Here is a 72,089-nt window from a genome sequence, read left to right on the forward strand (position 1 = left end):
TGATGGTAGCAGTGGTGTATGATCATAGAATGACAAGTGGTAAATGGTATCAATTAAAAAAATGAACCAGAATGAATACAAAGAAGATGGTGGTCAGTTGCCCCGGAAAGAGAACTCAAGAAGAAAAAAAAAATATCTATATCTTTAGTATGCGTTTGTATGTATGAGAAAGTAGATAGATGAAATCACAACACTCTCTTAACTTTAAAAATAGTACAGTTGTGCATGTATTATCAATCATGTAAGGACAACTGATCTTAACTTTAATAATAATGCGGTTGTTAAGTATTGATTCGCATGCCAATCAATTATGAGCAGTGATAATTAAACACAGTATTCTTATCAATCATACAAAGTTCAAAGGTAATTGGGATAGTGCATAGAAAGTGAAAGGACACTAACACACTAACTAATTTCAATAAATTTGTTCACTTGCTTCACGGACATGATTTAGGGAGACAGGATAATAACTTGTGAAAGGAATGAAAAACATATTTAGATTCCTTCGATTACAGACTATAGAAAGAAAATAAAAATAAAAGTTGCTTAAGATGACTAGCAATATCGTACCATTTATTTAGCTTTTTAATCTATATTAATAATAATGATTTATAATAATAATAATTGTAATAGTAGAAATAATAATTAATAATCTTGTTGGTAAAGATAATGATAATAATAAAAAAAAAATGATCATAATAATATTATTAATGATAATAATAATAATTTGTATTATTTTTATAATAATAATAATAATGAAAGTAATAATAACAATATAGATATAATAACTATATTTTAACTTGTAATTACATAGATCAATATTACAATTTATTAATTACATATTTATATATATATATATATATATATATATATATATATATATATATATATATATATATATATATATATATATATATATATATATACAATAAGTGTTCGTGAATCATTGGGAATAGTCACATGGTAATTGAATACATGAACACAGTTCAAAGTTTTTGAGACTCAAACATTACAGACTTTACTTATCGTGTCTGAAATATATAAAGATTAAGTTTAAATTTGGTCAGAAATTCCCGGGTCACCACAAAAAGTGGGACTATAACTCACTTTCACAGATTTTTACTTCGTCGGGAAGTAATAATTGGCCACTGGTCGATTCACGAACCTATAACAAATATATACATATATATCAAAGTATGTTCAAAACATAATTACAACATTTTTAATACGTTTTAATGTTTTAAGTTTATTAAGTCAGCTGTCCTCGTTAGTAACCTACAACTAGTTGTTCACAGTTAGATGTACAGAAATAAAACAATATATATTATCTCGAATCAATCCACGACCTCGTGTATACAAGCCTCAGGCTTGATCATAACTCAAAGTATATATAATATTTTGGAATCAACCTCAACCCTGTATAGCTAACTCCAACATTACTGCATATAGAGTGTCTATGGTTGTTCTGAAATATATATATATATATATATATATATATATATATATATATATATATATATATATATATATATATATATATATATATATATATATATGATATGTCAAAATATTGTATTCGTGTCTATGGTATCCCAAGATTACATAATATATTAGAATACATGTATAATACAATATGAGTTAGCTAGGATATGATTAATATAGATTTGTTACCAATTTTCACGTAGCTACAACAAGAAAAATTATCCAATCTTGTTTTACCCATAACTTCTTCGTTTTAAATCCGTTTTGAGTGATTCAAGTTGCTATGGTTTCATATTGAACTTAAGTTTATGAATCTAAATAGAAAAAGTATAAGTTTATAGTCGGAAATACAGGTTACAATTCGTTTTTGTAAAGGTAGTCATTTCAGTCGAAAGAACGACGTCTAGATGATCATTTTGGAAAACATACTTCCACTTTGAGTTTAACCATGATTTTTAGATATAGTTTCATGTTCATAAGAAAAATCATTTTTCCAGAAGAACAACTTTTAAATCAAATTTTATCATAGTTTTTAATTAACTAACCCAAAACAGCCCGCGGTGTTACTACGACGGCGTATATCCGGTTTTACGGTGTTTTTCGTGTTTTCAGGTTTTAAATCATTAAGTTAGCATATCATATAGATATAGAAAATGTGTTTAGTTGATTTTAAAAGTCAAGTTAGAAGGATTAACTTTTGCTTGCGAACACGTTTAGAATTAACTAAACTATGTTCTAGTGATTACAAGTTTAAACCTTCGAATAATGTAGCTTTATATATATGAATCGAATGATGTTATGAACATCATTAATACCTCAGGTTTTGTGGATAAACCTACTAGAAATGAGAAAAATAGATCTAGCTTTAAAGGATCCTTGGATGGCTTGAAAGTTCTTGAAGCAAAATCATGACACGAAAACAAGTTCAAGTAAGATTTCCACTCGAAATAAGATTGTTAAAGTTATAGAATTTGAATCAAAGTTTGAATATGAGTATTACCTTATATTACAAAGATATCTTACTGTAAATAAGAAAGATTTCTTGAGATTGGATGATCACTCAAAGTGGATTTGCAAGATTGGAAGTAAGCTAGCAAACTTGGAAGTGTTGTTGGTGTGTTCTTGAGTAGTTGATTTATAACTTGGTTTATGTATGTATTTTTGAACTAGATTGAGCTAGATTTTATTAAAGATGATGAAGAACACTTAGAACAAAGTAAGAACACTTGAGAGAGAGTAATTTGATTCAAGAAAAATTGAAAATGAATGTGTTTGTGTACTCCTCATTTCACGTGAACTTGCATGAGTCATATAGGCTCCATTAGTTTGTTATTTTGTGAGAAATTTCATACTAGATGTTAAATGATGGTTCCCATATGGTTAGGTGACTCACATAGGCTGCTAAGAGCTGATCATTGGAGTGTATATACCAATAGTAAATATATTTAGAAGCTGTGTATTGTACGAGTACAAATACGAGTGCATACGAGTAGAATTGTTGATGAAAATGAATGAGGATGTAATTTTAAGAATTTTTGTTAAGTAGAAGTACTTTGATAAGTTTCTTGAAGTCTTTCAAAAGTGTATAAATACAGATTATAACACTACATGTAAATACATTTTAACTGAGTCATTAAGTTATCGTTAGTTGTTACATGTATATGTTGTTTTGAAATATTTAGGTTAACGGTCTTGTTAAATGTTGTTAACCCACTATTTATTATATCTAAAGAGATGTTAAATTGTTACATTATCATGATATTATGATATATAATATATCTTAGTATGATATATATACAGTTAAATGTCGTTACAACGATAATCGTTACTTATATGTCTCGTTTCGAAATCATTAAGTTAGTAGTCTTATTTTTACATATGTAGTTCATTGTTAATACACTTAATGATATATTTACTTATAATTTAACATAATTAACCAAGTGTATCAATATCTTAATATGATTCATATGTACTTAGTAAGACGATGTTATAACGATAATCGTTATATATATCGTCTTCGAGTTTCTTAATTCAATAGTCTCATTTTATGTATATAACTCATTGTTAAAATACCTAATGAGAGACTTACTTATCATAATATCATGTTAACTATATATATAACCATATATATGTCATCATATAGTTTTTACAAGTTTTAACGTTCGTGAATCACCGGTCAACTTGGGTGGTCAATTGTCTATATGAAACCTATTTCAATTAATCAAGTCTTAACAAGTTTGATTGCTTAACATTTTGAAAACACTTAATCATGTAAATAACAATTTCATTTAATATATATAAACATGGAAAAGTTCAGGTCGCTACACATATCACATATGTTTATACAAGATTATTACAGGTACTTTTGTTTTGGACGATTTTAATCAGTTTTACCCGATTTATTGTAATACCTTTGAAAGAATAGATGGATCTACACGATGAATCAATTCCATCATTAAAAGGAAGTAAAGTCTTCCAAAAAAGACACGAGATTCTTGATTTAGGTCAGAAAGTTGTCGTCCAGACCAGTTGTAGAGTCTACGAAAAACCTTGAAAAGTTTTCTCAATAATCAGCTGGAAATCCACGGACCTCAGCATCAAACAGGGTCGCCAGGTGGTCAGACTTATCCTAACCATGAGAGGATCTGTCTCGTAAAATGGGGAGGGCGCCGTGCAAATTAGCTTGATAAGGCTAATGAATCAGACCCCCAGAAAAGGATAATCTCCTTAAAGATTAAAAATCAGCTTTTAAGCCTGATATTACTCAATCCTTGAGATTGACCTTAAAGATTGAGAATTACAAACTCATGGAATTCGATGATATCTAAACTCGAGCTTGAACGAGATAATATTTTGATCAAATTAAAACCGATTTGTTTTCTGAAAACCTATTTTCAATGCGTTCATTACCATTGAACGTAAAATCCCGAGAATTCACCCGGAATTCATTAGGTCACCTGAACTAAATCGGGTGTCAACCGTAAGAACGGTGGTTGCATAGCATGGTCGAAGACAGGACCTTGTGCCAGACCGAAAAACTATAGGGTGATCTTTACTATTGCTCCTACAAAGGATAGTAATTGCATCCAATACGTTATAGACCATAATCAAAAGCATGTCATTAGACATTGCCTTAACAGTTGCTTGTTCAACGCTTTCCTTTACAACCGGACGGTAGTTTATCGAAAGGTAAAATACGGAGCAAGTATACTGGACGTGTGCTTTCCTAATACAAGGTTAGCAAGTGGGTGACACAAAACCGCAAGTTTTGAGCTAAAATTTTAAAATCTGAAACCCACAAAACCCACAAAAACATTTTGCAAACACCGGTGAAGGGTTATTCCGAAAAACTTATCTAGGGTAAAAGCTAGAATGAATTTTCAAAAGATCAAATGTTTTCATAGAGATCCAATTTCCTTAAAGAATCTAAATTTTCATAGTCATGTGGGACTGTAAATCACATCGTTACTATCATTGTTTATACTGCCGTATTAAAATCACTAATGTATAAAGTGTGAAGAATAAAGAAGTGATTCGTGTGCTTTAATTTCAAGTTCTGTATTGCTTGAGGACAAGCAACGCTCAAGTGTGGGGATATTTGATAGTGCTCCAAATGAACATATATTTAGGTACAATATCCTTCCAATATCTAAAGCTTTTAGTTGCAATTGTTCTATTTTTATGTAATATTCGTTTAAATAAATAAGTGCGAAGACAAAAGAAGAAAATGATGATTTGAAGACGCAAATGACCAAAAAGTTAAAAAGTACAAAGTACAATCCAAGTGGTTCGAATTATTGATGAGAAACGTCTAAAAATTACAAGAGTACGAGCCGCGGAACGCAAAGTACAAAATATCTCAGCATCCGAAAGGACGTTCGAAAATCTGGAACCGGGACATAAACCGAGAAGAAACGTACGAGTCAACGGAGCTAAAATTACGAGTCAACTATGCACAAGAATATAATATAATATATATATAATTATATAAAATTATATATATTATATTATATAATAAATAAATCAAGAGCCGCCCACTTTTTTGGCAAGTATATGAGCTGGATCAAGAGGCCATGGGATCGCATTGCCAGAAGGCACAAAAGCCATGCGATCGCATGGGATGCTGTAGCTGGTCAAGTCTATAAATTGAGCAATTTTCGGACGAGTCATATACACCTTTTCTTCTTTCTTTCTCTTTACATGTAATATATATATATTTATAATTTTAATTTAAGTTAATAATAATAAGGTTATTGTAAGAATGTTTTACGGGTTTTAAGTCAAAATTCTGTCCGTGCAACGCTACGCGATTAATCACCACTGTAAGCTATGTTCTTCCTTTTTAATTTAATGTCTCGTAACTAAGTTATTATTATGCTTATTTGAGCCAAAGTAATCGTAATGTTAGACTAAATATTAAGACGGGGTTATTAGATTTTGTACCATAATTAAGGTTTGGACAAGAGACCGACACTTGTGGACATTGGACTATTGACTATTAATAGATAGGGGGTGTTGTCTAATCGAATGATAACTCATTAGAATCTGTCGAACCTATCTTCAAATTAGTTAATCTAATAATTATTAAAATGATTATGTATGTTCTATTTAGTGACGTTTATACGACATCTTTTACGATCATTTAATTAATTATTCGGGTTAGGTAATTGATTATTCATTCTGATCAAGTGGGTAAATTAATATTATATCTCATTAAAACAGGGCTGGATTACATACAAGGAAAACCCGGTGTAATTACTAAACAAAGTATTAAAACCTTGTTACAGTTCGAATCCCTAATTAGTTGGAATATTTAACTTCGGGAATAAGGTTAATTTGACGAGTATTTTATAACTATGACTGATGGACTATTATGGACAAAAACCAGATAGGTATCAAATAAACCAGGACAAAGGACAATTAACCCGGGTAACAATTAATTAAAATCAAAACGTCAAACATCATGGTTACGAAAGTTTAAATAAGCATAATTGTTTTATTTTATATTTCATCGTACCTTTATTTACTGTCATTTTAATTACTGCAATTTACTTTATCGCAATTTAAATTCTGTCATTTATATTATCGTTATTTATTTTTACGCTTTATTTAAAATCAACAAACCGGTCATTAAACGGTAAAACCCCCCTTTTATAATAATAATAATACTACTATATTACTAATATATATATTTATATATTTATACAAATATAGTTGTTAAAAATATAGTACGCAATACGCCGTCTCCCTGTAGAACGAACCAGACTTACTAAAAAACTACACTATTCTACGATTAGGTACACTGCCTGTAAGTGTTGTAGCTAGGTTTAGGTATACTCCATTCAATAAATAAATAAATAACTTGTGTAAAATTGTATCGTATTTAATAGTATTTCGTAATAAAATTAATAGTATTTCGTATACACCCTCGCAACACATCAGTGGTATATGTATATGTATAGATGTTGTATAATTTAACAAGATCATGAGTATGAATGAACAAGATCAAGAACATGAATGAATTAAATTATGAATTGAAAGAAAGATTTAAAAGTTTAAGATCTTGGATCATACCATGTTAATGATGATGAAGATTAACAAGAAAACAAAAAGAAAACTTAAAGATGAAGATCAAAGCACTTGAAAATCGAGAACACATTTGAAGATCACGAAGAACACGTTGAAGATCACTTGAAGATTAACCCGAAAAGTAGAAGCAAATAACCAAAATAACAAAAAGGTGGTGGTGGTGTTCGGTTTTGTTGAAAATCGTGAGGTGGTGGTGGTGTTTTGATGATTGCTGATTGGTGGTGGTATTATGGTGGCTGTAGGTGGTCGATGGTGGTGTTGTGGTGGTGGTATTGTGGCCGTGAGCCAAGAGAGGGAGGAGGGGGAGAGTTGCTTTGTGAGAAGTGATTATGAATGAGAGAATGAGATGAGAAAAATGGTTACCTAGCACCTCCTTTTATACTTGAGTTAGGAAGGATCTTGAATTAGGGTTTAGTTAGGAGTGCTTAGGGAACAAGTTAGGGTTTAAGGTGGTGGTGATGCTAGCCAATTTTTAGAGGGATAATAAGATCATTTCATCTTTTTATACATGTAGAAATCGGCTAGGGCAACATGTGATGGGTTTGGAACTTTTTCGTTTTAGTCCTTGTACTTTTGATTAGTTAAAATGTCTCATTAAATGTTCTAATTTAATTGTTTGAATGCAACAAGTTTTAGAGTATTACATTTTGTTCACGAAAGTTAATTAGCTTATTATTTTCATCTTTTATTAACTTGTCAATTATTGCTCAAAGTTAATTAATATGTTTTATAATTCTTAATACTTAACAATTGTTGATTAAAGTTTAATCATTAAGTTGTAATTATATTGTTTGGGCATTTAATATTGGAAGAAATATAGAATGGAAAAATGAGGGTCGTTATACTAGGTTTCCTAATTATTTGTTTCTACCCGATTAATAGAGAGTACAAATCAAATTGACCCATTCATTATTGGGTCAAATTTACTACCAGATTAATTGAAATGATCTTTGCAGATTGTATTGTTGGTGTCAGCTCTTGTTGTTGTTCCATAAATGCTTTCCCCGAACCTTTTATTCTGAGGAAACTTCATGCTGAGGTACAACCTGCCTGCTTCATGTCATAATAATGTCATATTTCACCTATTTTTAGTTATTCGGTGAAAATATATAGCCTTAGTTGTTAATTGTTTTAATACGTTTTCTTTATCTTTAGTTTTAATACATCTCTTGCTATTTGATAAGTCTTGATTTGAGCTTAAGTATTTTTAAAACACATTTTTTTGTTGTAACTCATTTCACTGACTTACTTATATACTAAATCAAAGACCATTCAGTTTACATTTTAATTAGTTACTGTGTTGATGATTTGATATAATATAACTATTTAAGAAGATAGGTTTTTACCAATCTCAGTACATGTAATATAGTGAAATAACCGATTTTAGTGGTGCTTAAATTGATGGTTTAAAGTAAATAGGCTTGTGGATATGTAAAGTTAATGAGTTATATCCAATTAGTTAAAGGTATGACATTGTTGTAATTATATTTTATCGATTATCGATTTTATATTTCTTTGCGATATGTAGTTAATTTGTCAACTGTGGTGATTCAATACTTGAATCGTGTTTTTAGTTTCTTGAATGACTTTTAGTTATCGTTTTAAACTAATGACTGATTTTGTAAAAGCTATGCATAATTGTGCTGCCTATGATCGTGGGAGATTTTGGTAGTTTTGGTCTGATACTGTTTTAGCTTAACTTTGCTTTTGTTAGTCAAGAAGTTCTTTACTTTTAGCTGATGGAAATAATAAAGTTCGAATTTTTTTGGGATATTAGGTTATGTCTTTTACTCTTTTAGAGGTTCCTGGCCTGGTGGCAATGAGGATGATGATGATGTAAGAAGTATTGTTTGTGTTGGTCCGATTTAGGATCTTTAACAACAAATTCGAGTAAAATCAAGACGGAAGAGATAAACACGATGAATCAAGCATAAATTATTATTATTAATATAAACATTACACTTACAATTGATTTAAACGGACCAAAGAGCCAATGGCTTGATGGTATCGAGGTCACCCTTACAACTTTGAGGTTGAGGGTTCGAGTCCTGCTTAGGACAATTCGTGATGTATATATTCGAGTTAGATTTAGGTGGGTGTGTGAGTTGCCTTTCAAAAAAAAAAAAAAAACAATTGATTTAAACGGAGGTGGCTAGGGGAGATCGAGCATGATCTCCCCTGTGCAAGGGAATCGCCAAAACGGCTCTTCCAAATTAGGGTTCTAGCCTGACCCCAATTAGGGTTCTACTCTCTTAACCCTAAACACATGTGATCCTGATATATATATATATATATATATATATATATATATATATATATATATATATATATATATATATATATATATATATATATATATATATATATATATATATAGACTAACTAGGCTTAGGTTACCCTAATGGGCCTATCAATATGAACGGTTCAACAGTCGGCCCAACAGTTACATATGCTCCTTTAACTGATCAGTTTCACGCGTGTAATACATCTAGGTATACAATGTAAGAATAAACGTTATCGCCCAGCGACGGGCATACAAAAAATGCATCAACAGTTTGGGTCACTTTGTATCGCCATAAAATATCGTATCATAATAGTGATAGATGGTAAGTCGCAATGATGAAATATACTCCCTTTGATCAAGCATAATGGTCTATTATAATAACCTTCTATGCAGATAAAGACATACACTTCTCTACATTGTTGACATGAAAATCATTTTACACAGTATATGTACCAAGAACAAGGCTCTTATTTCTCAATTCAGCAATAGTCAGGTAGTCATAGATATGGTCTAATGAGCAAACTAATTATAACTGGTTGTGGAAGTAATACTTTTGTCACAATTCTCGAACTATAAATTGTTTTAAAATTTATCCCATCCTATCAGTGTATAGATAGATCATGCTTCAGCCATAAAAATTGTAATGTCTTTTATTAATACTAGAGTAACGTGTGTTTTTTTATCATAATGATTTTATCATATATCCTTTCTTTTTCATTCTATTTCAATAATTAGGGTTTTAATGTGTTTCAGATAGTTATATGTATTGATAATATTTAATGGATGCGTGATTGCTTTCCGATTAGGTTTTAATTATTTAAGGGGACATAATGTTTTAAGTTTGGTCGATACTAAATAGGGGACATAATGTTTTAGTACCTAACTGAAGTAGGGTTTATGTTCTCAGATTTGCCAATTGCAGGAGTTGTTACAAGAAAAATACACAATTTAATTTTTTAGTTCAACTATGGAAGATGTGCTTCTTTATTGATGGGTGATTAATTCATTTTTTTCAAATTAGGTTGTGTTTTATAATGACTTTGTTTTCTTAACTTCATTTTTCTAGCATCAAATCTTATACTTTATGTATATTAATAAATGCAGGTACTAAAAAACCCATAAATGAATGAAGTTTAAAGAAAATGTTTAACAAAACTAGCCCTCACTTTACCTACTCTTACACATTTGTATACAATAGAAAACTAAACAACGTGCATGTTATTTAAACAGTAGTTAGAGTGTACTGAACTTTTGTTAATAACTATATACTAACATGATGATATCAATATTTTCTTTGTTTCAATATGAGTCAGATTACTTCACTTGCTGATCTAAGACCTTACAACATATGAAAAGTGATTGAAGCAAAAGTTTATTCTATATGGATAGCAACCTAACAAATACTATATAAAATTATATTAATGAGACAAAGCCATTTCATGAGTCTAGGAGGAAATCGGGCCGACTACAGTAGCTAATGTTGTGTCTAGAAAGCAATCTAATGATGCAATGTTAGCTCTGCAGTCCGTTGATATCAAAAGAAGACACACTATAAGTTCCCTTGTAGGTAAACAAATATGAAAGGCCTATGCCTGTAGTTGTGGCAAACTGGGTAGGATCAGTAGGTTACTGGGTTAACTAACGGGTCAAAAAATGTGAGGTTGATCCGAAACTCTTTTGTCTAATATATTTCTACATAAATAATTGTTGTGTCATATAACATCTGAACATAAGTGAAACACAAATATCTTTTAAGTTTACCCATTTAACAAGTTAAAGTTAATAATAAATGAGTCGAGATTGCTACCTCCGTTGTTTTATTTCACGTCAATTATGTTGCACTATTTTTGACAGTTACAAGAAAATTAAGACCAAGTATGTCAAAAGAAAATGAGATTAAAGAACCGGTTACAAATCCATATTAAGCCATTGTCATAGCTCGGGACTCACTTAGGCAAAGAGAAGAAACCACAAAGAAAAAAGCAGAGATAGAAACTCACCGAAGAAATTACGGAACTGAAACAAAAGAGCGAAGACGAGAGAACTTCAATCCAAGACGAGGAAAAAAAATGAAGACGTTTAAAAATTTTATTGCTAGAGAAAATGATAAGAGACTCTATGCAAGGTATCTTCTTTAACAATTCTATTGCAGAAACCCGTGATTCCGCGGATCTTAAGCTAGTAATGATTTATATAGAATTTAGATATAAATTATAGATCAATTACTACTTTGTAAATGGCTATGGATATGACTCTTACATTTAGTGAATTTTGTTTTCAAGTCTTTACAACAATTGGAAATTATATTTGATTGATGATACAGCTATTTCAAGCTGTTAAGTGAATATTACAAATGAGTATGAACATGTTTTTATAAGGGTGTTCATCGGTTCAGTTTTGGTTTTTCAGTTTATTCGATTTGGTTTTTTCGGTTTTGAAACTTATAAAATCAAAACCGAAAACCAAACCAAAACGAAATTTAAATATCAAAACTATAACCAAAAACGAACCGAAAACCGAATTTGATTTCGGTTAAAACCGAAAATCACTAAAAATAAAAATCCCAACCATCATAAACTTAAATATAAATTAGAAATAATGGTTGTGGAATTAATTTAAGTATACATGGTATATAACATGTTTATTGTTTAATAAAAATAAAATAACACATCAAATATAATATAAATATATAAATATTATAGATATAAATATGTTTTAATATGTTATGAATTTGAATTCGGTTTTTAATTCGGTTTTCGGTTAACCGAATTTAAAATTTTCAAAACCAAATTGAAAACTGGATTACGAATTCGGTTTCGCTTTTGATCGGTCCGAAAATCATTTAAAAAATTCGGTTTGGTGTTTTTTGATTTGGATTCGACTCGATATTCAGTTTATTTGGTTTGAAACCAAATGGTGCACACCCCTATGTTTTTATACACAAAATGGCCTGACAGTAACTTCTATGTTGAGTATGGATCTAATAGTAATTTTGGAACCACTTTAACTAAAAAGGAAGTATGCTGCTAAAGAGCCGTTTGACTCCTGCTAAATTTTGTCCTAGACTGCTGATTATGTTGTTGCTTATGTTTTCTTGTGACCCGCTAAACTTGGAAGTGATGAGGATACTTTTCTCTAATCCAAAGTCAAGTTTCCCAAAAAGCTAATAACACAATTTGTAGGTATGTTAGTTGCTGTTCTTTAACACTCCCTCTCAAGTTGAATAGTGGTATTACCGATGTTCAACTTCACAAGGACTTCAGTAAAGAGTCTTCCGTTTACTGATTTGGTTAGAATGTCAGCCAATTGGTCTTCTGATCTGACGTATGGGAGAGAAATTATGTTTGCATCCATTTTCTCTCTGATTAAGTGTCTATCCACCTCAACATGTTTAGTTCGATCATGTTGAACTGAATTTTTTGATATGGCAATTGCTGCTTCATTGTCGCAGATGATTTGAATAGCTTCTTCTGGTGGGAACCTAATTTCTGTCAATAACTTCTTGATCCATAAAGCTTCAGCCATTCCTTTTGTTATCCCTCTGAATTCTGATTCTGCGCTCGAGAGTAAGACAACCTTTTGTTTCTTACTTTTCGACGCAACTAGATTACCCCCGACAATAGTGAAGAATCCAGATATGGATCTTCTATCTCCTTTTTCCCAGTCCAGCTCGCATCTGTATATATCTGAGTCTTTAGGTGTCTGATGTGTGCGAGGTGTAGTACGAAATAGATTATATTTTACTACGAAATACTATTAAATACGATACAATTTTACACAAGTTATTTATTTATTTATTGAATGGATATACCTAAACCTTGCTACAACACTTATAAGCAGTGTACCTAATCGTAGAGTAGTGTAGTTTTTAGTAAGTTCGGTTCGTTCCACAAGGAGCTAGCTGAGTCTAACGCTATATTTATTTTAAACTATATTTGTATAAAATATATATATATATATATATATATATATATATATATATATATATATATATATATATATATATATATATATATATATATAAGTAATATTATTATTGTTATAAAAGGGGGGTTTTACCGTTTAGTGACCGGTTTGTCGATTTTAAGATTTAAATCACAGTTAAAACCTAATGTAAAATATTAAATATAAATATAATTTAATTTAAAGCGTAAAGTAAATGACGATAAATAAAAGTGCGATAAATAAAAGTACGATAATTAAAAGTGCAATAATTTGAAGTACGAAAAATAAAATGACAATAAATAAAATGACGGTAAATAAAAGTACGATGAGATATAAATTAAAGGAATTATGCTTATTTAAACTTCCATAATCATGATGTTTGACGTGTTGATTTTAATTTATTACCATGGGTTAATTGTCCTTTGTCCTGGATTATTCGATATGTCCATCTGGTTTTGTCCATAATAGTCCATCGGTCATAATTATAAAGTGCGAGAGTCTTCGCAAATTAACTGATGTTTAAGCGAAGGGGTACAAAATAGTTATATATTTACTACGGAAAACTATTAAATACGATACAATTTTACACAAGTTATTTATTTATTTATAGAGTGGATATACCTAACCTTTGCTACAACACTTATAGGCAGTGTACCTAATCGTACACTAGCGTAGTTTTTAGTAAGTCCGGTTAGTCCACAGGGAACTCGCCAAGTTTAACGCTATATTTTTAAAACTATATTTGTAAATATATATATATATATATATATATATATATATATATATATATATATATATATATATATATATATATATATATATATATATAAGTAGTATTATTATTATAAAAGGGGGTTTTTACCGTTTAATGACCGGTTTGTCGATTTTAAAACTTAAGTCGCAGTTAAAACCTAATGTAAAATCTTAAATATATAAAAGACTTAATTTAAAACGTAAAGTAAATGACAATAATTAAAGTGCGATAAATTAAAGTGCGATAAATTAAAGTGCGATAAAATAAAATTGCGATAATTAAAAAGTACGATAATTAAAAGTGCAATTAAATATGAAATGACAGTAAATAAAAGTGCGATAATTAAAAGTGCAATTAAATATGAAATAAAGGAATTATGCTTATTTAAACTTCCGTAATCATGATGTTTGACGTGTTGATTTTAGTTTATTTCCATGGGTTAATTGTCCTTTGTCCTGGATTATTCAATATGTCCGTCTGGTTTTTGTCCATAACTGTCCATCAGTCATAAATATAAAGTGCGAGTGTCCTCGTCAAATTATTCTTATATCCGAAGTCAAATATTCCAACTAATTGGAGACTTAAACTATAATTACACCAAGTGTCCTTGTATATAATTCACCCCTGTTTTAATAAGTCCATTGACTATTAATCCATTCCCGTGTCCGGTTAAATGAACGATTATTAGTACTTATAAATATCCCGCCCATCGTGTCTGATCGAGTGTATATGGTTATTTATAGGTACGTCCAATTGTAAATCTTTATATTAAATTAACAAACTATCATTTAATTAAACAAATATAAAGCCCATTAATAGCCCATAGTCTAATTTTCACAAGTGTCGTTCTTTTGTCCAAACCCCAATTATGGTACAAAGCCCAATTACCCAATTTTAATATTTTAGCCCAACATCACGATTACTTCGGCTTAAATAAGCATAATAATAACTTAGCTACGAGACATTAATTTAAAAAGGTTGAACATAACTTACAATGATTAAAAATAGCGTAGCGTTACACGGACAGAATTTCGACTTACACCCATACAACATTCGCTAACATACCTTTATTATTAAAATTAAAATTAAAATTAATATATATATATATATATATATATATATATATATATATATATATATATATATATGTACGTTTGAGAGATGAGAAGAGAAAAAGATGTAAACATTTGATCAAAAACTGCGAAATTTATAGGATGTCACTTGATTCTGTTCACCATGCGATCGCATGGCCCCCTGGGACAGCTCAACTTTGGTTGTTTTCTTCTTGCCGACGGTTTTATATAATAATATAATATATATATAATTTTAAGAATTAATTATATATTATATTATATTCATGTGCATAGTTGACTTGTAATTTTTAGTCCGTTGCGTCGAGCGTTGAGAGTTGACTCTGGTCCCGGTTCCGGATTTTCGAACGTCCTTTCGTACAATTTAATATCTTGTATTTTGCATTTTGCGACTTGTACTCTTCTAATTTTGAGACGTTTCTAATCAATAATTTGAACCACTTTGATTGTACTTTGTACTTTTGAGCTTTTTTGTCGTTTGCGTCTTCAATTCGTCGAATCTGTCTTTTATCTTCACTTTTTATTATACAAACGAATATCACTTGTAAATAGAACAATTGCAACTAAAAGCTTGTCTTTCTTTAGGGATAATGCTATGAAATATATGTTCGTTTTTAGCATTATCAAATATTCCCACACTTGAGCGTTGCTTGTCCTCAAGCAATATAGTCTTGAAATAAAAATACTAGAATCACTTCTTTTTTCTTCACACTTTGTACATCAGTGATTTCTATACGGCGGTATGAATAATGGTAGTAACGATATGGTTTACAGTCCCACATGACTATAAAAATTTAGATCCTTTAGGAAATTGGATCTTTATGAAAACATTTGATCTTTTGAAAATTAAATCTAGCTTTTACCCTAGATAAGTTTTCCAGAATAACCCTTCACCGGTGTTTGCAAAATTGTTTTTGTGGGTTTTGTGGGTTTCAGATTTGAAAATTTTGGCTCAAAACTTATGGTTTTGTGTCACCCACTTGCTAACCTTGTATTGGGAAAGCAACACGTCCAGTATACTTGCTACGTATATTACCTTTCGGTAAACTACTGTCCGGTTGTAAAGGAAAGCGTTGAACAAGCAACTGTTAAGGCAATGTCCCATGACATGCTTTTAATTATGGTCTATATCGTGTCGGATGCAATTACTATCCTTTGTAGGAGCAATAGTAAAGCTCACCCTATAATTTTTAGGTCTGGCACAAGGTCCTATCTTTGACCATACTATGCAACCACCGTTCTTACGGTTAACACCCGATTTGGTTCAGGTGACCTAATGAATTCCAGGTGAGTTCCTAGGATTTTACGTTCAATGGTAATGAACGCATTAAAAATGGGTTTTCAGAAATCAAATCGGTTTGTAATTTTGATCAAAATATTTTCTCGTTCAAGCTCAAGTTTAGATATCATCGAATTCCATGAGTTTGAATTCTCAATCTTTAAAAGTCAATCTCAAGGATTGAGTAATATCAGTCTTAAAAGCTGATTTTTGATCTTTAAAGAGATTATCCTTTCTGGGGATCTGATTCATTAGTCTTATCAAGCTAATTTGCACGGCGCCCTCTCCATTTTACGAGATAGATCCTCTCATGGTTAGGATAAGTCTGACCACTTGGCGACCCTGTTTGATGCTGAGGTCCATGGATTTCCAGCTGATTTTCGAGAAAACTTTTCAAGGTTTTTCGTAGACTCTACAACTGGTCTGGACGACAACTTCCTGACCTAAATCAAGAAGCGCGTGTCTTTTTCGGAAGACTTTACTTCCTTTTAATGATGGAATTGATTCATCGTGTAAATTCATCTTTCTTTCAAATATATTATAATTTACCGGGTAAAACGGTTAATTTTGTCCAAAACAAAAGTATCTTCAATTATTTGTACAAAAATATGTGATATATGTTTTAAATAACTTGGTAAATTTTTCCCACACTTGGCTTTTTATTTTCCTTTCTTTGCCTTTTTATTGTCCTCTATTCCATTTTAAATGAATTCTAACATTTTGGGTTGTTTCTCAATTTATGTCCTTTCCGAGGTAACAATAATTTCGGTGTTAACACCTAGTTTTACCGTTCATAAATATGTATAAACATGATTTTGAATTCATTTATTTGAAAATTTTGAAATATTTTACTAGAATTGGGTAGTCAGTATATAAGACTAGGGCTGTTCTTTATTATCAGAGAGCACTAGATTCTAATACAACTACTGCGTTACTAGTATTTTTAATGGTAACCAAGTGTATAAGTTAAAATTTTAAAAATCCGAAAGAATTTAATCCCTTCCCACACTTAAGATCTTACAATGCCCTCATTTGCAAGAAATCAGTAACAATTTAAATTATTGAGGGTGATTAGCGTAGAAAAATGATTAAATTTTACCAAAGTTTCCAAACATATTGGCGTTTGTTTGCTGAATGATAACTGGTGCACATCTTTTGTTCATTCCGTCTTGTTGTTACATCACATTTGTTTTTTGTTTTGTCGTCAAAATTAGTAGCTTTTGCTGAACTTAATGCCAGTCTTTGAAAGTGCGCTGTTTTACACTATTGTGTACAATTGACAATATGCATACATACAAATAATAACATGCATGGTAATTTAAAATGGGACTTAACATCCCACTTTCAAATCAAATATGAAATATTAGTACAATATAATAAAAATATTAAACATTACAATAAAAGTATCACAATATCATAGGTTTAAACATAAATAAATAGAAATAAAAATAAAAAGAAAAAATAAAAATCATAGAAATCACCAACGGGAACTATATCAATCTGGATAGGGGTTCCAGTTCATGTCGTCGGTCGGGTTCCATGGTTGGTGATAGGTGTACTGGTAGGCCTGGTTAAGGTCGTAGAGAGTAAATGGTGGTCTCATCTCGGGCTGGTGTGGAGGATAGTAAGCGGGTCGGGTCAGTACGTAGTGATCCTGAGGTGATAGCCGACTCATGATCTGGCACTGATGATAGTCCCATCTATCATGTCGTCGTTGCCTAGAATGCTCGTACTCATTCCGGGCTTGCCACTGCTCGTATCGATTATGTCTATCCTGGTTTGTCATTTCTACCTCATATATACGTTGGTAGACGTCAGTCATAGCCTCCCTAATGACATCCCTAATGTCATATGCTTCCTCCATTTCCTCATCTGAACCTCTCTCTACCTGTGGATGACGACCAACATAGGGTACTGTCTGATTGCGTCTGCTCTTCAATACCTTAGCACCCTGATAGACCTTCAATCCTAAAGTATCATCCTGTTCCCTACAAACCAAGAGAGGACCCCCTTAATCCCTATCTACACCCAAATACTCTCCAATGAGAGTAATAAAAATACCTCCTCCTATTATTCCCCCTTCTTGTATTCCTTCCACTATCTTAGACAAATAAAAACCAACACAGTAGGGGATATTAACAAAGCCTCTTGGGTCTCGAATACACTTAAGGTAGAATAAATCATGTAAGGTCATTTTCTCCTTGTTGTGACCTCTCTGTGTAATCGAGTTAGCCAGAAATCTATGAATTATACGAAGCTCGGCTCTGTGAATATGTAAGTAGGAGTGTGTTCCTGCCCGTCCAAAATCATTATAATCTGACATACGCCTTCAGACGGCGTTAGCATCAAAATTCCTATCTACCCTTTCACCATGATAAATCAAATTCATACAATCGGGTAGTAGTAATTCAGCGGGCGTATATATCTGTAAAGCCCTGTCCATGTCCAGCATGGACATCCTGTACATCCTACGGCCAAGTATAAATCTAAGAAAACTTCTATCATCTAACCTAACTACATTCGCATTAAGTGAAATAGTACTCATAAGCTCAACGCACCATTCCTTATATACAGGCCTACGAATGGTGAATAAACGTTCCCAATCGGGAAAAGAAGAGCTGCCATACCTTTGGATCAGATGCTGTCTAACTGAGTTAGCAAGTTGGACCCTTTCCAAAGGCTCCCAATCGATTACCCTTGGCACTTCTACATTTTTCGTTACCAGTTTGAATTTGTTACTTTGATATGTCGGGTAATCTCTCCAACTTCGATCAAACCTCAGATTAGGATGCAACTGTTCTTCATGAATCGTTGGGTGTTGTACTATCGGATGCATCAGAAATACTATGTAGGCATCAATATATTCTAGTTACGGATCATAATATGGAACGTGTTGATCAGGTTATTATTGTTGTTCCTGTTGTTGCTCTGGTTCAGGTTCATATTGCATTTCTGGTTCAGGTTCTGGAGCAGGTTGTCTAGATGATGATGATGCACCATCAGTATTAGTAAATCTCTGCAAAACACATTAAACATAAATTTTGTGCATCCAAATATGCATTAGTGTTAGCAAAATAACAACTTGAAACAATTACAATAACATGTTTAATCAAAATTAAACTTATACACATTTTCACAATTTTAACAATTCTACACTTTTTCAAATAAGCATATATGAAAATTTTACAAAGTTCATAAGCATTCAACTCAAATAACATGTTAAAACAACCATTACTAGCAATTAAACAAGTTTCAAATGGCATTTACATCAATTTAATCAAGTTCATGAATTTTATACCTAAAAAGTCCACTTTAATTCTCAAAAATCATGTTTAGGATCAAAGTTTGGATCATTTAGCTACCTAAACATGTTACACTACTTAATTTAGCAATAATTCATGACAAAAATCGGCCATAACCTGTTTATATCAAAAAACCTCAAATTGCTCAAGAACACAAACCCTAGATTCCTAAAAATCTTGAAGTTTTTAGCTTCAAATCATGTTAAATAGCATCAATCTAGGTTATACATGCATAATATACTAACAATTTAACTCTAATTACACTAAAAATTAACAAAACTAAATTAGGTAAATTATAGCTCAAGAACACTAAAAATCAAATTTAAAGAGGTTTAGGGATGTAATTGTTACCCTTCTTGATAAACTTCTTATCAAATTCATGATTAGAGCGGATTATAGCAAGAAATTTGGTTGATTTTGGTGAAAAATTGATGAAAATTGAGAGAGTTTGGGAGTATGTTCGTGTATGTGTGTGTTTTTGTGGGAAGCAGCAGAACAGCTCGCTGGTTACTTGTTTCTGTCCAGAAATTCAGCACCATGCGATCGCATGGTGGTGGAGTGTAAATCCCATACGATCGCATGGGGTCCAGGTACCTTTTTTTTTTTGTAAATAAAAACCTTATACTTTTTAAAACTAATAATTAATAAATTTTAAAAATTTGTTTCTTTTTAGGAGTGATGGCGTTTCTTAGTCTGTCCCTCAACAAAATTTTAAAATTTGTCAATTTAAAACGTTGTTTTAAAAGCAAAGATTTTTGAGTTTTTTAAATGTTTTTGGCATACTTTAATTCAATAAGATTAAAAATAATGATAATAAAAGTTCTCGTCCCTCCCTTGGGTAGAGCAATTTCGGTTCAACGACCTAGTTTTCAACTCACAACGAATTTTAAAAATCATATTTTTAACTTAGTGAAATAAAGTAATTTTTTTTTATTCACACCAAACTTAAATTTAAAATGCATAAAATTAAAAATTCATATAATTAAAATTAAAAATTCACACCAAATTTATATTATATTTTTGTTTTTATACATACAAACTTATATTAAAAATATTAATTTTTTCAAATATTTACAAACTTAAATATATTGATTTTAAAAAGTTTACAATATTAATTTAATATGTATATATTAAATTTAAAAACATGGTAAAAATTAAAATTAAAAATCTTTTTGGTCTTTTATCCCACTTTAATCAATCAAATATTAAAAAAAAATATACGCCCCTCTTTTCGGTAAAGTAATTTCGGTTCCATAACCTAGTTTTACTCCTGACGAATTTTTGAAACATTTTGGTTTGATTGATTAAAGATATTTATACCTTAAGAATAAACGGTAAATTTCGCAGTGATGTAATAAATTTTTGTATGATATCAATAATTTCGGTTACGCATACCTAATTTTATTGAATACCAATTTAATACTTTATAGTGAACGATTCAGCGTTTATTATCAAAAGGTTAAAAGCAATAAAAATAAAAACTGTACATACTTACCTATGAGAAAGAATTCTCAGAGACCTGCTTTAGCCGACTCATAGGAGAGTCGTGTGATTTGGTTCTCCATAGCTACGTAAGCATAACCTCGAATCTTCAATATCTTTTCTTCTAAACATATAAACGGTCCTTCTCTGCATAGAGTAACAAATTCGGTATTTGAATATGTTTGATTATTTGAACATTTACCTTCGTGTGACAATTTTCCGCATTTATAACATCTTTCAAGGTGTCGTGCTCTTTTTTTTGTTGCGGATTTTGATTTTCCTTTACCAAAATGTATCTTATGATGATCTTTTCTGAGTTCTTTTTTTACCCCGTTCATTTTGGCTCTTATGAATGATACCAGTTCATTTAGAAGTGTGTTATTATTACGTTTAGTAATCATAGCGTGTAGCATTAGACCATGGTTCAGATCAAAGGAATTCTTCATCTCGTAAAACCTAAAAAAAAATAAAAATTCAGAATGGGGGGAGAAGACTAGTTCTTTAGGGTCTGCTAGGGAAAGACCATTCGGAATCCATTCTCGAGAACTACACGAAAACAGAATATCTAACTCTAACAGAAATACATATTACCCTAAAAAGATTTGAACCTTCCCACACTTAGTTAGCTGTGGTGTCGAAATTGTGATTAACTTCATCTTCAACTTCCATTGGATTATCTATGTAATGTTTAACTCTGTGACCATTAACTTTAAATTCAACCGCATTTGAATTTATTAACTCTATTGTTCCGTATGGAAAAACTCTTTTGACTATGAATGGTCCAGACCATCTTGATTTCAATTTTCCAGGAAATAGCTTGAATCGTGAATTGAAAAGAAGAACTCTGTCTCCTTCTTTAAATTCTTTTGAACTTCTGATTCTTTTATCATGCCATTTCTTCGTTCTTTCCTTATAGATTAACGAATTTTCGTATGCTTCATGTCTTAATTCTTCTAATTCTTTTAGCCGACTTAACCGTAAATGTCCAGCTTCATGTAAATCAAGATTACATGTCTTCAAAGCCCAAAATGCTTTGTGTTCAATTTCTACTGGAAGATGACATGCTTTTCCGTAAACGAGTCTGAAAGGTGTGGTTCCAATTGGAGTTTTGTAGGCTGTTCTAAAAGCCCAGAGTGCATCCTCCAATTTCATGGACCATTCCTTCAGATTTGATCCTACGGTTTTCTCTAGAATACGTTTTAATGCTCGGTTGGTATTTTCAACTTGTCCACTTGTGGATGATAAGCGGTTGAGATTTTATGAGTTACTCCATATCTTTTGAGAACTTTCTCAAGTTGATTATTACAAAAATGAGTACCCCGATCACTTATTAAAGCTTTCGGTGTTCCAAACCTTGCAAAAATACATTTTAAGAAGTTGACTACAACTCGTGCATCGTTAGTTGGGAGAGCTTGTGCTTTCGCCCATTTAGATACATAATCAATGGCAACGAGAATGTAGAGATTATTATGAGATTTTGGAAATGGACCCATAAAGTCAATACCCCAAACGTCAAATACTTCACATACTTGAATGACATTTTGTGGCATTTCATCACGTTGACTTATTTTTACAGCCCTTTGACAAACATCACAGGATTTGCAAAGAAGGTGTGCGTCTTTGAAAATTGTAGGCCAATAGAATCCAGCATCGTAAACTTTTCTTGATGTGAGTTGCAGCCCATAATACCCTCCTGTTGGTCCTGTGTGACAATGGTTTAAGATTTGACTAGCTTCATCTCCGAATACACATCGGCTTATTATTCCATTGGGACAACTTTTAAACAAATGTGGATCTTCCCAGAAATAGTGTTTTATATCACTAAATAATTTCTTTCGTTTTTGGTACGACCACCCTTTTTCAAGGAATCCACATACTAAGTAGTTTGCATAGTCTGCAAACCATGGAATTTCACTATAATCTATCTTCAATAGATATTCATCAGGAAAGTTATCTTGTATGGCCGATTCATTTAGAACTTCTAATTCAGGATTTTCAAGACGAGAAAGATGATCAGCGGCGAGATTTTCTGCTCCCTTTTTATCTCGGATTTCAATATCGAACTCTTGTAATAGTAAGATCCAACGGATTAATCTTGGTTTAGCATCTTGTTTCGAAAATAGGTATCTAAGAGCAGAATGGTCGGTATAGACCACCGTTTTAGCTAGAACGAGATATGAACGAAATTTGTCAAAAGCAAAGACAATAGCAAGGAGTTCTTTTTCAGTAGTTGTGTAATTTCTTTGTGCTCCTTGTAACGTTTTACTAGCATAATAAATAGGTTGAAATCGTTTTTCAATCCTTTGTCCTAAAACGGATCCCATTGCAAAATCACTTGCATCGCACATAAGTTCAAACGGTATATTCTAATTTGGAGTTATCATGATCGGCGCATTAGTGAGTTTTTCTTTAAGAATATTAAAAGATTTGATGCATTCATCCGAAAAGATGAATGGAGCATCCTTTTCTAGGAGTTTATTCATAGGAGTGGCAATTTTTGAAAAATCTTTTATGAAACGTCGATAAAAACCGGCATGCCCTAGAAAACTCCTAACTCCTCTAACATTGGTGGGACGTGGAAGTTTAGCAATTACATCTACTTTAGCTCTATCCACTTCAATTCCTTCCTTTGAAATTTTATGACCAAGAACGATGCCTTCTTTAACCATGAAATGACATTTCTCCCAATTAAGAACTAGATTTGATTGTTCGCATCTAATAAGCATTCGTTCAAGATTAACTAGACATGTTTCAAAAGTATCACCGAAGACTGAAAAGTCATCCATGAAAACTTCCATGCATTCTTCTATCATGTCGTGAAAAATCGCCATCATGCACCTTTGAAAGGTTGCAGGGGCGTCGCAAAGTCCAAATGGCATGTGTTTATAAGGAAAAGTACCATAAGGGCACGTGAATGTGGTTTTCTCTTGATCTTCGGGTGCTATTGGGATTTAAAAATATCCGAAAAACCATCAAGAAAACAATAGTAACTATTTCCGGCTAATCTTTCCAACATTTGATCAATGAAAGGTAAGGGAAATTGATCTTTTCTGGTGGCGTCATTTAATTTTCTATAATCAATACAAACACGCCATCCTGTTACAGTCCTAGTAGGAATAAGCTCATTTTTCTCATTTGTGATGACAGTCATGCGACCCTTCTTAGGTACGCATTGAACTGGGCTTACCCATGGACTATCAGAAATTGGATAAATTTAACCTGCATCTAGCAGTTTAATAATTTCTTTCTTAACAATATCTTGCATATTAGGATTTAGTCTTCGTTGGCGTTGCACATACGTTTTATGACCTTCTTCCATAAGGATTTTATGTGTGCAATACGAAGGACTTATGCCTTTAATATCATGAATCTTCCATGCAATAGCTGGTTTATGAGCTTTTAGCACAGAAATGAGTTGAGATTTTTCATTTTCAGTAAGAGAAGACGATATTATTACAGGTAATTCAGATTCACCATGTAAATAATCATATTCCAAATGGTTTGGAAGTGGTTTTAACTCTAATGTCGGTGGTTCTTCTATCGATGATTTATATCGATATCTGTCTTCTTCTTTTAGCATTTAAATTTCTTCTGTTGTTGGTTCATATCCATTAGCCATAAGTGTAGCTAACATTTCAGTTTCATCAATTGGTTCAGTTCCTTCTCCTAAAGAACATTCTCCTGTCCCTTGTAATTCTGAAAATTCTTCTAACAATTCTGCATGTGAATCTATAGTTTGAATATAATAACATGTATCATCTGCAGATTGTGGTTGTTGCATGGCTCTATCAACTGAAAAGGTAACACTCTCGTCCTCTATACTTAGGGTCAATTTCTTACCGAACACGTCTATTATTGCTTTAGCCGTGTTTAAGAATGGTCTTCCTAATATGAGAGGAACTCGAGAATCTTCTTCCATGTCCAGAATAACAAAATCTACTGGAAATACTAAAGTACCAACTTTAACTAGCATGTTCTCCATTATCCCTCTAGGATATTTTACTGATCGATCAGCTAGTTGTATAATTATTCGTGTTGGTTTCAATTCTCCAAGGTCTTGCTTAGCATATAGTGAATACGACATTAAATTTATACTAGCACCTAAATCTGCCAATGCTTCTATTGAACTAAGACTACCCAAAAAATATGGAATTGTGAAACTTCCTGGATCTGAAAGTTTTTCTGGTATCTTATTCAACAGCACTGCAGAACAATTAGCATTCATAGTAACAGCCGAGAGTTCTTCCATTTTCTTTCTATTTGTGATTAGATCTTTCAAGAATTTAGCATATCTAGGCATTCCTGAAATCACATCAATGAAAGGAAGATTAACATTTATTTGTTTAAACATATCCAAGAATTTGGATTGCTCGCCTTCAAGTCTTTCTTTTTTCATTTTACTTGGGTAAGGAAGTGGTGGTTGGTATAGTTTAACATAAGGTTTAGCCTTAACTGTGTTATCTTCATTAACCTTTTCAACTACCGGTTATGTTCCCTTATCTTACTCAGGTTGTGGTTCTTGTGGAGTAGGAATAGCGTCATCAGAAATTACAGGTATTTCAGGTGGTTTAAGTGTAATACCACTTCTTGTGGTAATGGATTTAGCTATTTCATTCCGGGGGTTAGCATTTGTATCGCTAGGTAAACTTCCCGATTTTCTTTCACCTATCAACCTTGCTAGGTTGCTTACTTCTTGTTCCAAATTTTGAATAGAAGCTTGTTGATTTCTAAATGCTTGAGCATTTTGTTCATTCGTTTGTTTCTGAGATGTGAAAAATTGAGTTTGAGATTCAACTAGCTTCGACATCATATCTTCTAAATTTGGCTTTTTATCATCGGTTTGTGGTGGTTTGTTTTGAAAAATAGGCCTTTGCTGATTGTAAGTATTGTTGGATACTTGTTGATTGCTAGGACCTTGTTGGTTGTTGTATAGAACATTTCGGTTATAATTCTGGTTTTGATTGTAAATTGGTCTTGGCGGTTGATAATTATTCTGATAATTATTTCCAGGCCTTTGGTTCATGTATGAAAAATTCTCTCTTTGTTCCATTGTTTGTTCAATACTGAGACAATCTTTTGTCAAATGTGGTCCTCCACACTGTTCACAACTAATTCGTATTGAGTGAATATCTTTAGTCATCTTTTCCATTCGTCTCTCGACAGCATCTATCTTTGCTGAAATGGAATCAAAGTCATGGCTAGAATCGGCTCTAGCTGCTTTAGATGATCTAACGATATCTTTTTCTTGATGCCACTCATGTGAGTGGGAAGCAGTGTTATCAATAATTTTGTAAGCATCAGTTGCGGTTTTCTTCATAATGGAACCACCAGCTGCTATATCGATGTCTTTTCATGTAGTGATGTCGCATCCTTGGTAGAATATTTGTACTATTTGATAAGTATCTAAACCATGTTGCGGACATCCTCTCAATAACTTTCCAAATCTTGTCCACGCTTCATATAGAGTTTCATTTGGCTTTTGCGTGAACGTAACAATTTCTCCTTGAAGTCTCACGGCTTTAGATGCCGGAAAGAATTGTTTAAGAAATTTTTCAACTAAAACATCCCATGTATCAATCGCCCCTTCAGGTAACGATTCTAACCAATCTTTGGCTTCTCCTTTTAAAGTCCAGGGAAATAACATGAGATATATCTGTTCATCCTCCACTTCTCTTATTTTAAATAGAGGACAGATCCTATTAAAGGTACGAAGATGTTTGTTTGGATCTTCCTTCGGCACACCACTAAATTGGCATTAATTAGTTACCATGTGTAAGATTTGTCCTTTGATTTCATAATCTGGCGCATTAATGTCTGGTTGAGTAATTGCGTGACCTTGGCCAGTGCGTTTAGCTCGCATTCGGTCTTCCATACTTAGAGGTTCCAGATTTTCCATGATTGAATTTGTTGAATCTGAATCACTAGAGGATTCTGATTTAATGGGTTGTTCCTCCACAATCTCTGTTTGAATGATTGGTGGTTCCGGATGAAAGATTAATGGTTCAGGATCTCTGAATTGTCCCTGAATATCCTCCGAATTCTGAATTGTGAGGTCGGGTTCAAAAAATGGATTATCGGAAATTTGAATTGGAGTACTTGGTCAACTTGATGACGATTCTAAAGAAAAATCAACGGCGACAATATTGGCTAGATGTCTTGATCGAGTTACAGGTGGTGAACGTATAAAAGGTGGTGAACGTTTTGCTCGGTGCATTCACTGAATATCCTATTAGTTATAAAAGATAAAAATTATATAAGTTATCAAATTAATAGACTTTTCTGATTTTGCCCACGTTTCGAATAGCCAAAAGATGTAGCAGGGAGCCAGAACCCTTTAAATCAGAAGCTCACAACTCAGCCACTAACAAATCCAACTATTACTACGAAGCAGAAAATTTTGGATGTCTATCAATTTAACCACTTAAAATAATTCTTCGTCGAAGTTTAAAGAAATTTTAGAGAAGAAATAGAAAATTCTATATCCTAAAAATCTAGAGCGTCGAGAAATAAGAAAGAAAAAGAGCGCGTCGAAAAACGTCGAAAAATAAAAGGTCGAAAAATAATAAAAAAAACGTAGCGCGTTGAAACTTAAAATTCTAAAAACTAAAAATTAAAAGTTGCGTCTAAAAATATTAAAGCTTAGAGAAATTCTAAATCCAAAACGGCAATAACTTAAAAAGTACTAAAATTTATAAAACGGCGTCGCAAAATTCTAAAGCACTTAAATCTTAGTCTATAGAAAAAGTACTTAAAGGATTTTACGGCAAAGCCTAAAAATTTAGAAATAAAAATAACTATGGCAAAAACTATGACTTAAAACTAAATACGAACGAAAAATACAAATATTAAGCTAAAACAAATAAAAAGATACAAAATATAAAAATAAACTTAAAGTTGTAAAAAATACAATTTTTATAAAAATATTATTTTTATATTATTTATTTTATAAAAGTATTAATTTTATATATTTATAAAACTAAATAAAACTAAAAATACAAAATAAACTAAAAATTAATTATTAAAATAACTAAACCCTAATTAACTAATTAATTAATAATAATTATTAAATAACCCTAACCCTTATATGTCGGCTGAGGTTACCAGGCCTGTCAAATCAAGTCATGCAATCGCATGGTCTTCGCGTTATAAATTCATGCGGTCGCATGGAGTAGGGTTTCGGGCCAGGTGTTGGGCTGCTACAGTCCTCGGCCCGATTACTTTAAATATTTTTTTTCTGTTTTTCTGTTTTTGATATAAATAAATATTTATATAAAATAATAAAATACTTATATTTAAAAACTAAAATAGAAATAAAAATACTTTTTAACTTTATATATTTTAAACAAATTCTTAAAAATAAATATATAGATATTTTTCTTTTTATATTTTTGTATTTTTTAATATTTAAAACGTATATTTTTATACAAAGAAATTAATAAAAAAATTTTTATATATATATATATAGCGTTTCGCTTCTGGCGGTTAAGCAGTTCCCCGGCTACGGCGCCAAAAATACTTGATGTTTAAGCGAAGGGGTACAAAATAGTTATATATTTACTACGAAAAACTATTAAATACGATACAATTTTACACAAGTTATTTATTTATTTATAGAGTGGATATACCTAAACCTTGCTACAACACTTATAGGGAGTGTACCTAATCGTACAGTAGTGTAGTTTTTAGTAAGTCCGGTTCATCCACAGGGAACTCGCCAAGTTTAACGCTATATTTTTAAAACTATATTTGTAAATAAATATATATGTAAATATAAGTCGTATTATTATTATAAAAGGGGGTTTTTACCGTTTAATGACCGGTTTGTCGATTTTAAAACTTAAGTCGCAGTTAAAACCTAATGTAAAATCTTAAATATATAAAAGACTTAATTTAAAACGTAAAGTAAATGAAAATAATTAAAGTGCGATAAATTAAAGTGCGATAAAATAAAATTGCGATAATTAAAAAGTACGATAATTAAAAGTGCAATTAAATATGAAATGACAGTAAATAAAAGTGCGATAATTAAAAGTGCAATTAAATATGAAATAAAGGAATTATGTTTATTTAAACTTCCGTAATCATGATGTTTGACGTGTTGATTTTAGTTTATTCCCATGGGTTAATTGTCCTTTGTCCTGGATTATTCAATATGTCCGTCTGGTTTTTGTCCATAACAGTCCATCAGTCATAAATATAAAGTGCGAGTGTCCTCGTCAAATTATTCTTATATCCGAAGTCAAATATTCCAACTAATTGGGGACTTAAACTATAATTACACCAAGTGTCCTTGTATATAATTCACCCCTATTTTAATAAGTCCATTGACTATTAATCCATTCCGGTGTCCAGTTAAATGAACGATTATTAGTACTTATAAATATCCCGACCATCGTGTCCGATCGAGTGTATATGGTTATTTATAGGTACGTCAAATTGTAAATCTTTATATTAAATTAACAACCTATCATTTAATTAAACAAATATAAAGCCCATTAATAGCCCATAGTCTAATTTTCACAAGTGTCGTTCTTTTGTCCAAACCCCAATTATGGTACAAAGCCCAATTATCCAATTTTAATATTTTAGCCTAACATCACGATTACTTCGGCTTAAATAAGCATAATAATAACTTAGCTACGAGACATTAATTTTAAAAGGTTGAATATAACTTACAATGATTAAAAATAGAGTAGCGTTACACGGACAGAATTTTGACTTACACCCTTACAACATTCGCTAACATACCCTTATTATTAAAATTAAAATTAAAGTTATAATATATATATATATATATATATATATATATATATATATATATATATATATATATATATATATATATATATATATATATATATATATATATATATATATATATATGTTTGAGAGATGAGAAGAGAAAAAGATGTAAATATTTGATCAAAAACTGCGAAATTTATAGGATGTCACTTGATTCTGTTCACCATGCGATCGCATGGGTTTATAACTGCCAGGCCATGCGATCGCATGGACCCCTGGGACAGCTCAACTTTGGTTGTTTTCTTCTTGCCGACGGTTTTATATAATAATATAATATATATATAATTTTAAGAATTAATTATATATTATATTATATTCATGTTCTTAGTTGACTTGTAATTTTTAGCCTGTTGCGTCGAGCGTTGAGAGTTGACTCTGGTATCAGACCCCCAGTTAGGGCCTGGGCGAAATGTGACTTAATATCAAAATATACCAACATATTATAATAACGAGAACAATACTAAATGAGAAAGTTAAACTTTATGGAGTACGCAGCGGAAAATGAAATGTCGTTACAAAGGAGTAAAGTAAATGTTTAAATGCAATAGTAATAAATGCGATAATCTCTTGATCCTATGTCCAAGTAGCATCACATAAGCAGTAGATAAGTAAGCTTGAATCAAACAGCACCTGAGACAAAACATGCTAAAGTGTCAACCAAAAGGTTGAGTGAAGTTCATAGGTTTAACAAAAGTTTGACCATTGTTTTAGACCACAAGATTTAGTTTGTAAAGTTGATCTCCCGCAGGATCAAAAAGTTATGCCAAAGCGTGATATTTAGACTAAACGTTCAAGTTTCCCCATGACAAGTTGTGTCTGTCCTTGTCGGTTTAATTTCATTATCAAGTAATACAAAGACTTAGTTAAATGTATCGGGGACGTTACTCCTGATAGGTCTACCCCCAATAATTAAGCATGCAGCAGCAATTAAAAATATCACTGTAGGGACTTAGTCGAACATAGCCGGGTATAGCATAGTTTAACAGTTTGGTACTTGTGTCTAAATTGTAAAAAGTAAAAACAGCATGTGTCTCACCCCAAGTAAAGTAAGTAAGTTTGCTAGCAATAAAGAGGGCTATGAATTCACCTTAAATAGCAGTTGAAGTATTCCACGCAAGAAGGAAAATAAAGCAAGTAAGTGATCTGGATATCAACCTAGAGGTATAACGTTTGATTAGTTAATGTCTAACTAACATAAAGTATGTTTATTAATATAGCAACTATATTGACAGTGACGGTTTTCGAGGAAAGTTTCTATTTCTCAAAAGTTTCTATTTTTGGAAACTTACTATTTATGGAAAGCTTCCACTTATAGTAAGCTTCTAGTTTAAAAATGTTCGGGTTATAATTCTTAACAAAGATGTTGTACAATCTCGCCCAAACTTCGTTGCTAACATGCAAGTCACTCGAATGATCTATTGTTACCGAGTGGCCCAGGATCTCTTGACCAGAATCTAAGTCTTGGCATTCGAGATCTACAAGCGTCCCATAATGGTAACAAGGATCACCCTAGGCCACAAGGAGCAGTGATGTTTGTAGTCTTTGTACGCTATCTTTAATTATAACCTTCACGTTAGGTGCGTATATACATATATATTCATTAATTCGATTTTAATTAAAATTCCTATATATTAATTCATAAAAATACTTTTATAATTTTTAGTAACATATATTACTAATTATAACACGTTATTTATTTTATTTTTAATTGCATATAATTTATAACATTATTTACATGTTTTGGTAAAAAAAATAATAAACCGAAGTAAAAAGTAAAAAGTAAAAAGTAAGAAAATAATACTTACTAGTAGTAATTCTTCAAAGAGAGAATGATAGAAATTTTGGTGTGAGTTTGAATGAGAAATGAGGGGTATTTATACTTGAAAAAATAAGGTAAAAAGAATAAAATAATTAAAAGAAAAAGAAATATTTTAATTTTTAATGGGATTTTAAAATTCAAAAGTATTAAATTTTAGGTCATGGGATAATGCACAAAATAAAATAATAAAAGTAATTTTTCCATTATAATTTTTAATTAAAAAGTATTTTATTTATTTATTTATTTATTTTTTTAAAATTCATTTATTTTAAGGATTTTTTTATATAAATAAACAAATTGATTTAGTGCTTTTCCAAGAATATTTGTCAATATTTTTTTTTTTTTATTTAATTAATAAATACAAATTTTGTATAAAAATAATAAATAATTCGGTATTTTGTATTTTTAATAATAATTATGATTTTAATTATTAAACTATAGTTTTAGTAAGTTTGTAAATATTATTACATTTATATATAATTGGATTTATTATATAGTTATATATATAATACATTAACTAAATAATAAAAGTGATACAAAGTTTATATACTTAGTTAAATTATGTCAAATTATATAAATTAATAATATATTATTTATTTAAGCGTACATTGTTGACTAAAAATTACTATTCGGTCAATATTAAATTGTATATAACAACCCTTATTACATATAGTCAGGCAGATAACCCTTGGGTTAATTCAGCAAATTTAGAAGTCGAAAAGTGAGGGTTGTTACAGTACCTCCCCGTTTATAAAAACTTCGTCCCGAAGTTTTAGGTAGACTTCTCGGATGCATCAGCGGTTGAGAAGAGAAGGGGATATTTCTGTTTCATTTGGTCTTCACGTTCCCAGGTATACTCGGGGCCACGTCGTGAATTCAAACGGATCTTAACAATAGGTATGGTGCTTTGTTTTAAGCGTTTAGCAGATCGGTCCATGACTTCTACGGGTTCCTCTAGGAAGTGCATTTTATCATCAATGCGAATGTCATCCAAAGGAATAACGAGAGTGTCATCAGTAATACACCGTTTAAGATATGAGACATGAAACACATCATGTACTTGACTGAGTTCGGTTGGTAGTTCTAATCGATATGCCACGGGACCAATTCTTTCAGTGATTGTGAAAGGTCCAACATATCGTGGACTGAGTTTACTTCGTTTACCGAAATGGACAACACCTTTTCAAGGGGATACTTTCAACATGACTTTATCTCCAACTTGGTATTCGATGTCCTTTTGTTTTTTATCGGCATAACTCTTCTGTTGGCTACGGGTAGTTTCTAAACGTTGCTTGATTAGAACAATCTTTTCAGTAGTTTCGTGAATAATTTCAGGACCAGTTAAATATCTGTCCTCAAGTTCATCCCAACACAGAGGGGATCTACACTTCCGTCCATATAGAGCTTCAAAAGGTGCAGCTTTAATGCTAGAGTGATAACTGTTGTTATAAGAAAATTCAACCAAAGGCAGATGTCTATCCCAGCCTTTGCCGAAGTCGATAACACAAGCGCGAAGCATATCTTCCAATGTTTGAATGGTTCGTTCACTTTGACCATCAGTTTGAGGATGATAGACTGTACTCATGTCGAGTTGAGTTCCAAGAGCAGATTGTAAAGTTTTCCAGAATCTAGAAACAAATCGACTGTCGCGATCAGAAATAATCGAGATAGGAACACCATGACGCGAGACGATTTCTTTAATATAAAGCTGTGCTAATCTCTCCATCTTGTCAGTTTCTTTGATCGGTATGAAATGCGCAGATTTAGAAAGATGATCAACTACGACCCAAATAGTATCGTTACCATTCGAAGTCTTAGGTAACTTAGTAACAAAGTCCATAGTGATGCACTCCCACTTCCACTGCGGAATATCGGGTTGTGTCAACAGACCAGAAGGCTTTTGATGTTCGGCCTTGACCTTCAAACAAGTAAGACACTTACTAACATAAGTAGCAATGTCGACTTTCATATTAGGCCACCAGTAGAATTGCTTCACATCGTGATACATTTTACTGGAACCGGGATGAATAGAATATCTAGTCTTACGAGCTTCATCCAAGACTAGTTCACGGAGATTACCGAAACGAGGAACCCAAATTATGTTGCCAAAGTACCGTGTACCATTAGCTTTCACTTGGAGTTGGTTTTCAAAACCAATAGGTCCTTCACCTTCGATAAGTGTTGGTTTAATAGCTTCCAGTTGAGCTTCGCAAATTCGTGATATAAGATTTGATTTGATTTTCAGGTTTAAGGCACGAACACGTTTAACAACATCTTTTCGACTAAGGGCATCGGCAACTACATTTGCCTTTCAAGGATGATATTCCATCTTACAGTCATAATCGTTCAATAACTCAAGCCATCGGCTTTGCCTCATATTCAGCTGTTTTTGATCAAAGATGTGTCGAAGACTTTTATGGTCAGTGTACACCGTAAACTGGGTACCATATAGATAATGACTCCATATCTTTAATGCAAACACCACGGCACCTAACTCAAGGTCGTGTGTGGTATAGTTCTCCTCGTGTTTCTTCAACTGTCTAGATGCGTAGGCAATAACCTTTTCACATTGCATTAAAACACAACCAAAGCCTTGCTTTGAGGCATCGCAGTAAACAACAAAATCGTCAGTACCTTCAGGTAAAGATAGAATCGGGGCTGTGGTCAACTTCTCCTTCAGAATCTTGAAAGCAGATTCCTGTTCTTCGGACCACTCAAATTTCTTCCCTTTTTGTGTTAGCTTCGTAAGAGGTTTAGCAAGAAGTGAAAAATCCTTTATAAATCTCCGATAGTAACCGGCAAGTCCCAAAAATTGGTGAATATGCTTCGCAGTCTTTGGTATCTCCCAGTTCTGAATAGCAGTGATTTTAGCAGGATCAACATGTATTCCTCTTCTATCAACAACATGTCCAAGGAATTGTACGGTTTTGAGCCAAAACTCGCACTTAGAGAATTTAGCATAAAGTTGTTCCTTTCGTAAGAGTTCAAGAATCATACGCAAATGTTGCTCATGTTCTTTCTCACTCTTGGAATAGATCAAGATGTCAACAATGAATACAATGACGAACTTATCAAGATAGGATTTGCAAACACGGTTCATAAGATCCATGAACACAGCAGGAGCATTGGTCAAACCGAAAGGCATGACACAGAATTCATAATGTCCATATCGAGTACGAAAATCAGTCTTAGGAATATCGGATTCCTTGACTTGGAGTTGGTGATAACCAGACCTCAAATCAATCTTTGAATAAATGCTTGACCCTTGAAGTTGATCGAATAGATCATCAATACGTGGAAACGGGTAACGGTTCTTGATAGTAAGCTTGTTAAGTTCGCGATAATCAATACACATACTTAACGTACCATCTTTCTTCTTAACAAACAGAATAGGAGCCCCCCATGGAGACGAGCTTGGACGAATGAAACCTTTATCCAATAGTTCTTGGAGCTGGTTGGAAAGTTCCTTCATCTCGGAGGGTGCTAAACGATACGGGGCTTTAGCAATAGGAGCAGTATGAGGAGTTAAATCAATTTGAAATTCAACTTATCGAGGAGGTGGAAGAACAGGAAGATCTTCGGGAAACACATCGAGAAAGTCTTTAACCACTGGTACATCTTCAATACGCTTCTCTTTCGATTCAATCATCTTAATGTGAGATAGAATAGTTGGATAACCTTTCTTACGGTATTTGCGAGTTTTAATACAGGAGATGATGTTGAGATTGGAACCACTCTTTTCACCTTGGATGATGAGAGTCTCTCCATTTCCCAATGGAACATGAACAGTTTTATCGTAACACATGATATAAATAAAACACTTTATTTTATTAAGGAACTAGGCATTAAATAAGCCTTAATACACGATTCGGAATTAGAAATAGTTTTAAGGCATAGCCTTTACATAGATGAAAAAATAGGAAAGATAACTAAAGATTATTAAGATTGAAATAATCTTCATATCTCTTCTTTTCGTCCTCAAACTGCTTCATCACTTTTTCCATGTTATTCTTCATAAGTTTCTCTAACCTTTCGGTTTGAGAGTCTAGAGACTCTTTGATAAACTTATCATATCGCTCGTTCTTCCCTTTTTGCTTTTCGTAGAGATATTCGAGATTGTCATAAAGGTTGGTAACACGGCTGTTAACGGCATTGATGTCGTATTCCCTTAGGGCAAGTTACTTATCGACTCGGCTTCTCTCCATTTTCATTCGGAAGTTAACATCCTCCTGGAGATGAGCAAGTGATTGCTTTCCCCAACGAGTGTTGCGTTCTTCCTCGTACTTTAGGAGCCTTAATTCTTTTCTTAGTTCAACATTTTCCTCCACCAACTTCTTAATTTCGCGGTCCTTCTCATCCATACAGACCTCCACTCTCGCCATGTGGCGAAGCAAACCTTCATACTTAGCAGCATCATTATAAGAAATCCGGGCTCTCTTCCTTGATGGACCGGCTTCTTCATGACGTTTTCCTTTATCTTCGATTCTTGGAGTTGGATAATATTGAGGAGACCTTTAAGAATTTCACAGAGTATTTGGACTATAGTTTGGTGAAGCAGGACTGTAAGAAGGACTTCGAACAGGTCTTAATGTTTCAGAGTGTCCAACACCTACTTCGGTAGTAGGGTTGTGAGTTGCCTTGTTAGGCTTGTTAACACTTGAGCTTGACATCCTATCATTAGGAAAGAGACTTTGATTAGAATCTTTTAGTCAAGTTTTGGAAAGCATAAATGTTAAGATTATAGGGCAATCCTAAGTGCATTAAAGTCTATGGCAGGAAAGGTTATAGTTTCCTAGATTGCTAAGGCACCCTAGCTAACAAATAAGGCACACACAAAAATGCAATCCTGGTTCTCTATAACAGCCTGCTTATGCTCTGATACCAATCTATCACACCCCCAGTTAGGGCCTGGACGAAATGTGACTTAATATCAAAATATACCAACATATTATAATAACGAGAACAATACTAAATGAGAAAGTTAAACTTTATGGAGTACGCAGCGGAAAATGAAATGTCGTTACAAAGGAGTAAATTAAATGTTTAAATGTAATAGTAATAAATGCGATAATCTCTTGATCCTATGTCCAAGTAGCATCACATAAGCAGTAGATAAGTAAGCTTGAATCAAACAGCACCTGAGACAAAACATGCTAAAGTGTCAACCAAAAGGTTGAGTGAAGTTCATAGGTTTAACAAAAGTTTGACCATTGTTTTAGACCACAAGATTTAGTTTGTAAAGTTGATCTCCCGCAGGATCAAAAAGTTATGCCAAAGCGTGATATTTAGACTAAACGTTCAAGTTTGCCCCATGACAAGTTGTGTCTGTCCTTGTCGGTTTAATTTCATTATCAAGTAATACAAAGACTTAGTCAAATGTATCGGGGACGTTACTCCCGATAGGCCTACCCCCAATAATTAAGCATGCAGCAGCAATTAAAAATATCACTGTAGGGACTTAGTCGAACATAGCCGGGTATAGCATAGTTTAACAGTTTGGTACTTATGTCTAAATTGTAAAAAGTAAAAACAGCATGTGTCTCACCCCAAGTAAAGTAAGTAAGTTTGCTAGCAATAAAGAGGGCTATGAATTCACCTTAAATAGCAGTTGAAGTGTTCCACGTAAGAAGGAAAATAAAGCAAGTAAGTGATCTGGATATCAACCTAGAGGTATAACGTTTGATTAGTTAATGTCTAACTAACATAAAGTATGTTTATTAATATAGAAACTATATTGACAGTGACGGTTTTCGAGGAAAGTTTCTATTTCTCAAAAGTTTCTATTTTTGGAAACTTACTATTTATGGAAAGCTTCCACTTATAGTAAGCTTCTAGTTTAAAAATGTTCGGGTTATAATTCTTAACAAAGATGTTGTACAATCTCGCTCAAACTTCGTTGCTAACATGCAAGTCACTCGAATGATCTATTGTTACCGAGTGGCCCAGGATCTCTTGACCAGAATCTAAGTCTTGGCATTCGAGATCCACAAGCGTCCTATAATAGTAACAAGGATCACCCTAGGCCACAAGTAGCGGTGATGTTTGTAGTCTTTGTACGCTATCTTTAATTATAACCTTCACGTTAGGTGCGTATATACATATATATTCATTAATTCGATTTTAATTAAAATTCCTATATATTAATTCATAAAAATACTTTTATAATTTTTAGTAACATATATTACTAATTATAACACGTTATTTATTTTATTTTTAATTGCATATAATTTATAACATTATTTACATGTTTTGGTAAAAAAAAATAATAAACCGAAGTAAAATGTAAAATGTAAAAAGCAAAAAGTAAAAAGTAAGAAAAGAATACTTACTAGTAGTAATTCTTCAAAGAGAGAATGAGAGAAATTTTGGTGTGAGTTTGAATGAGAAATGAGGGGTATTTATACTTGAAAAAATTAGGTAAAAAGAATAAAATAATTAAAAGAAAAAGAAATATTTTAATTTTTAATGGGATTTTAAAATTCAAAAGTATTAAATGTTAGGTCATGGGATAATGCACAAAATAAAATAATAAAAGTAGTTTTTCCATTATAATTTATAATTAAAAAGTATTTTATTTATTTATTTATTTATTTTTTTTAAATTCATTTATTTTAAGGATTTTTTTTATATAAATAAACAAATTGGTTTAGTGCTTTTCCAAGAATATTTGTCAATATTTTTTTTATTTTTATTTAATTAATAAATACAAATTTTTCATAAAAATAATAAATAATTTGGTATTTTGTATTTTTAATAATAATTATGATTTTAATTATTAAACTATAGTTTTAGTAAATTTGTAAATATTATTACATTTATATATAATTGGATTTATTATATAGTTATATATATAATACATTAACTAAATAATAAAAGTGATACAAAGTTTATATACTTAGTTAAATTATGTCAAATTATATAAATTAATAATATATTATTTATTTAAGCGTACATTGTTGACTAAAAATTACTATTCGGTCAATATTTAATTGTATATAACAACCCTTAATACATATAGTCAGGCAGATAACCCTAGGGTTAATTCAGTAAATTTAGAAGTCAAAAAGTGAGGGTTGTTACAGTACCTCCCCGTTAATAAAAACTTCGTCCCGAAGTTTTAGGTAGACTTCTCGGATGCATCAGCGGTTGAGAAGAGATGGGAATATTTCTGTTTCATTTGGTCTTCACGTTCCCAGGTATACTCGGGGCTACGTCGTAAATTCCAACGGATCTTAACAATAGGTATGGTGCTTTGTTTTAAGCGTTTTGCAGATCGGTCCATGACTTCTACGGGTTCCTCTAGGAAGTGCATTTTATCATCAATGCGAATGTCATCCAAAGTAATAACGAGAGTGTCATCAACAATACACCATTTAAGATTTGAGACATGAAACACATCATGTACTTGACTGAGTTCGGTTGGTAGTTCTAATCGATATACCACGGGACCAATTCTTTCAGTGATTGTGAAAGGTCCAACATATCGTGGACTGAGTTTACTTCGTTTACCGAAACGGACAACACCTTTCCAAGGGGATACTTTCAACATGACTTTATCTCCAACTTGGTATTCGATGTCCTTTTATTTCTTATCGGCATAACTCTTCTGTTGGCTACGGGCAGTTTCTAAACGTTGCTTGATTTGAACGATCTTTTCGGTAGTTTCGTGAATAATTTCAGGACCAGTTAAATGTCTGTCCTCAAGTTCATCCCAACACAGAGGGGATCTACACTTCTGTCCATATAGAGCTTCAAAAGGTGCAGCTTTAATGCTAGAGTGATAACTGTTGTTATAAGAAAATTCAACCAAAGGCAGATGTCTATCCCAGCCTTTGCCGAAGTCGATAACACAAGCGTGAATCATATCTTCCAATGTTTGAATGTTCGTTCACTTTGACCATCAGTTTGAGGATGATAGGCTGTACTCATGTCGAGTTGAGTTCCAAGAGCAGATTGTAAAGTTTTCCAGAATCTAGAAACAAATCGACTGTCACGATCAGAAATAATCGAGATAGGAACACCATGACGCGAGACGATTTCTTTAATATAAAGCTGTGCTAATCTCTCCATCTTGTCGATTTCCTTGATCGGTATGAAATGCGCAGATTTAGTAAGACGATCAACTATGACCCAAATAGTATCGTTACCGTTCGAAGTCTTAGGTAACTTAGTAACAAAGTCCATAGTGATGCACTCCCACTTCCACTGCGGAATATCGGGTTGTGTCAACAGACCAGAAGGCTTTTGATGTTCGACCTTGACCTTCAAACAAGTAAGACACTTACTAACATAAGTAGCAATGTCGGCTTTCATATTAGGCCACCAGTAGAATTGCTTCACATCGTGATACATTTTACTGGAACCGGGATGAATAGAATATCTAGTCTTATGAGCTTCATCCAAGACTAGTTCACGGAGATTACCGAAACTAGGAACCCAAATTCTGTTGCCAAAGTACCGTGTACCATTAGCTTTCACTTGGAGTTGGTTTTCAAAACCAATAGGTCCTTCACCTTCGATAAGTGTTGGTTTAATAGCTTCCAGTTGAGCTTCGCAAATTCGTGATATAAGATTTGATTTGATTTTCAGGGTTAAGGCACGAACATGTTTAACATCGTCTTTTCGACTAAGGGCATCGGCAACTACATTTGCCTTGCAAGGATGATATTCCATCTTACAGTCATAATCGTTCAATAACTCGAGCCATCGGCTTTGCCTCATATTCAGCTGTTTTTGATCAAAGATGTGTCGAAGACTTTTATGGTCAGTATACACCGTAAACTGGGTACCATATAGATAATGTCTCCATATCTTTAATGCAAATACCACGGCACCTAACTCAAGGTCGTGTGTGGTATAGTTCTCCTCATGTTTCTTCAACTATCTAGATGCGTAGTCAATAACCTTTTCACATTGCATTAAAACACAACCAAAGCCTTGCTTTGAGGTATCGCAGTAAACAACAAAATCGTCAGTACCTTCAGGTAAAGATAGAATCGGGGCTGTGGTCAACTTCTCCTTCAGAATCTTGAAAGCAGATTCCTGTTCTTCGGACCACTCAAATTTCTTCCCTTTTTGTGTTAGCTTCGTAAGAGGTTTAGCAAGAAGTGAAAAATCCTTTATAAATCTCCGATAGTAACCGGCAAGTCCCAAAAATTGGCGAATATGCTTCACAGTCTTTGGTATCTTCCAGTTCTGAATAGCAGTGATTTTAGCAGGATCAACATGTATTCCTCTTCTATCAACAACATGTCCAAGGAATTGTACGGTTTTGAGCCAAAACTCGCACTTAGAGAATTTAGCATAAAGTTGTTCCTTTCGTAAGAGTTCAAGAATCATACACAAATGTTGCTCATGTTCTTTCTCACTCTTGGAATAGATTAAGATGTCATCAATGAATACAATGACGAATTTATCAAGATAGGATTTGCAAACATGGTTCATAAGATCCCTGAACACATCAGGAGCATTGGTCAAACCAAAAGGCATGACACAGAATTCATAATGTCTATATCGAGTACGAAAAGCAGTCTTAGGAATATCGGATTCTTTGACTTGGAGTTGGTGATAACCAGACCTCAAATCAATCTTTGAATAAACGCATGACCCTTGAAGTTGATCGAATAGATCATCAATACGTGGAAACGGGTAACGGTTCTTGATAGTAAGCTTGTTAAGTTCGCGATAATCAATACACATCCTTAATGTACCATCTTTCTTCTTAACAAACAGAATAGGAGCTCCCCATGGGGACGAGCTTGGACGAATGAAACCTTTATCCAATAGTTCTTGGAGCTGGTTGGAAAGTTCCTTCATCTCGGAGGGTGCTAAACGATACAGCGCTTTAGCAATAGGAGAAGCACCAGGAGTTAAATCAATTTGAAATTCAACTTATCGAGGAGGTGGAAGACCAGGAAGATCTTCGGGAAACACATCGAGAAAGTCTTTAACCACTGGTACATCTTCAATACACTTCTCTTTCGATTCAATCATCTTAACGTGAGATAGAATAGCTGGATAACCTTTCTTAAGGTATTTGCGAGTTTTAATACAGGAGATGATGTTGAGATTGGAACCACTCTTTTCACCTTGGATGATGAGAGTCTCTCCATTTCCCAATGGAACAAGAACAGTTTTATCGTAACATATGATATAAATAAAACACTTTATTTTATTAAGGAAGTAGGCATTAAATAAGCCTTAATACACGATTCGGAATTAGAAATAGTTTTAAGGCATAGCCTTTACATAGATGGAAAAATAGGAAAGATAACTAAAGATTATTAAGATTGAAATAATCTTCATATCTCTTCTTTTCGTCCTCAAACTGCTTCATCACTTTTTCCATGTTATTCTTCACAAGTTTCTCTAACCTTTCGGTTTGAGAGTCGAGAGACTCTTTGATAAACTTATCATATCGCTCGTTCTTCCCTTTTTACTTTTCGTAGAGATATTCGAGATTGTCATAAAGGTTGGTAACACGACTGTTAACGGCATTGATGTCTTATTCCCTTAGGGCAAGTTGCTTGTCGACTAGGCTTCTCCCCATTTTCATTCGGAAGTTAACATCCTCCTGGAGATGAGCAAGTGATTGCTTTCCCCAACGAGTGTTGCGTTCTTCCTCGTACTTTAGGAGCCTTAATTCTTTTCTTAGTTCAACATTTTCCTCCACCAACTTCTTAATTTCGCGGTCCTTCTCATCTATACAGACCTCCACTCTTGCCATGTGGCGAAGCAAACCCTCATACTTAGCAGCATCATTATAAGAAGACGTTCGGGCTCTCTTCCTTGATGGACCGGCTTCTTCATAACGTTTTCCTTTATCTTCGATTCTCGGAGTTGGATAATATTGAGGAGACCTTTGTGAATTTCGCAGAGTATTTGGACTATAGTTTGTTGAAGCAGGACTGTAAGAAGGACTTCGAACAGGTCTTAATGTTTCAGAGTGGCCAACACCTACTTCGGTAGTAGGGTTGTGAGTTGCCTTGTTAGGCTTGTTAACGCTTGAGCTTGACATCCTATCATTAGGAAAGAGACTTTGATTAGAATCTTTTAGTCAAGTTTTGGAAAGCATAAATGTTAAGATTATAGGGCAATCCTAAGTGCATTAAAGTCTATGGCAGGAAAGGTTATAGTTTCCTAGATTGCTAAGGCACCCTAGCTAACACATAAGGCACACACAAAAATGCAATCCTGGTTCTCTATAACAGCCTGGTTATGCTCTGATACCAATCTATCACACCCCCAGTTAGGGCCTGGGCGAAATGTGACTTAGTATCAAAATATACCAACATATTATAATAACGAGAACAATACTAAATGAGAAAGTTAAACTTTATGGAGTACGCAGCGGAAAATGAAATGTCGTTACAAAGGAGTAAAGTAAATGTTTAAATGCAATAGTAATAAATGCGATAATCTCTTGATCCTATGTCCAAGTAGCATCACATAAGCAGTAGATAAGTAAGCTTGAATCAAACAGCACCTGAGACAAAACATGCTAAAGTGTCAACCAAAAGGTTGAGTGAAGTTCATAGGTTTAACAAAAGTTTGACCATTGTTTTAGACCACAAGATTTAGCTTGTAAAGTTGATCTCCCGCAGGATCAAAAAGTTATGCCAAAGCGTGATATTTAGACTAAACGTTCAAGTTTTCCCCATGACAAGTTGTGTCTATCCTTGTCGGTTTAATTTCACTATCAAGTAATACAAAGACTTAGTCAAATGTATCGGGGACGTTACTCCCGATAGGCCTACCCCCAATAATTAAGCATGCAGCAGCAATTAAAAATATCACTGTAGGGATTTAGTCGGACATAGCTAGGTATAGCATAGTTTAACAGTTTGGTACTTGTGTCTAAATTGTAAAAAGTAAAAATAGCATGTGTCTCACCCCAAGTAAAGTAAGTAAGTTTGCTAGCAATAAAGATGGGCTATGAATTCACCTTAAATAGCAGTTGAAGTATTCCACGCAAGAAGGAAAATAAACCAAGTAAGTGATCTGGATATCAACCTAGAGGTATAACGTTTGATTAGTTAATGTCTAACTGACATAAAGTATGTTTATTAATATAGCAACTATATTGACAGTGACGGTTTTCGAGAAAAGTTCCTTTTTCTCAAAAGTTTCTATTTTTGGAAACTTACTATTTATGGAAAGCTTCCACTTATAGTAAGCTTCTAGTTTAAAAATGTTCGGGTTATAATTCTTAACAAAGATGTTGTACAATCTAGCCCAAACTTCATTGCTAACATGCAAGTCACTCGAATGATCTATTGTTACCGAGTGGCCCAGGATCTCTTGACCAGAATCTAAGTCTTGGCATTCGAGATCCACAAGCGTCCCATAATGGTAACAAGGATCACCCTAGGGCACAAGTAGCAGTGATGTTTGTAGTCTTTGTACGCTATCTTTAATTATAACCTTCACGTTAGGTGCGTATATACATATATATTCATTAATTTGATTTTATTTATAATTCCTATATATTAATTCATAAAAATACTTTTATAATTTTTAGTAACATATATTACTAATTATAACATGTTATTTATTTTATTTTTAATTGCATATAATTTATAATATTATTTACATGTTTTGGTAAAAAAAAATAAACCGAAGTAAAAAGTAAAAAGTAAAAAGTAAGAAAAGAATACTTACTAGTAGTAATTCTTTAAAGAGAGAATGAGAAAAATTTTGGTGTGAGTTTGAATGAGAAATGAGGGGTATTTATACTTGAAAAAATTAGGTAAAAAGAATAAAATAATTAAAAGAAAAATAAATATTTTAATTTTTAATGGGATTTTAAAATTCAAAAGTATTAAATGTTAGGTCATAGGATAATGCACAAAATAAAATAATAAAAGTAGTTTTTCCATTATAATTTTTAATTAAAAAGTATTTTATTTATTTATTTTTTATTTTCATTTATTTTCAGGATTTTTTTTATATAAATAAACAAATTCATTTAGTGCTTTTCCAAGAATATTTGCCAATATTTTTTTTATATTTATTTAATTAATAAACAAATTTTGCCCATTGACTCACCATTGACCATAATTAACCTTGGTCGGTTGGTTGAGGATTTTCTTTTACTTAACCGTTTTATTATTTCCCCCACCGGTTCTATTTCTTCATCCGGTTCCGATTCTTCTTCCGGTTCCGATTCTTCTTCCGGTTCCGACTCTTCTTCCGGTTCCTCTTCGGGAACTTGTGAATCAGTCCACGAATCATTCCAATTTACATTTGACTCTTCATTATTATTAGGTGAGTCAATGGGACTTGTTCTAGAGGTAGACATCTATCACATAATATCAAACGCGTTAAGAGATTAATATATCACATAATATTCACATGTTAAAAATATATAGTTTCCAACAAAATTTGTTAAGCAATCATTTTTCAAGTAAACACGGTCGAAGTCCAGACTCACTAATGCATCCTAACAAACTCGATAAGACACACTAATGCAAAATTCTGGTTCTCTAAGACCAACGCTCGGATACCAACTGAAATACAGTTGGGGACAACCACCGTCCCACCCAGTGCCTTCCCAGGTAACCGCCTGGTGACCACTGAGTGTACCTCAGATACTGATTTTAGGGCCGGCCTCTCGGCAATTGCCAACCCTCGTAAGGGATCGCAAGGAGTAAGAGCCAATGCTTCGTCACAGGTAACACTGTGAGAACCTCCTTTACGACTAACCCGCCACACATGGACGGCGTTATACCAGCTCTGATACCAACTGAAATGTCCCGTTCTTATTGATTAAAAACGTTCCATATTAATTGATTTCGTTGCGAGGTTTTGACCTCTATATGAGACGTTTTTCAAAGACTGCATTCATTTTAAAACAAACCATAACCTTTATTTCATCAATAAAGGTTTAAAAAGCTTTACGTAGATTATCAAATAATGATAATCTAAAATATCTTGTTTACACACGACCATTACATAATGGTTTACAATACAAATATGTTACAACAAAATAAGTTTCTTGAATGCAGTTTTTACACAATATCATACAAGCATGGACTCCAAATCTCGTCCTTATTTAAGTATGCGACAGCGGAAGCTCTTAATAATCACCTGAGAATAAACATGCTTAAAACGTCAACAAAAATGTTGGTGAGTTATAGGTTTAACCTATATATATCAAATCATAATAATAGACCACAAGAATTCATATTTCAATACACATCCCATACATAGAGATAAAAATCATTCATATGGTGAACACCTGGTAACCGACATTAACAAGATGCATATATAAGAATATCCCCATCATTCCGGGACACCCTTCGGATATGATATAAATTTCGAAGTACTAAAGCATCCGGTACTTTGGATGGGGTTTGTTAGGCCCAATAGATCTATCTTTAGGATTCGCGTCAATTAGGGTGTCTGTTCCCTAATTCTTAGATTACCAGACTTAATAAAAAGGGGCATATTCGATTTCGATAATTCAACCATAGAATGTAGTTTCACGTACTTGTGTCTATTTTGTAAATCAATTATAAAACCTGCATGTATTCTCATCCCAAAAATATTAGATTTTAAAAGTGGGACTATAACTCACTTTCACAGATTTTTACTTCGTCAGGAAGTAAGACTTGGCCACTGGTTGATTCACGAACCTATAACAATATATACATATATATCAAAGTATGTTCAAAATATATTTATAACACTTTTAATATATTTTGATGTTTTAAGTTTATTAAGTCAGCTGTCCTCGTTAGTAACCTACAACTAGTTGTCCACAATTAGATGTACAGAAATAAATCGATAAATATTATCTTGAATCAATCCACGACCCAGTGTATACGTATCTCAGTATTGATCACAACTCAAACTATATATATTTTGGAATCAACCTCAACCCTGTATAGCTAACTCCAACATTCACATATAGAGTGTCTTTGGTTGTTCCGAAATATATATAGATGTGTCGAAATGATAGGTCGAAACATTGTATACGTGTCTATGGTATCTCAAGATTACATAATATACAATACAAGTTGATTAAGTTATGGTTGGAATAGATTTGTTACCAATTTTCACGTAGCTAAAATGAGAAAAATTATCCAATCTTGTTTTACCCATAACTTCTTCATTTTAAATCCGTTTTGAGTGAATCAAATTGCTATGGTTTCATATTGAACTCTATTTTATGAATCTAAACAGAAAAAGTATAGGTTTATAGTCGGAAAAATAAGTTACAAGTCGTTTTTGTAAAGGTAGTCATTTCAGTCGAAAGAACGACGTCTAGATGACCATTTTAGAAAACATACTTCCACTTTGAGTTTAACCATAATTTTTGGATATAGTTTCATGTTCATAATAAAAATCATTTTCTCAGAATAACAACTTTTAAATCAAAGTTTATCATAGTTTTTAATTAACTAACCCAAAACAGCCCGCGGTGTTACTACGACGGCGTAAATCCGGTTTTACGGTGTTTTTCGTGTCTCCAGGTTTTAAATCATTAAGTTAGCATATCATATAGATATAGAACATGTGTTTAGTTGATTTTAAAAGTCAAGTTAGAAGGATTAACTTTTGTTTGCGAACAAGTTTAGAATTAACTAAACTATGTTCTAGTGATTACAAGTTTAAACCTTCGAATAAGATAGCTTTATATGTATGAATTGAATGATGTTATGAACATCATTACTACCTTAAGTTCCTTGGATAAACCTACTGGAAAAGAGAAAAATGGATCTAGCTTCAACGGATCCTTGGATGGCTCGAAGTTCTTGAAGCAGAATCATGACACGAAAAGAAGTTCAAGTAAGATCATCACTTGAAATAAGATTGTTATAGTTATAGAAATTGAACCAAAGTTTGAATATGATTATTACCTTGTATTAGAATGATAAACTACTGTAAGAAACAAAGATTTCTTGAGGTTGGATGATCACCTTACAAGATTGGAAGTGAGCTAGCAAACTTGAAAGTATTCTTGATTTTATGTAACTAGAACTTGTAGAATATATGAAGAACACTTAGAACTTGAAGATAGAACTTGAGAGAGATCAATTAGATGAAGAAAATTGAAGAATGAAAGTTTTTGTAGGTGTTTTTGGTCGTTGGTGTATGGATTAGATATAAAGGATATGTAATTTTGTTTTCATGTAAATAAGTCATGAATGATTACTCATATTTTTGTAATTTTATGAGATATTTCATGCTAGTTGCCAAATGATGGTTCCCACATGTGTTAGGTGACTCACATGGGCTGCTAAGAGCTGATCATTGGAGTGTATATACCAATAGTACATACATCTAAAAGCTGTGTATTGTACGAGTACGAATACGGGTGCATACGAGTAGAATTGTTGATGAAACTGAACAAGGATGTAATTGTAAGCATTTTTGATAAGTAGAAGTATTTTGATAAGTGTATTGAAGTCTTTCAAAAGTGTATAAATACATATTAAAACACTACATGTATATACATTTTAACTGAGTCGTTAAGTCATCGTTAGTCGTTACATGTAAGTGTTGTTTTGAAACCTTTAGGTTAACGATCTTGTTAAATGTTGTTAACCCAATGTTTATAATATCAAATGAGATTTTAAATTATTATATTATCATGATATTATCATGTATGAATATCTCTTAATATGATATATATACATTAAATGTCTTTACAACGATAATCGTTACATATATGTCTCGTTTAAAAATCATTAAGTTAGTAGTCTTGTTTTTACATATGTAGTTCATTATTAATATACTTAATGATATGTTTACTTATCATAGTATCATGTTAACTATATATATATATATCCATATATATGTCATCATATAGTTTTTACGAGTTTTAACGTTCGTGAATCACCGGTCAACTTGGGTGGTCAATTGTCTATATGAAACATATTTCAATTAATCAAGTCTTAACAAGTTTGATTGCTTAACATGTTGGAAATATTTAATCATGTAAATATCAATCTCAATTAATATATATAAACATGGAAAAGTTCGGGTCACTACAGTACCTACCCGTTAAATAAATTTCGTCCCGAAATTTTAAGCTGTTGAAGGTGTTGATGATTCTTCTGGAAATAGATGCGGGTATTTCTTCTTCATCTGATCTTCACGCTCCCAGGTGAACTCGGGTCCTCTACGAGCATTCCATCGAACCTTAACAATTGGTATCTTGTTTTGCTTAAGTCTTTTAACCTCACGATCTATTATTTCGACGGGTTCTTCGATGAATTGAAGTTTTTCGTTGATTTGGATTTCATCTAACGGAATAGTGAGATCTTCTTTAGCAAAACATTTCTTCAAATTCGAGACGTGGAAAGTGTTATGTACAGCCGCGAGTTGTTGAGGTAACTCAAGTCGGTAAGCTACTGGTCCGACACGATCAATAATCTTGAATGGTCCAATATACCTTGGATTTAATTTCCCTCGTTTACCAAATCGAACAACGCCTTTCCAAGGTGCAACTTTAAGCATGACCATCTCTCCAATTTCAAATTCTATATCTTTTCTTTTAATGTCAGCGTAGCTCTTTTGTCGACTTTGGGCGGTTTTCAACCGTTGTTGAATTTGGATGATCTTCTCGGTAGTTTCTTGTATAATCTCCGAACCCGTAATCTGTCTATCCCCCACTTCACTCCAACAAATCGGAGACCTGCACTTTCTACCATAAAGTGCTTCAAACGGCGCCATCTCAATGCTTGAATGGTAGCTGTTGTTGTAGGAAAATTCTGCTAACGGTAGATGTCGATCCCAACTGTTTCCGAAATCAATAACACATGCTCGTAGCATGTCTTCAAGCGTTTGCATCGTCCTTTCGCTCTGCCCATCAGTTTGTGGATGATAGGCAGTACTCATGTCTAGACGAGTTCCTAATGCTTGCTGTAATGTCTGCCAGAATCTTGAAATAAATCTACCATCCCTATCAGAGATAATAGAGATTGGTATTCCATGTCTGGAGACGACTTCCTTCAAATACAGTCGTGCTAACTTCTCCATCTTGTCATCTTCTCTTATTGGTAGGAAGTGTGCTGATTTGGTGAGACGATCAACTATTACCCAAAGAGTATCAAAACCACTTGTAGTCCTTGGCAATTTAGTGATGAAATCCATGGTAATGTTTTCCCATTTCCATTCCGGGATTTCGGGTTGTTGAAGTAGACCTGATGGTTTCTGATGCTCAGCTTTGACCTTAGAACACGTCAAACATTCTCCTACGTATTTAGCAACATCGGCTTTCATACCCGGCTACCAAAAATGTTTCTTGAGATCCTTGTACATCTTCCCCGTTCCAGGATGTATTGAGTATCTGGTTTTATGAGCTTCTCTAAGTACCATTTCTCTCATATCTCCAAATTTTGGTACCCAAATCCTTTCAGCCCTATACCGGGTTCCGTCTTCCCGAATATTAAGATGCTTCTCCGATCCTTTGGGTATTTCATCCTTTAAATTTTCCTCTTTTAAAACTCCTTGTTGCGCCTCCTTTATTTGAGTAGTAAGGTTATTATGAATCATTATATTCATAGATTTTACTCGAATGGGTTCTCTGTCCTTCCTGCTCAAGGCATCGGCTACCACATTTGCCTTCCCCGGGTGGTAACGAATCTCAAAGTCGTAATCATTCAATAATTCAATCCACCTACGCTGCCTCATATTCAGTTGTTTCTGATTAAATATGTGTTGAAGACTTTTGTGGTCGGTATATATAATACTTTTGACCCCATATAAGTAGTGCCTCCAAGTCTTTAATGCAAAAACAACCGCGCCTAATTCCAAATCATGCGTCGTATAATTTTGTTCGTGAATCTTCAATTGTCTAGACGCATAAGCAATCACCTTCGTTCGTTGCATTAATAAACAACCGAGACCTTGCTTTGATGTGTCACAATAAATCACAAAATCATCATTCCCTTCAGGCAATGACAATATAGGTGCCGTAGTTAGCTTTTTCTTCAATAACTGAAACGCTTTCTCTTGTTCATCATTCCATTCAAATTTCTTCCCTTTATGCGTTAATGCAGTCAAGGGTTTTGCTATTCTGGAAAAGTCTTGGATGAACCATCTGTAGTAACCAGCTAGTCCTAAAAACTGGCGTATGTGTTTCGGAGTTTTCGGGGTTTCCCACTTTTCAACAGTGTCTATCTTTGCCGGATCCACCTTAATACCTTTTTTGTTCACTATGTGACCGAGGAATTGAACTTCTTCCAACCAAAATGCACACTTTGAAAACTTAGCGTACAATTCTTCCTTCCTCAATACTTCTAACACCTTTCTCAAATGTTCACCGTGTTCTTGGTCATTCTTTGAGTAAATAAGTATGTCATCAATGAAAACAATGACAAACTTGTCAAGGTATGGTCCACACACTCGGTTCATAAGGTCCATGAACACAGCTGGTGCATTAGTTAAACCAAACGGCATGACCATAAACTCGTAATGACCGTAACGTGTTCTGAAAGCAGTCTTTGGAATATCATCTTCTTTCACCCGCATTTGATGATACCCGGAACGTAAGTCAATCTTTGAATAAACAGACGAGCCTTGTAGTTGATCAAATAAGTCGGCGATTCTCGGTAGTGGGTAGCGGTTCTTGATGGTAAGTTTGTTCAACTCTCTGTAGTCGATACACAACCTGAATGTACCATCTTTCTTCTTGACAAACAAAACAGGAGCTCCCCACGGTGATGTGCTTGGTCGAATGAAACCACGCTCTAAAAGTTCTTGTAATTGGCTTTGCAGTTCTTTCATCTCGCTGGGTGCGAGTCTGTAAGGAACATGAGCTATTGGTGCAGCTCCTGGTACAAGATCTATTTGAAATTCAACGGATCGATGTGGGGGTAATCCCGGTAATTCTTTCGGAAATACATCGGGAAATTCTTTTGCAATGGGAACATCATTGATGCTCTTTTCTTCAGTTTGTACTTTCTCGACGTGTGCTAGAACAGCATAGCAACCTTTTCTTATTAGTTTTTGTGCCTTCAAATTACTAATAAGATATAGCTTCGTGTTGCCCTTTTCTCCGTACACCATTAAGGGTTTTCCTTTTTCTCGTATAATGCGAATTGCGTTTTTGTAACAAACGATCTCTGCTTTCACTTCTTTCAACCAGTCCATACCGATTATCACATCAAAACTCCCTAACTCTACTGGTATCAAATCAATCTTAAATGTTTCGCTAACCAGTTTAATTTCTCGATTCCGACATATATTATCTGCTGAAATTAATTTACCATTTGCTAATTCGAGTAAAAATTTACTATCCAAAGGCGTCAATGGACAACTTAATTTAGCACAAAAATCTCTACTCATATAGCTTCTATACGCACCCGAATCAAATAAAACGTAAGCAGATTTATTATCAATAAGAAACGTACCCGTAACAAGCTCCGGGTCTTCCTGTGCCTCTGCCGCATTAATATTGAAAACTCTTCCACGGCCTTGTCCATTCGTGTTCTCCTGGTTCGGGCAATTTCTAATAATGTGGCCCGGTTTTCCACATTTATAACAAACTACATTGGCATAACTTGCTCCGACACTACTTGCTCCGCCATTACTCATTTCGACACCATTTGTTCCTTTCGTTCTATTAACCCCTGGTCCGTAGACCTCACACTTCGCCGCGCTATGACCATTTCTTTTACACTTGTTGCAAAATTTGGTGCAAAACCCCGAGTGATACTTTTCACACCTTTGGCATAGCTGCTTCTGATTGTTGTTGTTGTTGCGGTTATTATTGTTATTGGGATGATTGTTGTAGTTGCTGTTGTTGTTGTTGTTGGGCCGTTTGTTGTAGTTGCGATTGATGTTGCGATTGTTGGGATAATTGTTGCGATTATTGTTGTAATTGCTGCTGTTATTGTATTGGTGATTCTTATCACCGTTTTCCTCCCACTTTCTTTTAACTTGCTTCACATTGGCCTCTTCAGCAGTCTGTTCTTTAATTCTTTCTTCAATCTGGTTCACTAGTTTGTGAGCCATTCTACATGCCTGTTGTATGGAGGCGGGCTCGTGTGAACTTATATCTTCTTGGATTCTTTCCGGTAATCCTTTCACAAACGCGTCGATCTTCTCTTCCTCATCTTCGAATGCTCCCGGACACAATAGGCACAATTCTGTGAATCGTCTTTCGTACGTGGTAATATCAAATCCTTGGGTTCGTAACCCTCTAAGTTCTGTCTTGAGCTTATTGACCTCGGTTCTGGGACGGTATTTCTCGTTCATCAAGTGCTTGAATGCTGACCACGGTAGTGCGTACGCATCGTCTTGTCCCACTTGCTCTAGATAGGTATTCCACCATGTTAACGCAGAACCTGTGAAGGTATGCGTAGCATACTTCACTTTGTCCTCTTCAGTACACTTACTTATGGCAAACACCGATTCGACCTTCTCGGTCCACCGTTTCAATCCGATCGGTCCTTCGGTTCCATCAAATTCCAAAGGTTTGCAGGCAGTGAATTCTTTGTAGGTACATCCTACACGATTTCCTGTACTGCTAGATCCAAGGTTATTGTTGGTATGTAGCGCAGCCTGTACTGCGGCTATGTTTGAAGCTAGAAAAGTACGGAATTCCTCTTCATTCATATTCACGGTGTGTCGAGTAGTCGGTGCCATTTCCTTCAAAATAGTCAAATGGAACAAGTTAATCATACAGAATATTAAGAGTAGTTAATAGTATTTCGTAGCATAATATGAACTCATTTATAAAAGCTTTTTCTTCATATTAGCGTTTTATAAGTTTAAATTCGGGTAGTACCTACCCGTTAAGTTCATACTTAGTAGCTAATATACAATTCAACTACTACAATTCTATATGAAAAACTGATTATAATAATATTTCGCGTTCAAACTTTTACACAATATTTTACAAACTTACAATACCGCTTATTTTACATATAGCATGAAATATAGCACACAATAAATTTGATACAAGATGGTTGTGAAGATAATTCTAGCTAGTACACAAGTCGTTCAGCAAAGGCAATAAAGACACGTAATTCATACGTCCAGAAACAAGTCATGCATTCTGGTTTTACTAGGATTACTTCCCATCCTTGGTCTTGTGGAACATAACCGTTATGGCCATTGATAAGACATCGTGTTGTAATGTCGTCAAAGGGATGAGGGTTACGTAATGTCCAGCAGTCCCGTAACAATCTAAAAACCTCATTTCTTACCCCAATTACCGACTCCGTCACTTGTGGGAACGTTTTGTTTCATAGTTGTAGCCCGATGTTCTTGTTCTCACTTTGGTGAGAAGCGAACATTACTAATCCGTAAGCATAACATGCTTCTTTATGTTGCATGTTAGCCGCTTTTTCTAAATCACGAAGTCCAATATTCGGATATATTGAGTCAAAATAATTTCTTAACCCATTGCGTAAAATAGCATTTGGGTTCCCCGCAATATATGTGTCAAAGTAAACACATCGTAACTTATGGATTTCCCAATGTGATATCCCCCATCTTTCGAACGAAAGCCTTTTATAAACCAAGGCATTCTTGGAACGTTCTTCGAATGTCTTACAAACTGATCTCGCCTTAAATAGTTGTGCCGAAGAATTCTGACCGACTCTAGACAAGATTTCATCAATCATGTCTCCGGGTAGGTCTCTTAAAATATTGGGTTGTCTATCCATTTTGTGTTTTTATACTGTAAAATAGACAAGAGTTAGATTCATAAAAAAAAATACTTATTAATACAAGCAATTTTTACATATATCATAAAGCATAAGCACACTATATTACATATATTACACCACACGAATACAACTATCTTATTCCGACTCGCTTGTTTCTTCTTCTTCGGTTTTGGTTCATTTTGCCAAGTTTCTAGGGATATATGATGTTCCCCTAATGCGAGCCGTCGTTTTCCACATTGGTTTAGAAAAACCTGGTGGTTTAGAGGTTCCCGGGTCATTGTTACAACTTAAGGACTTCGGGGGTTGACGATACATATAAAGTTCATCGGGGTTGGAATTAGATTTCTCTATTTTTATGCCCTTTCCCTTATTATTTTCTTTTGCCTTTTTAAATTCAGTTGGGGTAATTTCTATAACATCATCGGAATTCTCGTCGGAATCCGATTCATCGGAGAATTGGTAATCCTCCCAATATTTTGCTTCCTTGGCGGAAACACCATTGACCATAATTAACCTTGGTCGGTTGGTTGAGGATTTTCTTTTACTTAACCGTTTTATTATTTCCCCCACCGGTTCTATTTCTTTATCCGGTTCCGATTCTTCTTCCGGTTCCGATTCTTCTTCCAGTTCTGACTCTTCTTCCGGTTCCTCTTCGGGAACTTGTGAATCAGTCCACGAATCATTCCAATTTACATTTGACTCTTCATTATTATTAGGTGAGTCAATAGGACTTGTTCTAAAGGTAGACATCTATCACATAATATCAAACGCGTTAAGAGATTAATATATCACATAATATTCACATGTTAAAAATATATAGTTTCCAACAAAATTTGTTAAGCAATCATTTTTCAAGTAAACACGGTCGAAGTCCAGACTCACTAATGCATCCTAACAAACTCGATAAGACACACTAATGCAAAATTCTGGTTCTCTAAGACCAACGCTCGGATACCAACTGAAATACAGTTGGGGACAACCACCGTCCCACCCAGTGCCTTCCTAGCTAACCGCTTGGTGACCACTGAGTGTACCTCAGATACTGATTTTAGGGCCGGCCTCTCGGCAATTACCAACCCTCGTAAGGGATCGCAAGGAGTAAGAGCCAATGCTTCGTCACAGGTAACACTGTGAGAACCTCCTTTATGACTAACCCGCCACACATGGACGGCGTTATACCAGCTCTGATACCAACTGAAATGTCCCGTTCTTATTGATTAAAAACGTTCCATATTAATTGATTTCGTTGCGAGGTTTTGACCTCTATATGAGACGTTTTTCAAAGACTGCATTCATTTTAAAACAAACCATAACCTTTATTTCATCAATAAAGGTTTAAAAAGCTTTACGTAGATTATCAAATAATGATAATCTAAAATATCCTGTTTACACACGACCATTACATAATGGTTACAATACAAATATGTTACAACAAAATAAGTTTCTTGAATGCAGTTTTTACACAATATCATACAAGCATGGACTCCAAATCTCGTCCTTATTTAAGTATGCGACAGCGGAAGCTCTTAATAATCACCTGAGAATAAACATGCTTAAAACGTCAACAAAAATGTTGGTGAGTTATAGGTTTAACCTATATATATCAAATCATAATAATAGACCACAAGAATTCATATTTCAATACACATCCCATACATAGAGATAAAAATCATTCATATGGTGAACACCTGGTAACCGACATTAACAAGATGCATATATAAGAATATCCCCATCATTCCGGGACACCCTTCGGATATGATATAAATTTCGAAGTACTAAAGCATCCGGTACTTTGGATGGGGTTTGTTAGGCCCAATAGATCTATCTTTAGGATTCGCGTCAATTAGGGTGTCTGTTCCCTAATTCTTAGATTACCAGACTTAATAAAAAGTGGCATATTCGATTTCGATAATTCAACCATAGAATGTAGTTTCACGTACTTGTGTCTATTTTGTAAATCATTTATAAAACCTGCATGTATTCTCATCCCAAAAATATTAGATTTTAAAAGTGGGACTATAACTCACTTTCACAGATTTTTACTTCATCCGGAAGTAAGACTTGGCCACTGGTTGATTCACGAACCTATAACAATATATACATATATATCAAAGTATGTTCAAAATATATTTACAACACTTTTAATATATTTTGATGTTTTAAGTTTATTAAGTCAGCTGTCCTCGTTAATAACCTACAACTAGTTGTCCACAATTAGATGTACAGAAATAAATCGATAAATATTATCTTGAATCAATCCACGACCCAGTGTATACGTATCTCAGTATTGATCACAACTCAAACTATATATATTTTGGAATCAACCTCAACCCTGTATAGCTAACTCCAACATTCACATATAGAGTGTCTTTGGTTGTTCCGAAATATATATAGATGTGTCAAAATGATAGGTCGAAACATTGTATACGTGTCTATGGTATCTCAAGATTACATAATATACAATACAAGTTGATTAAGTTATGGTTGGAATAGATTTGTTACCAATTTTCACGTAGCTAAAATGAGAAAAATTATCCAATCTTGTTTTACCCATAACTTCTTCATTTTAAATCCGTTTTGAGTGAATCAAATTGCTATGGTTTCATATTGAACTCTATTTTATGAATATAAACAGAAAAAGTATAGGTTTATAGTCGAAAAAATAAGTTACAAGTCGTTTTTGTAAAGGTAGTCATTTCAGTCGAAAGAACGGCGTCTAGATGACCATTTTAGAAAACATACTTCCACTTTGAGTTTAACCATAATTTTTGGATATAGTTTCATGTTCATAATAAAAATCATTTTCTCAGAATAAAAACTTTTAAATCAAAGTTTATCATAGTTTTTAATTAACTAACCCAAAACAGCCCGCGGTGTTACTACGACGGCGTAAATCTGGTTTTACGGTGTTTTTCGTGTCTCCAGGTTTTAAATCATTAAGTTAGCATATCATATAGATATAGAACATGTGTTTAGTTGATTTTAAAAGTCAAGTTAGAAGGATTAACTTTTGTTTGCGAACAAGTTTAGAATTAACTAAACTATGTTCTAGTGATTACAAGTTTAAACCTTCGAATAAGATAGCTTTATATGTATGAATCGAATGATGTTATAAACATCATTACTACCTTAAGTTCCTTGGATAAACCTACTGGAAAAGAGAAAAATGGATCTAGCTTCAACGGATCCTTGGATGGCTCGAAGTTCTTGAAGCAGAATCATGACACGAAAACAAGTTCAAGTAAGATCATCACTTGAAATAAGATTGTTATAGTTATAGAAATTGAACCAAAGTTTGAATATGATTATTACCTTGTATTAGAATGATAAACTACTATAAGAAACAAAGATTTCTTGAGGTTGGATGATCACCTTACAAGATTGGAAGTGAGCTAGCAAACTTGAAAGTATTCTTGATTTTATGTAACTAGAACTTGTAGAATATATGAAGAACACTTAGAACTTGAAGATAGAACTTGAGAGAGATCAATTAGATGAAGAAAATTGAAGAATGAAAGTGTTTGTAGGTGTTTTTGGTCATTGGTGTATGGATTAGATATAAAGGATATGTAATTTTGTTTTCATGTAAATAAGTCATGAATGATTACTCATATTTTTGTAATTTTATGAGATATTTCATGCTAGTTGCCAAATGATGGTTCCCACATGTGTTAGGTGACTCACATGGGCTGCTAAGAGCTGATCATTGGAGTGTATATACCAATAGTACATACATCTAAAAGCTGTGTATTGTACGAGTACGAATACGGGTGCATACGAGTAGAATTGTTGATGAAATTGAACAAGGATGTAATTGTAAGCATTTTTGTTAAGTAGAAGTATTTTGATAAGTGTATTGAAGTCTTTCAAAAGTGTATAAATACATATTAAAACACTACATGTATATACATTTTAACTGAGTCGTTAAGTCATCGTTAGTCGTTACATGTAAGTGTTGTTTTGAAACCTTTAGGTTAACGATCTTGTTAAATGTTGTTAACCCAATGTTTATAATATCAAATGAGATTTTAAATTATTATATTATCATGATATTATCATGTATGAATATCTCTTAATATGATATATACACATTAAATGTCTTTACAACGATAATCGTTACATATATGTCTCGTTTAAAAATCATTAAGTTAGTAGTCTTGTTTTTACATATGTAGTTCATTGTTAATATACTTAATGATATGTTTACTTATCATAGTATCATGTTAACTATATATATATATATATCCATATATATGTCATCATATAGTTTTTACGAGTTTTAACGTTCGTGAATCACCGGTCAACTTGGGTGGTCAATTGTCTATATGAAACATATTTCAATTAATCAAGTCTTAACAAGTTTGATTGCTTAACATGTTGGAAACATTTAATCATGTAAATATCAATCTCAATTAATATATATAAACATGGAAAAGATCGGGTCACTACATATAATACATTAACTAAATAATAAAAGTGATACAAAGTTTATATACTTAGTTAAATTTTGTCAAATTATATAAATTAATAATATATTATTTATTTAAGCGTACATTGTTGACTAAAAATTACTATTCAGTTAATATTTAATTGTATATAACAACCCTTAATACATATAGTCAGGCAGATAACCCTAGGGTTAATTCAGTAAATTTAGAAGTCGAAAAGTGAGGGTTGTTACATCTGGTCCCGGTTCCGAATTTTCGAACGTCCTTTCGTACAATTTAATATCTTGTATTTTGCGTTTTGCGGCTTGTACTCTTCTAATTTTGAGACGTTTCTCATCAATAATTTGATTGTACTTTGTACTTTTGAGCTTTTTGGTTGTTTGCATCTTCAATTCGTCGAATCTGTCTTTTGTCTTCACTTTTTATTATACAAACGAATATCACTTGTAAATAGAACAATTGCAATTAAAATCTTGTCTTTCTTGAGGGATAATGCTATGAAATATATGTTCGTTTTTAGCATTATCATTAACCTTATACCCGAAGTCAAATATTCCAACTAATTGGGGACTTAAACTGTTACAAGGTCTTAATACTTTGTTTAATGAATACACCAGGTTATCGACTGCGTGTAATCCAAGGTTTTAATACTTTGTTAACAATTACACCAATTACCCTTGAATGTAATCCACCCCTGTTTTAATGAGTCCATTGACTATTAATCCATCCCCGTGTCCGGTCAAATGAACAATTATTAGTATTTATAGATATCCCGCCCACCGTACCCAGTCAAGCGTATGTGGTTATATATAAATAAGTCAAATTATAAATCTCTATATTAAATCAACGAGATATCATTTAATTAATATAAAGCCCATTAATAGCCCATAGTCCAATTTCCACAAGTGTTGGTCTTTTGTCAAAACCCCAATTATAGTCCAAAGCCCAATAACCCAGTCTTAATATTTAGTCTAACATCACAATTACTTCAGCTTAAATAAGCATAATAATAACTTAGCTACGAGATATTAATTTAAAACGATTGAACATAACTTACAATGAGTATTAATCGTGTAGTATTACACAGACAGAATTTCGACTTACAAACTTAAAACATTCGCCACTATAACCTTATTATTATTAACTTAATATTAAAATTATAATTATAAAATAAATATATATATATATTTGAGAGAGATTGATATCAGTAGGATGAAGGTGTACATAATTCGTTGAATTTCGCTGCTATTTATAGAACTGGCCAGCTACAGTAAGTTATGAAATATACACTTTGTACATCAGTGATTTTGATACGGCGGTATGAACAATGATAGTAACATTGTGGTTTACAGTCCCACATGACTATGAAAATTTAGATCCTTTAGGAAATTGGATCTTTATGAAAACATTTGATCTTTTGAAAATTCAATCTAGCTTTTATCCTAGATAAGTTTTCCGGAATAACCCTTCACCGGTGTTTGCAAAATATTTTTGTGGGTTTCAGATTTTAAAATAATAGCTCAAAACTTATGGTTTTATGTCACCCACTTGCTAACCTTGTATTGGAAAAGCAACACGTCCAGTATACTTGTTCCGTATATTACCTTTTGGTAAACTACCGTCCGGTTGTAAAGGAAAGAGTTGAACAAGCAACTGTTAAGGCAATGTCTAATGACATGCTTTTGTTCATGGTCTATAACGTGTCGGATGCAATTACTATCCTTTGTAGGAGCAATAGTAAAGATCACCCTATAATTTTTCGGTCTGGCACAAGGTCCTGTCTTCGACCATGCTATGAAACCACCGTTCTTACGGTTGACACCCGATTTGGTTCAGGTGACCTAATGAATTCCGGTGAATTCTTAGAATTTTACGTTCAATGGTAATGAACGCATTGAAAATAGGTTTTCAGAAAACAAATCGGTTTGTAATTTGATCAAAATATTTTCTCGTTCAAGCTCGAGTTTTGATATCATCGAATTCCATGAGTTTGAATTCTCAATCTTTAAGTTCAATCTCAAGGATTGAGTAATATCAGGCTTAAATGCTGATTTTTGATCTTTAAGGAGATTATCCTTTCTGGGGATCTGATTCATTAGTCTTATAAGCTAAATTGTACGGTGCCCCCCATTGTACGAGACAGATCCTCTCATGGTTAGGATAAGTCTGACCACTTGGCGACCCTGTTTGATGCTGAGATCCGTGGATTTCCAGCTGATTTTCGAGAAAGCTTTTCAAGGTTTTTCGTAGACTCTACAACTGGTCTGGATGAAAACTTCCTGACCTAAATCAAGAAGCGCGTGTCTTTTTCTCTCAGAAGACTTTACTTCCTTTTAAATTCCATTTATATTACAATAAACTGGGTAAAACTGATTAATATCGTCCAAAACAAAAGTATCTTCAATTATTTGTACAAAAATATGTGATATATGTTCTATATAAATTGGTAAATTTTTCCCACACTTGGCTTTTAATTTTCTTTCTTTGCCTTTTTATTCTCCTCTATTCCATTTTAAATGAATTCAAGCGTTTTGGGTTGTTTCTCAATTTATGTCCTTTTCGAGGTAACAATAATTTCGGTGTTAACACCTAGTTTTATCGTTCATAAATATGTATAAACATGATTTTGAATTCATTTATTTGAAATTTTTTAAAATTTTTACTAGAAGTGGGTAGTCAGTATATAAGACTAGGGCTGTTCTTTATTATCAGAGAGCACTAGATTCTAATATAACTACTACGTTACTAGTATTTTAACGGTGGCTATTAAACCAAGTGTGTAACGACCCGTCAAAATTGCTATTGACGCGGCACGTTATTCATTGATTCCACAGTGAGGTTTTGACCTCTATATGATACGTTTTGATAAAATATTGCATTCATTAAAATAAGTGACTTTCTAAACATAGAAAGTTATAAACATGTGGGCGAGTGCTTAGGTATAAGCAAAACCCCGAAATACATAAGTCTTTAATTTACAGGTTGACATCACAGTCCAATTATTTATTACACAACGCAGTTTTATTTTGAATGCAATAAACTTTGTACAAAGCATGAGAGACTCCATGCAGGCAACAAGCACATCACAGCGGAAGCATTCTATGGACCTGAGAATAAAACATGCTAAAAAGTCAACACGAATGTTGGTGAGTTATAGGTTTAATTGCTCGAGTCATAAACATATATAAAGATAGACCACAAGATTTCATCAAAAGTTTATCAATAGATTCTACGTAACAGAGCACCCTGGTAACTAAACTTAACGCTATAGTGATAACTACCCCATTCGTTTTAATACACGCAAACCAACGTGTCTTAAACTCAAATAACATACGTCCGTTAAAAGGCTAGTGCTCTAGCTCGGACGGGGATGTCAAGCCCTATGGATCCATATACTACTACTCGCGTCCACCAGTTCTTATAACCGGCAGTTACTAGTTACCAAAGTTAAGGGATTTTCGGTTTAAACTCAGTGTAGAATTTAGTATGTACTTGTGTCCATTTCGTAAAACAGTTTATAAAACAGCGCATGTATTCTCAGCCCAAAAATATATGTAAAAAGGGAGCAAATGAACTCACGTATATAAATATTGTATATTGGTTAACAAAGCATTTGCATGTATTCTCAGCCCAAAAATGTAGAGAGTAAAAGGGATCTTATGAAACTCACGCATAATCAGTTTTAGTATTTGTATCCATTTAGTAAAACAGTTTATAAAACTGCGCATGTATTCTCAGCCCGAAAATATTTAAAGTATTTAAAAGGGGAGACTATAAACTCACGGTTCAATATTGAGACTCAATATTGTAGGCAAATTGCGTAGACGTAATGATGGTAGACGACTGTATGGTTGGCCTTGGATTCAAGAACAATACCCCGAACAATACCCAATATTTCCTTAGCTTAAAGTGGTTTAAAACCCGAATTAAAACACCCTCGAATATACCTTATTATTATTAAACTTAAATTTAAAATTATAATTATAATTTAAATATAAATTTTTATTACTGAAGAAAAATATATGATAATTCGTCGAGCAAAACAGGCGTATTTATATTACTTTTCCGTTTACTGTAGCTCATGCGATCGCATGAGTTTTCAGTGTTTTTGCCATGCGATCGCATGGCCGCCTTTTCTATTTTTGTTTGCTAGTTCGTCGACATCAAATAGTGTTACTGTAGTAAATAGTGTTTTACTGTAGCAAATAGTGTTTTACTGTAGCAAATAGTGTTTACTGTAGCAAATCACTGTAGCAAAGTCGTTTTCACTGTAGCACTGTAGCAAAATACGGTTTCACTGTAGCAAATAGTGTTTTACTGTAGCAAATAGTGTTTTACTGTAGCAAATAGGGTTTTACTGTAGGAAAGTCGTTTTTACTTGTACATATATATATACGTACGTATAATTGTTCATGAATCGTCGAGAGTAATCAAAGGTAATTGTATATATGAAATAGTTATAAAATTTTGAGACTCAATCTAACAGACTTTGTTTAGCGTGTTAAAATAATAAATCGTATAGAGAATTGGTTTAAATAAGTCAAAAATTTTCGGGTCATCACAAAGTGTATAAGTCAAATGTTTAAAACCGAAAGAATTTAATCCCTTCCCACACTTAAGATCTTGCAATGCCCTCATTTGCAAGAAATCAGTAGCAATTTAAATTATTGAGGGTGATTAGCGTAGAAAAATGATTAAATTTTACCAAAGTTTCCAAACATATTGTTGTTTGTTTGAATGATAAATGGTGCACATCATTTGTTCATTCCTGCAGTTGTTATATCACATTTATTTTGCATCTTGTCGTCAAAATTAGTTGCTTTTGCTGAACTTAATGCCAGTCTTTGAAAGTTCGCTGTTTTACCGTGTTGTGTGCATGAAATAAAATACATACAATACAAATATAAACATGCATGGTATTTTGAAATGGGACTTAATATCCCACTTTCAAATTACAAAAATGAAATATTAGTACAAAATAATAAAAATGTTAAACATTACATAAAAGTATCAAAATGTTAAATGTTTAACATAAAAAGATAAAAATAATAAAAGATAAGAAATCACTAATGGAACACTATTGATTTGGATAGGGATTCTAGTTCATATCATCGCTCGGGTTCCATGGTTGGTGATAGGTGTCCTGGTAGGCTTGATTGGGGTCGTACAGGTCAAAGGGTGGTCGCATGTCGGGCTGATGTGGTGGATAAAAAGCAGGTCTAGTCGGGATATAGTTATTTGGTACCTGATATGATAGTTGGCTCATGATTTGGTGCTGATGAACTTGCCAGCTATCGTGTTGGCGTCGCCTAGAGCGCTCATACTCATCCGCGGCTCTCCACTGCTCATACTGATGATGCCTAGCCTGGTTATTCATTTCCACCTCATCTACATGCTGGAAGACATCAGTATAACTATCCCTAATAACATCCCTAATGTCATATGCTTCCTCCATCTCCTCATCCGAACCCCTCTCTACCTGTGAATGGTTGCCCTGATATGGTATTGGCATATTGTGCCTCCGTTTTAGTACCTTTGCACATTGATAAACCTGCAAACCTATAGTATCGGTTTGTTCCTCAACCACCATCATTGGACCCCCGTGTTCCCTATCTACACCTAAATACTCTCCAATGAGAGTAACAAAAATGCCTCCTCCTATTATTTCCTCGTCCTGTATTCCTTCCACAACTTTGGACAAATAAAACCCAATACAGTAGGGGATATTAACAAAGCCTCTAGTGTCTCGAATGCACTTGAGGTAGAATAAATCGTTTAGGGTCACTTTCTCCTTGTTTCTACCTCTTTCTGTAATCGAGTTTGCTAAAAAACTATGAATTATGCGAAGCTCTGCTTTATTAATATCTAAATACGGTTTCACTGCTTTCTACCTCGTTTTCACTGTAGCACTGTAGCAAAATACGGTTTTACTGTAGCAAATAGTGTTTTACTGTAGCAAATAGTGTTTTACTGTAGCAAATAGGGTTTTACTGTAGAAAAGTTGTTTTTACTTGTACATATATATATACATACGTATAATTGTTCATGAATCGTCGAGAGTAATCAAAGGTAATTGTATATATGAAACAGTTATAAAATTTTAAGACTCAATCTAACAGACTTTGTTTAGCGTGTTAAAATAATAAATCGTATAGAGAATTGGTTTAAATAAGTCAAAAATTTTCGGGTCATCACAGTACCTCCCCCTTAAAGAAAATTTCGTCCCGAAATTTTGAGTAGTACCTGTTTCATGAGCGATATCAGTGAACAAATGTGGATACTTTTGCTTCATCTGATCTTCACGTTCCCAAGTAAACTCGGGTCCTCGTCTTGCGTTCCAACGAACCCTAACTATCGGTATTTTGCTTTGTTTTAATTGTTTGACCTCACGGTCCATGATTTCAACAGGTTCTTCGATAAAATGGAGTTTATCATTGATTCGTATTTCGTCAAGAGGAATTACGACATCCTCTTCAGCTAAACATTTCTTCAAATTTGACACGTGAAATGTGTTGTGAACACTACTAAGTTCTTGCGGTAGCTTTAATCGATAAGCAACTGTTCCAATTCTTTCGGTGATTTCAAAGGGTCCTACGTACCTAGGACTTAGCTTTCCTCGTTTACCGAATCGTACAACGCCTTTCCAGGGTGACACTTTCAACATGACTTTGTCGCCCACTTGAAATTCTAGCGGTTTTCTTCTTACATCAGCATAACTCTTTTGGCGACTCATGGCCGTTTTCAATCGCTGTTGTATTTGAATGATCTTTTCGGTGGTTTCGTGAATAATTTCTGGTCCAGTAAGTTGTCTTTCTCCTACTTCACTCCAACATATAGGAGATCTGCACTTTCTACCGTAAAGTGCTTCAAATGGCGCTGCGTTGATGCTCGTATGATAGCTGTTATTGTATGAAAATTCTGCCAACGGTAAGTGTCGATCCCAACTGGTTCCAAAGTCAATCACGCATGCCCGTAACATGTCTTCCAATGTTTGTATTGTTCTTTCACTTTGACCATCTGTCTGTGGGTGATAAGCGGTGCTCATATCTAATCGGGTTCCCAATGCTTTTTGTAATGACTGCCAGAAACGTGATGTGAATCGGGTGTCGCGATCAGATATGATAGAGATGGGTACACCATGCCTGGAAACTACTTCCTTCAAATATAGGCGTGCTAATTTCTCCATACTGTCTGTCTCCTTTATTGGTAGAAAGTGAGCTGATTTAGTTAGACGGTCAACTATCACCCAAATAGTATCATGACTACTTGCAGTCCTTGGCAATTTCGTAATGAAATCCATAGTTATTCTTTCCCATTTCCACTGCGGAATTTCTGGTTGTTGTAGTAATCCTGACGGCTTTTGGTGCTCAGCTTTGACCTTTGCACACGTCAAACATTTGCTTACATAAGTAGCAATTTCTGTCTTCATATTAGGCCACCAATAAAACTTCTTGAGATCGTGGTACATTTTCCCGTTTCCTGGGTGAATTGAGTACCTCGTTTTGTGTGCTTCATCTAGTACTAGTTGCCTTAGATTACCATATTTTGGTACCCATATCCTATCAGCAAAATACAGGGTTCCATTGGATTTTACCTCAAGCTGTTTTTCTAACCCTCTGCTCATTTCGCCTTTTTCATTTTCTTCTTTTAAAGCTTCTAACTGTGCTGCTTGAATTTACTTTGTGAGATCGGTACGAATTGTAATATTCAAAGCTCGGACCCTAAGAGGTTTTACTCTTTCTTTTCGACTTAGGGCATCAGCTACAACATTAGCCTTTCCGGGGTGGTAACGGATTTCACAATCGTAATCGTTTAACAACTCTACCCAGCGACGTTGCCTCATATTGAGTTGTTTTTGATCAAAAATATGCTGAAGACTCTTATGGTCAGTGTATACTGTACACTTGGTGCCATATAGATAGTGTCTCCATATTTTGAGTGCAAAAACTACAGCTCCAAGTTCCAAATCGTGTGTTGTATAGTTCTTTTCATGAATTTTTAGTTGTCGTGAGGCATATGCGATAACTTTTGTGCGTTGCATTAATACACATCCTAAACCTTGGCGCGAAGCGTCACAATAGATCACGAAATCATCATTTCCTTCTGGTAATGACAAAATGGGTGCAGACGTTAACTTCTTCTTTAACAACTGGAATGAGGATTCCTGTTCCGTGGACCAATCATACTTCTTTCCCTTTTGAGTCAATGAAGTTAAGGGTTTGGCGATTCTAGAGAAATCTTGAATGAATCTTCGGTAGTAACCAGCAAGACCTAAGAATTGGCGGATTTGTGTTGGAGTCTTCGGTGTTTTCCATTTACTAATGGCTTCGATCTTGGCAGGGTCAACTTTAATTCCATGTTTACTGACAACATGTCCCAAAAATTGTACTTCTTGTAACCAGAAATCACACTTCGAAAATTTTGCGTACAATTCTTCTTTCTTGAGTATCTCTAGTACCAGTCTTAAGTGTTGTTCATGTTCTTCCTTGTTCTTCGAGTAAATCAATATGTCGTCGATAAAAACAATGACAAATTTGTCTAAATACGGTCTACAGATGCGATTCATTAGATCCATGAATACTGCTGGAGCATTAGTCAATCCAAAAGGCATGACTAGAAATTCATAGTGACCGTAACGGGTTCTGAACGCGGTTTTAGGAACATCTTCTTCCTTCACTCTCAGCTGATGATATCCGGAGCGTAGATCAATCTTGGAATAAACACTTGATCCTTGCAATTGATCAAACAAATCATCAATCCTCGGTAATGGGTACCGATTCTTGATCGTTAATTTGTTTAATTCTCGATAATCTATGCACATTCTCATAGATCCATCCTTCTTCTTGACGAACAGAATAGGAGCACCCCAAGGTGAAAAACTAGGACGAATAAATCCACGGTCCAATAATTCTTGCAACTGGTCTTGTAATTCTTGCATTTCTGAAGGTGCAAGTCTATATGGAGATCGGGCTACAGGTGCAGCTCCTGGTATGAGATCAATCTGGAATTCTACACATCTGTGTGGAGGTAGCCCCGGTAATTCTTCTGGAAATACTCCGGGATATTCTCTTACAACCGGCATGTCATTAATGCTTCTTTCTTCAGTATCGATCTTCTTTACATGTGCCAAAATAGCATAACAACCTTTTCTTATAAGTTTCTGGGCCTTCATACAGCTGATAAAGTTCAGCTTTGAGTTGCTCTTCTCCCCATAAATCATTAATGACGTTTCATCCTTACGAGGGATGCGAATTGCTTTCTCAGCGCAAACAACTTCCGCTCTTGTTTTGGACATCCAGTCCATGCCAACAATTACGTCAAAACTTCCTAATTCTACGGGTATCAAATCGATTTTGAAGGTTTCACCAGCGAGATTCATTTCGCAACCATGGCAAATTTTATCGGCTTTTATCAGTTTACCATTAGCTAATTCAATAGTATATTTATCGTCTAGAGGTAATGATGCACATTTTAGTTTAAAACTAAAGTCTTTACACATATAACTTCTATCAGCACCCGTATCAAACATAATAGAAGCTAGTTGATTATTAACGGTAAACGTACCCGTGACAAGATTAGGATCCTCACGTGCTTTACTGGCACTAACATTAAATGCCCTCCCAAGTGCGGGTTCTTTGTTCTTCTCCTTATCAGGGCATTGATTTATAAAGTGACCAGACTTCCCGCATCCAAAACATTTCTTGACATCGGTCAGTTTTGTCTTTACTTCAGAAACGGTGGCATAACAATCTTTCGCCACATGTCCTTTCTTGTTGCACTTATCACAGACCACTTGACAATAACCTGCATGATGTGTGTAACATCTTTTGCAGAACGGATGGGGTCCCTTATAGTTTGGACTTGCAGTTGCCCCATCTTGTTTACCTTTAAAAGTTTCTTGTTTCTTCAGGTGAGTACTTTTGCCCTTATAGTCTTCCCATTTCCTCTTTCCTTCAGTTGTCTTGACTTCGGTAATTGGTGCCTTAATCGAACTCTCTGTGATCTGGTCCATGAGTTGGTGTGCCATTGTCATGGCTTCCTGCATCGTATTTGGTTTGGACGATGTAACATTTCCTTTGATATTGATCGATAAACCGTCAATATACATTTCTATCTTTCGTTTCTCGTTTGGCACCAATTCGGGACACAACAAGGCTAGTTCCATGAAACGCTTTTCATAGTTATTGAGATTCGCGCCGATAACCTTCAGATTACGTAACTCAGATTCCATTTTTCTGATCTCGTTTCGAGGACAGTACTCCTCGATTAGCATCTTTTTCAGTTCTTCCCAAGAGATATCATATGCCGTATCTATTCCTTCTGCTTTAGCATAATTGTTCCACCAAGTAAGTGCACCATCTTGCAACGTGCACGAAGCATACTTTGACTTGTCTCCGTTCGCACAATTACTGATTTTGAAAACGGACTCCATCTTTTCAAACCATCGGGTTAGACCGACTGGTCCCTCGGTTCCACTAAACGTCTGTGGTTTGCATCCTTGAAAAGTTTTGTATGAGCATCCGTTTCGTGAGTTTGTGTTTACGGCTGCTGCTTTGGCTGCTGCTTCAGCTGTTGCTTTTGCTGCTTCGGTTGCAGCAATTCTTTCATTCACACGTTTCTCGACTTGTTGCTCAAACTCAGCATCCGACATTTGAGACATGTTTCTTCAATAAACACAACAGATATAATTTAATCATATAGAATATTATAGGTAAAATGAGTTGTCAATAGTTAATCGTAGCATATTAATAATATGAACCAATTATTATAAAAGCCTTTTCTTCTTATTAGCATTTTATAATTATTTCTAGGGTATTACCTACCCGTTAAGTTCATACATAATAGCTAGTACAAGGAATTAACTACTAAAATCCTAATAATATTCCACTATAAAAAATTATAGCGAGTTACTACATTATTATGTAATAATAATAATAAGAAGAAGTAGTAATAATACAAATAATCATTCCATGCATTTATTATTAATAAACCAAAATAATACAATACCATACAATACTGATATTTTACATATGCTTATTTTACATAACAATATAGAGTAGCACACATAAGCAATAAAATAGCGCATGGAAGATTTATGGTTGCGAGGTCGTTCATTCAGAACTATCAGAAACTTCTTCCCATTTGGTTCTCTCTGCCAATTGTTTGTGTGCACATGGTCCGACAGACATTCTGGCAGTGTATTTTATTTTTAGTTGGGGTTTTGAGGTACCCGTTGCCTCAGTGGGTTTAATACAATAAGGGTGGTTACGGATCGAATGGTCCTGTTCTTTTTTAATAATTAAGGACATTTTATTATTGTGGTTGTTTTTATTATCTATAGCAAGTTGGAATTTCTCCTTAGTGATCTCTTTTATTTCATTAGCGAAATCCTCCTCCTTACTGATCTCGTCTGATGACGAACTGTCTGAGTCATGTGTAGGAGAATATGATGACGAACTGCAAGAATATGTACCGGTGGTCATGAACCGAAATCTGCCAGGCGTAATCGGCACAACCCGCCCGTCGGCGGTATATCTGGACCAATGTCCATATTTGTTTAGAAATGGACGATCCTCTTTTACTCCAGGGATCATGGGTCCATGCCAACGATACTGTGGCTCCGGAAAACTAAAGCTGGGTGGAGCTGGAACCTCCTCTGGGTTTACCGGGAGTTGAGATTCCCCGGCTAACACAATTTCTTCTTTAATAGGTATTGGAACGCCCTTTTCAGTTGTGGATAGAATAGATTCAGTGTCCGATTCCGAGTCGTACAAAATGATAGGATTAGAAGAAGTCATCTATCACATAATTGAAACAACAATTACGTTAGCATATAAATATATCACATATAATGTTTTTGACCAAATAATAAGCAAAAATCAGGAAAAACAGATATGGTCATAGTCCAGACTCACTAATGCATCCTAACAATTACCAGTTAAACACAATAATGTAATTTCTGGTTCCCTATGACCTCAAGCTCTGATACCAACTGTAACGACCCGTCAAAATCGCTATTGACGCGGCACGTTAATCATTGATTCCACAGTGAGGTTTTGACCTCTATATGATACGTTTTGATAAAATATTGCATTCATTAAAATAAGTGACTTTCTAAACATAGAAAGTTATAAACATGTGGGCGAGTGCTTAGGTATAAGCAAAACCCCGAAATACATAAGTCTTTAATTTACAGGTTGACATCACAGTCCAATTATTTATTACACAACGCAGTTTTATTTTGAATGCAATAAACTTTGTACAAAGCATGAGAGACTCCATGCAGGCAACAAGCACATCACAGCGGAAGCATTCTAAGGACCTGAGAATAAAACATGCTAAAAAGTCAACACGAATGTTGGTGAGTTATAGGTTTAATTGCTCGAGTCATAAACATATATAAAGATAGACCACAAGATTTCATCAAAAGTTTATCAATAGATTCTACGTAACAGAGCACCCTGGTAACTAAACTTAACGCTATAGTGATAACTACCCCATTCGTTTTAATACACGCAAACCAACGTGTCTTAAACTCAAATAACATACGTCCGTTAAAAGGCTAGTGCTCTAGCTCGGACGGGGATGTCAAGCCCTATGGATCCATATACTACTACTCGCGCCCACCAGTTCTTATAACCGGCAGTTACTAGTTACCAAAGTTAAGGGATTTTCGGTTTAAACTCAGTGTAGAATTTAGTATGTACTTGTGTCCATTTCGTAAAACAGTTTATAAAACAGCGCATGTATTCTCAGCCCAAAAATATATGTAAAAAGGGAGCAAATGAACTCACGTATATAAATATTGTATATTGGTTAACAAAGCATTTGCATGTATTCTCAGCCCAAAAATGTAGAGAGTAAAAGGGATCTTATGAAACTCACGCATAATCAGTTTTAGTATTTGTATCCATTTAGTAAAACAGTTTATAAAACTGCGCATGTATTCTCAGCCCGAAAATATTTAAAGTATTTAAAAAGGGAGACTATAAACTCACGGTTCAATATTGAGACTCAATATTGTAGGCAAATTGCGTAGACGTAATGATGGTAGACGACTGTATGGTTGGCCTTGGATTCAAGAACAATACCCCGAACAATACCCAATATTTCCTTAGCTTAAAGTGGTTTAAAACCCGAATTAAAACACCCTCGAATATACCTTATTATTATTAAACTTAAAT

This window comes from Rutidosis leptorrhynchoides, chromosome 6 (genome assembly GCF_046630445.1).
Source record: "Rutidosis leptorrhynchoides isolate AG116_Rl617_1_P2 chromosome 6, CSIRO_AGI_Rlap_v1, whole genome shotgun sequence".
Classification (NCBI taxonomy): domain Eukaryota; kingdom Viridiplantae; phylum Streptophyta; class Magnoliopsida; order Asterales; family Asteraceae; genus Rutidosis; species Rutidosis leptorrhynchoides.